General features: G+C 47.6%; 1 long non-coding RNA gene across 1 annotated transcript; it reads right to left on the bottom strand.

Annotated features, from left to right (window-relative positions):
- Positions 1-20,560: 20,560 nt before the first annotated feature.
- Positions 20,561-49,059, bottom strand: LOC140410666 (uncharacterized). Its single transcript, XR_011940705.1, has 5 exons — positions 48,977-49,059; positions 48,376-48,647; positions 47,470-47,593; positions 21,893-21,986; positions 20,561-21,121 (listed from the first exon to the last, which is right to left on the bottom strand). It is a non-coding gene; the product is annotated as an uncharacterized lncRNA (long non-coding RNA).
- Positions 49,060-72,089: the final 23,030 nt, after the last annotated feature.

Below are 72,089 nucleotides of genomic sequence, written 5' to 3'. Positions count from 1 at the left end.
TGTGTGGTGTTGCCTCCTGCAGTGTTCAAGCGCAGTGTCCAGGCATCAGGGTGTGATTGGGATGCTAAGTAATGACTTCCACATGCTACATGGCCCGTTCACCCACAGGAATCCACTTGGCATGTGTCAAGTGCTCACTTAACCATGATTGTCAATTCCCTGTTAGCAATAGCCTTCAGCCGCACAGGCAGGGGTGGTCGGTGGGTCACACGGACAGCGACAAGGGTTGCCACCCGGAACAGGTGCACCGGATCCAGGGGTTGGCATGGTGGTGCCACGAGCAGTTGCCATCGTTGCCCTCCCCCCAGCGCCTCCCCCTCCCATGGTGGCCCACCCCTGCGGAGGGTCCTCCACCACCAGCCGAGCCTCCCCCCCCCCCCACACCCTACAGAACACTGGGGGGTGGCAAGCCCAGCACCCCAGGGCTCTTTGTCTGTGAGCAAAGATGGTTACATTGATGGCCCTTCATCGCCCCACAGAAACCTTTCTGCCAGGTTCACGTTTTTCAAAAGTAGTACTAATCAGCGCCAGCGTGACCACCTGCTGGGGAGGCCGCTGAATGACGGGAGGCCATTGGATATGGGTGGCTCTAGTTGATTGTATGTAAATGGAGCGTAAGGTGATAATTGGTTTCTCACCACGCCATAGGGAGATCCCAATTTCGCCTCCTGGAGCGGGCCGGTTGCATCGCAAACTGTTTTGCGCCTGATCTCGCTTTTGGCCTCTCCCAATAATCATCTTGCTTGAGCGAGAGCGCAACGAGGCCGGAGAATCGCGCCCAGAGGGTTTAAGGATGCAAATCTTTGAAAGTAGCAGAATAAGTTTAGAATGCTGTTTAAAGGAAACAAACCGAATCCTTGCCTTAACTAATAGCAGCATAGAGTACAAAGCAAGGAAGTTATGCTAAACCTTTGTAAAACGCTGGTTAGACTCGGCTCAAATACTGCATTAAATTCAGGACACCACACTCTGGAAAGGATGTCGAAGTCTTAGAGAGGGTGCAGAAGAGATTCATTACAATACTACCTGGGATTTGGGACTCAAATTATGCCGGGAGATTGGAGAAGCTGGGATTGTTCTCCCGAGAAGTTTCAGAGGATATTTCATTGAGATGTGTTCAAAATCATGATTGGAATATATCAGGTCAATAAGAAGAAACTGTTTCCAGTGGCAGCAGGTTTGGTAATCAAAAGTCACAGGTTTGTCTGATGACATGACAACATGAAGAGATATTTTGTGGCACAACGAGTTATGGAATGGGATTCAGCAGTAACAGTCAGGAAAGTCATTCCTGAAAGAGTGATGGAATGAGATTCAACAGGAACAGTCTGAGTAAGTATTATAATGGAAAATAATTTGCAGTACTCCAGGGGAAGAGTGGGTCAGCAGGGCTAACTTAACTGCTCTTCGAAGGTGTCAGTATAACTTCACTGAGCCAAATGGGCGTTTCTGCTGGACTATTCTATGGGAGGAATCCTAATGTTTTGGCCCACTGGGAGAGTGTGAGACTGGAAGTATCTGAAGTGTGTTTGGCAGTGGCTTTTTAACCCAGTCACTGCAATTTCATCTAACTCCAGGGTTTCCATCCAATTAGTGAGAACAGACAATGTAACGATCTGCTATTTATACTTCTATTTCAACTCAACTATTTAAAGGGTAAATACAAAGGTTACAGTTAAATGATTTTGCAGCTACGGGAACAGAGAAAGTAACTATGCTAATAGGTTCTGAAGAATAGTCATATTGGACTCGGAAGATCAACTCTGTTTCTCTCTCCACTGATGCTGCAGAACCTGCTGAGATTTTGCAGCACTTTCTGTTTTTAATTCAGATCGCCAGTATCCGCAGTATTTTGCTTTTATACTAATGAATTCCAGTGTGGCAAGTGGGAGCCTCAGTTCGCAGATACCTGATAGTAGGGCCTGCATGGAGATACAGTTCCCTCCTGGGGGGGATGATAAAGCCTGCCTCAGAAAGCAAAAAACTGTGGCTGGAGATTACTCAGGATGTTCGCAGCAAGTTTATGGTGTCACATTTCTGAATACAGTACTAGGCAGAATATAGGCAGAAAAGACGACTACAATGGAACATTCAAACACATCCGGAGGCGTGTATAACCCCAGCCCCCTCACTCTGCCTTCCAACGCCTCCTACACACTTATCACACCAACATACCTTGCAGGTGCACCGATTTCCTGTTTGTGCACATCTTCACATCCCCTCCTGACATTCCACCACTGGCGCTCAGTTTAGTGCAATATCATGTCTGTCCCTCAAAGTTCCCTCAATAAATGTTGTCCATACATCCATTTGGCACATTCTAATACTCTCATTCATAGGTCTCTTCTTGCCGAAGAGAATACATAACACCAGGGAGAGTAAGAGGACTAGAGGTGGCCCTTCGGCCATCATAATACTTACAACTGCAGAGGAAGAGGTGCTGGAGATAAGCTGAGCCTTGACACGCATCACCATCAGAGATGGGGATCTCCTTGCTACCTTGCGATAGAATTCAATATCAGACTGCCACATGGCTGATGATTTCTGCTCGATTCCAAGTGCCATCAGCTGGGTATTGTACTCAATAGCCAGGATTCTCCGACCCCGTGCCGTGCCGGAGAATCCTCAGTGGGGCGCGAGAATCGGGACACGCCGCTCCGACGCCGGCTCACCAATTCTCCGGTGCCGATTCTCGGGTGCCCGCGCCAGTCACGGCCCCCCCGACGATTCTCCGGGCCCCAACGGGCCGCCGAGTTTGGCTGAATCCCGCCGGCGTGGGTCATGTATAGTCCCACACGGCGGGACCTGGACGTTCTGTTTGCGGGAGCCGTCCTGGTGGGAGGGCAGGGGGATCCGACCCAGAGGGTGGGCCTCCACGGTGGCCTGGCCCGCGATCGGGGCCTACCGATCGGCGGGCAGGCTGGTTCCGTGGGGGCCTATGTTCCTCCGCGCCGGGCCCTTGTAGGGCTCCGCTATATTGCCCGGGGCTGGCGCAGAAACAGGAACCTATGCGCATGCGCGTACCCCCGCCAGCCGTAGCGCGCATGCGAGAACCCGCGCCGGCTGAGCTGCGGGGACCACGCCGGTGCTAACCTAGCCCCCTAGGAAGGGGAACATACCTGATGATCGAGGACCATTGATGCCGGAGTGGTTGCCGCCGCTTTTCACGCCGGCGTCAGAACTTGGCCGCGGGATTGAAGAATCCTGGCCAATATTTCTATCCAATGTTCATGTTGAGTAATTTGTTGCCTGCATGCCTACATAGGCATCTTTCATTTTCCCTTCTTTTTCGATGAATGCATCTCGTATCCTGGGATTATTATAAAGTGATGACTGGCGAGTGTTCTCCACAGTTGTCGACCAAAGAGCATTTCCACATTGCGATGTGCGTTCGGAATCAGTGTACATATTTGGTTCAAATTATGGCACGCAGCCTGCTGGCTGATGATCTGCATTTAAAAGGGAGGTGATCTTCTCCCCTTGTAAGTACAGCGTTTCCACTGGTGCTCCTTCTGGTCTGTGTCTCATCGATGTCTTGCTCTACCATGGATGGTGACCAAGGACCAGCATGCCTGTTATCACTGGAGCCATGGTGTCCACAATATAAATATGTAGGCTGATGAGGTGAGTTTTGTAGCAAGACTTGAGCGTAATAAATCTGAGGGATGGAATCTCCAAGTCGTTGTACTTGATAAGTTTGCCCTTGATTTGTTTAACATCATTTGCCACTTCTGTGGGTATATATATTTCAATTTGCGAAGGATGTTTGCACCTGCGCCAGTGTCCAATTTTGCATATTGGTTATGCTGATGCTTCATCTGCAAGGGTATAATCTGGATGGTCACAAAGGCTTCTGGTGATACTACTGTGCCAATACTTTCTTTGATGTTTACCCTGGTGAATGCCGGCTCACTCTGTGTATCGATGTCTGGTTATCCTCATCATCTGACTGCGTAGTTTGGCGAGACATTTTGTGGATCTTGTCTTGACGCTGTTTACATAGAAACAAACGTAGAAAATAGAAGTAAGAGGCGGACATTCGGCCTGCTCCGCCATTCATTGGGACCATGGCTGACCATCAAGTTCAATACCCTAATCCTGCCATCACCCCATTTCCTTTGGTGCCTTTAGCCCCAAGAGCTTTACCAAATTCCTTCTTGAAATTGCACCCCTAATTCTTCACCGCCTCCCCCCACCATCCAGAATCTGGTGTGTCTAATCCTGTTAGAATTTTATAAGTTTCTATGAAATCCCTTCTCATTCCAACTGACTTAGTCTCTCCTCATCTGACAGTCCCGTCTTCCCAAGAATCAGCCTGGTAAACCTTCGCTGCACTCCCTCCATAGCAAGAACATCCTCCCTCAAATAAGGACACCAAAACTGCACACAGTGCTCCAGGTGTGACCTCATATCATGCCCCTTTACATCTACCTGCCTAACTAATTCCCATTTAGTACCTGCTCTTGGTTAGTTAGGATGTTGTACCTGTGTGGCTTCTATTTGTGGCTTCCCATGATGTCAAAGCACTTGTTCTGGCCTTTGCTTTCTGCACTGTTACTTCCAGTGTCCTCTGGTGCTATATGCCTTGCACAAGGCATTAAAAGCTGGGTAATTTCTGGGTGGATGTATGAGGGCACACTGCCTGCATTGCATACTAAACTTGCTTGCATTGACTATCATGCCAATGGTGGGCAATTATGCAAAGCCTATAGACTTTATCTATCCATTAATATGGCTTTGTACTTGCGTATGCTTTGTAGCAATGCTTTAATGGTGTAAACTTTGCGTTGGTTCAAGATGTCTTTTTAGGACATTTTCATTGGTAAAAATGCTATCATGAACTTAATTATTTTGTCAGCTAGTTCCACTGTCATGAAGTTGCAATTTTGCCCCTTGTCTCTACAGTTACATATGAATTGGTCAATGGTCTCTGTCGGTTCATCATAGAATTTGCAGTGCAGAAGGAGGCCATTCAGCCCATCAAGTTGGCACCGGCCCTTGGAAAGAGCACCCCACGCCTCCACCCTATCCCTGTAACCCCACCTAACCTTTTTGGACACTAAGGCAACTTATTGTGGCCAATCCACCTAACCTGCACATCTTTGGACTGTGGGAGGAAACGGGAGCACCTGGAGGATACCCATGCACACACGGGGAGAATGTGTAGACTCCGCGCAGACAGTGATCCAAGCCGGGAATCGAACCTGGGACCCAGGAGCTGTGAAGCAACTGTGCTAACAACTGTGCTACCATGATGCCTAAAGGACAAGAAGGACATGAATTACAGACAGTGTATTCTGAGGTTGAGCTTCACTCCTGTGTCGGGATTTACCGGCTGTTCACGCTGGCGGGAAATTCCGGTCCCACGCAGGCGCACGGGTTTCTCGGCGACGAGGGGTGCTCTCACCGGGAAATCCCGTGGTCAACGGCGGGGTCGGTCGATTCCACTGGCGGGCCCCCACCGCCACCGAACAACCAGCGGCAAACTGGTCGGTAAATCCCGCCCATAATTTTAAAAATTAAATTTAGAATACCCAATTCATTTTTTCCAATTAAGGGGCAATTTAGCGTGGCCAATCCACCTATCCTGCACATCTTTGGGTTGTGGGGGTGAAACCCACGTAAACACTGCGAGAAAGTGCAAACTCTACATGGACAGTGATCCAGAGCCGGGATCGAACCTGGGACCTCGACGCCGTGAGGCAGCAGTGCTAACCATTGCACCACCGTGCTGCCCAAATCCCGCCCATAATTGATGGTCACTGGACACACCTGATGTGGTCAATCTGTGCACACCTTCATTGCCAATAGATATTTTAATTTTTATGGCTTGTTTATCTGGCTTGTAAATATCAAGGTCCAAGAAACACAGCTTGAGATATTGTCCGAACAAAGTAAATTCATGTATGTGCCTTCCAATGAGTGTTGGAAAGTTTGTGGTCACCTTTAGCTTTTTGAAGGATTTTAATGTTATCTGGTGCTTTTGACACCTATCAGGTTTTCTCCAGCTCTTTTAGAATTAATTTAGCTTTGAGTTGCATTACTTTTAGTGGCCTCTTTTCTGAAGTGGTGGGGTTACATTTGCTACCGTTGAATCTGCAGGTAACATTCTAGAATCTACAGAATTTGGAAGATGACCAGCAATACATCTACTATCTCCACAGCAACTTCTTTCAACACTCTTCAATATAGATCATCAGGTCCAGGGCATTCTTCAATTATCAGTCCCTTCATTTCTCCAGTACTATTTTTTTACTTTAATTTCTTTCAGTTCCTCATTCTCACTAGTCCCTTGGTCCCCAGGGCTCAATCAAATGGAAAGGTTTCTAAGTGTCATTTGTGGTGGGTTTTATTGGGAGTTTTCCCGCCGGCTCTGCCGGCAAGTTCCCCACCACTTTCTAATCACACTTAATTACTTTTTTGGACCCTGGGCATTTCCTCACCGGTATAGCCCACACTTAGGGCGTGATTTTATGGCCAGAGTGTGTGAGTCAGAGTGCGACATGACCATTAGATCGCGGGTGAGGACAAAATTGATAACCGCGCCGGGCGCCGATCAGTTTGTGATCTAATTGGCCCACCGTGGCATGGTGAGAAACCAATAATCACCACTTAAAGCCAATCTCCACACAATTAAGGGAAAGATCCCCTAACTACTGGCCTCCCATGATCTATTCGCCTCCCCAGTTAATGGTCATGCAGGTGCTGCTTAGTGGACCTCTTTAAACGTGGGCTGGTGGCATGGCTGCTGTGGGGATCTGAGTAGGGGAGTAGCCCAATCTTCTCTCCCAGGCAATGAGCCCAAGGCACTGGGGTTGCTACCCCGGTGCACGGGGCGGAGGGTGGGGGAGCCTCCGTGGTGGAGGGGGGAAGTCAGCCTCGATCGGGGGGAGGCCCGGCGTCGTGGGGGTTCACCCATGGGATGGGGTTGGTGTCTCAGTGCCTGCGGGCCCACCAGGCCATCCCTAGAACATGAGTACCCGTTATTGGGGCAAACCCAACCCCTGCCTGTCTGTCCCACTGACCATCCACAACTCCCACTGACTATGGAGGCCTCTGGTCAGGTGGCTTATTGCTCATAGGGAATTGACAATCGTAGTTAAGTGAGCACTTCACAGCTCCCAAGTAGATTCCCGTGGGTAGGCATGCGATGTAGCATATGGGAGTTATTGCCTAGCGTCCCAATCAGACCGTGATGCCTGGATACTCTGCCTGAGCACTGCAGGAAGAAACACCATGGATGCAGCAGCCAACATCCAAACACACAGGGGCTGAGCTCCATAAATGGGAATATTTCCACAACCAAAGGGTGGGTGTGTGCACTGGGGAGGGGACCAGCGACCAGTCCAGGTGTCCAGGGTCAGGACCTGGGGTCCGGTGACCAGGGGCCCCCGCTGTGGCTGGGGGTGCATGAGCAGGGCATGACAGGTGGCAGGGAATGTGAGAGGAGGAGGGGGCAACAGGTGGAGCAATGGGGGAATGGAGGGTCCCGGGGTGGAAGACACCGCTAGTTGTCAGTCTGTCACCCTCTCCAATTCCTTATGGATATTACATGCAATGGATGATATCTTGGACCCCGTGGAGGCTGCCCTCACGGTGCAGCTGGCAGGCCAGGCGGCCAGACCCCGGAGAAGCAGCAGCAGCAACATCAACAGAGGCTCAAGGGGCAGCTCACCTGCAGGACACCGCCCCAAACCCTGAGGCCATCCATCAGGCCGGGGAGGGACCCCGAGAGGGAGGCTGGCGACGTCCCAGGGTGTTCAGGCATAGCTGGACTAGCAAACAGATGACAGACAGCGTGTGCCGCAAGAGGCTCCACCTCAACAGGTTTACGGTGCGCCACCTGTGCGGACTTGGTACCACGTGGAGGAGGAGGATACCTGCTCCCGGTGGCCGTCAAAGTCACCGCTGCCCTTAAATTCTACACCTCAGGATTGTCATGATATTCAAACATACATCATAACACATACATAATGATAGACAGACCAACGGACCAATTAGCACACATAACACGACAGCCAATCACAGACAAGAGCAGACACAGTACAAGACAAGAAACACGACACTTCCTGGGCAGTCCATCTGGAGACAGCACAGGGCCGCGACCTCATAGCAAGACACTCACACAGTCACAACGTGCTGAGTACCAAGTCAGATGTGTAAATAGTTAGTTGGAATAAAACTGCGTTGTACCAATCGCAACCGTGTTGGTTTGTCTGTACCTCAGAGCACCCAACACCTCAAGGATCATTCCAGGGCTCAAGCGGTGACTGGTGTGGCATTTCACAAGCTACAGCCTATAAGTGCATCTATCAGGTCAAGGATACCCTGTTTGCCTGGGCAGCAAGCTGTATAAAATTTGCCTTTGCCCAGGCCCAGCAAAAGACCCGGACAGCAAGACTCTCCGCCATCGCAGGGATGCCCCAGGTCCAAGGGGTAATCAATGGCAAGCATGTTGCCCTGCATACACTGAGCCATCAGGGAGTGTCCTACATCAACAGGAAGGGTTCCACTCCCTGAACGTACAACTCATGTGCAACTACCAGATGAAGATCATGCAGATGGCAGCGACGAGGGTCAGGGACGTCCTCATCCTCACCTGCTTCATTTCAAATGCCAATTCAATTCACACCACTTAATATCAAGAAATGGCTAAAGGCACTGGATACTGCTTCACAAAGGACGTGGCCTGGTCCGTCACTTCACGCCCACTATCCCTCTCCCCTTCTCACACACCCATTGCACCCCCTGACCACTCTATTCCACCCTTTGCGTGACATCACCCCAGGGTGACGGGACTGTGTCGGTGCTGCCAATGGTCACTGTCATTGGCAGGGCGTTGATGATAACACGCTGAGAGCAGAGTGCTGGTGCTCCTCAATCTATGCCAGAGTCTGATTCCTGCCTGTCTGCTGGGTTCTCGCTCTTCACACCCATCACCTGCATGTGGTGTGCCTGGGGTGAGACGGGGAGGGTTTGCGGGGGGAGAGAATCCAGAATCACCATGCCCGGGATGCTGGGGCAGGGGATTGGTGGTCAGCCCGCGTTTTGGAAGAAAGTGCCTGAGGCATCATATTTCTCAGGTGCACCATTTTCTAATGCTGTACATGTGTGTCCTGATGGGAGCTGGCGGCTGTGTTCACCACTCCGTAGAGTGGCTCCAGGTTGGCACCCATTGTCCCCTACTCCCAGTCAGCGCCCATAGGGCCCTAGGGTTATCTCGGGATGGAGGGGCAGTTGGATTAAGCCCTGGCTGCCCCTGCATCATCTGGTTCTGCCAACCCTGGCGGTTCCCCAATGTCTGCACCATTGTGTCGACACCCTCGGCGATGCTCCTCAGCGACTGGGACATTCTCTGGAGCGCCTCGGCAATGCTCACCTGAGATGGGGACAAGCTCCGCTGGGACTGAGACACATCCCCCAATGACGTGCTGCCGAGGCATGCAGCCATGGCCGTCACTGACTCAGCAATGGCTTGGTTACCTCCACTCATGCTACTGACGTCGTGCACCAAGCTCTCCACTCGGTTGGCCTCAGTGCCATGCATTGCGGATGCTATCTCCTGCGCCCGTAGCCTCTGGGACTCCTCCAATCGGCTATGGGGCTGCTGGAGTGTCACTAACATCTCCCTCTGAACATCACGGCCGGACCCCATTGACTGCATCAGCTCCGGGTAAACCTGCTCCAGAGGCTCAGCATCCAGCTGGGATCCAGCTGGGTCCTGGGATCCAGCAGACCTCCGACTGCGGTCTCACCTGGGCGCTCCTGCCTCCACCTGATGTGTCTCAGCAACTGTAAGATATTGACCAAATAATGCCCCAGAAGCGATGCCAAAGCACCCATGCGCTCCAGTGGAGGTTGCTGATCTTCTTATGGCACTGGTTGCCAGTCCTCTTGCCGAGCTGGCGCCACTGCCACCTCCTCCTAGTGTGCCGGGTGACTGAACCTCCGAGCCACTCGGGGGAACAGGGCATTCCGTCCGGACTCGACCGCGTCCAGCAATCTGGCCAGGTCGGCAACCCTGAATCACTCCTGGAGACCAGTATTAATCGGCACCCGGGTGAGGCCTCGCCGGAGTGGCTGGTGATTCCTGGGAGCTGGGAGATTGCAGCCTCAAATGGGCTGTGCATGTTTAAATGAACCAAATGGGTCGGGTGACCCGCAGCCGGTTTGGGCCTTTCCTGTAAAGCTTCCAGCGCAACAAGATCAGCGCTGGTCGCAGCGCGATGAAAAGATCATGGGTGGAATTCTCTGATAATGGGACTATGTCCCCACGCCCGCAAGAAAACGGGCGCAAAGCACTCTGGGCTTTCCTGGAGAAAGTCCACAGTGATTCACCATTTTAAAGGGGGCTAGCAGAGCCCCGGAGTAGTTCTCGCAGCTCCGGCTGCCAATACGGTCCCTGCACTTCCGGCCGCGGGTCCGTGCATGTGCGCGGCTGCGCCCCCACGCAACATGGCGGACCCACATGTTTCCTGCCTTTCTCTGCTTCGATACTTGCTTAAACATCTCTAACTTTTCCCAGTTGCGACAAAAGCTCATGAACCTGAAAATGCTCTTGCTGCAGATGCTGCCAACATCTGCTGCCTATGTTTCCAATCTCCGGCATCTGCACTTTGCTCTCACAATGTTCTCACTCATTTTTTTCTTGCTAAACTCATCTCCTTCACCAAACACAGTACATAAATTACAAAACAACGCTTTGCATCCACTTTCAATACATTTCGCATGTATCAGAAATGCATGTCATTGATAGTCTTCTCTAATTTCACCCTATATTGTTGACTCCTATGTAAACTACTACCACTAGCTTTCTTCCTGCTTCCTTCGACAGGCCTTCTAATCTTAGTGTGCTAAACTATAGCTTCAGGTACACAAATCACCAATCTGGAGTTCTTTATGACATGCATGGCTATTCGTTTATATCAGCAATGAGTCCCATCGCCTCTTGATCTGCATCTGTGTCTCAATACCTTCTTCCCCATCTAGCAAAACTTGATCTGCTCCTACAGTGATAGCCTGAACTTATCGCTGTTTGTTAATTTAATTTCCTGAGTAACCAATCTGGCCACATTACCTTTTCTTTTCCCAAACTTCATCCATAATAATAATCTTTACTGTCACAAATAGGCTTACATTAACACTGCAATGAAGTTACTGTGAAAAGGCCCTAATCGCCATATTCTGGCACCTGGGTACACTGAGGGAGAATTCATAATGTCCAAATTACCTAACATCACGAGCAAAATTCTCCATCCCGCCCCGCCACATTTCTGCCCCGACCCGCCGGCGGGATGCTCCGTTACACCGGCCGGTCAATGGGGTTTCCCATTATGGGGCAGCCCCGCGCCGTCGGGAAACCCCCGGGCGCCGGCAAAACGGAGACTCCCGCCGGCGGAGAATGACGCCCCACATCTCTCGGGACTTGTGGGAGGAAACTGGATCACCCGGAGGAAACCCATGCAGACATGGGGAGAACGTGAAGACTCCTCACAGTGTCCCAAGCCGGGAATCAAACCTGAGATCCTGGCGCTGTGAAGCAACGGTGCTAACCACTGTGCTACCATGCTGCCACGGTTATCACCCATGATTCAAAACTTTGCCATGAAATCCCTTTGTTGAAAGGAGTGAGGAATCTGTGTAATGGCATCAATAGGGATTCTGCTGTTGTGTAGTATTTCTGAGAAAGCTGCTTTAGAGGATGCGAGTCTTCAGTGGGACAAACTGATTTGTAATTCAGGTGTGATGACTCATCAAATAAAGATTTTCCTTGCTTCAAGTTAAAAATGAGAAAAACCAACTCGCAGTTATAAACAGACTGCAATAGCCATTAGCCTTTTCCTATATAGTAATTTTTTTCCCAAGTATTCCCAGGACATACAATGAGCTCATTGTAATTCAGAACTGCCAGCATCAAACAAGTGAATCTCACAGTTTTCTCACTGTAATTGCCGGTACTCAAAATAGATATCACAGAGAGATTTACATTTTAAAATTATATAACACATTTAAACCTCAACAAAACTGCCGTACAAAAATGATCAATAAAAAATGCCTTTTTTTGTTGGGTGTTCTACCAACCTGCATGGAGAAATCATTTAATGCTCTTGTTCAGCTATTCTCAGTGGAATTAAGATACCACAGAAACCCAGTCTCAAATTAGAAGGTTGTCAATGAGAGGCAAGTACTTTCAAAGTAAGAAACGTATCAGTACAGTGGTCTAATTTCTATTACAAAATACCTCTAGCAATTTTGCATTGCAGGTTATGCACTTTAAATATAATGCATTTGGGGGAGATGGTGGTGTAGTGGTAATGTCTGCTAATCCAGAGGCCCAGGCCCATGACTGGGGACGCGGGTTCAAATCCTGCTCAGGCAGCTGGTAGAACTTAATCTTAGTTAATAAATGTGGAATTTAAAAAGCTAGTCTTGATAATAGTGACCATGAAACCATTGTCAGAAAAAAGTGACATACCTTACAGATAATGTATCAGCTACCACCATCACCATCTCTGGATAGGGCAAATTCAGTTGAGGTGGCAGTTGGGAGAGAGTTGCTCTGGGAGTACTCAATATCAACTTTGGACCGCATGTAGTCTCAAGGCATCAGTTCAAATATGGGCAAGGGAACCTTTGCTAATTATAACCGACAATTCCAACCCCCCCCCCCCACCCCATCAGCTGATTAATTACTTGGAAGAAGCACGGAGGGTAGTACAGAATGTACTCTGGGTGGGCGCACTTCAATGTCCGTCATCAAGAATGGCTCAGTAGCACCAATATTGAATACTAAAGGCGGGTGGTAAAGGAATCAACAAGAGGGAAGAACCTACTTGATCTCACCCTCCCACCCCCCCCCCCCCCCCGCCCCCCCCCCCCCCCCCTCTCCATCTCCATTACCATCAAGCCAGGGAAGAGTACAGGAGGCCATGCCAGGAGCAGCACCAGGATACCTAAAAATGTGGTACCAGGCACCACAGGGCTACTTAATTGCCAAACAGCATAAGCAGCATGTGATAGACAAAGCTACGTGATCCCACAACCAACGGATCATATATAAGCTCTGCAGTCCTGCCACATCCAGTTGGAAATGGTGGTAGAAAATTAAACATTTATTGGAGGAGGCTCCACAAACATCCCCATCTTCAATGATGGGGGAGCCAGCACATAAGTGCAAAAGACAAGGCAACATTTGAAACAATCTAAGTGCTGGGTGCATAATCCATCTCGGCCTTCTCTGGAGCTTCCAGCATTACAGGTGCTAGTCTTCAGCCAATTCAATTCACACCACTTAATATCAAGAAATGGCTAAAGGCACTGGAGACTGCAAAGGCTCTGGGTCCTGACAATATTTTAGGAATCCTATGAAGACTTGTGCTCCAGAACTAGCTGTGCCCTTAGCCAGCCTATTCCAGGATAGATACAACACTTGGATCAGCCCATCAATGTGGAAAGTTGGCCAGGTATGTACTGTTCCCAAAAAGCAGGATAAATCCAATCACCCCAAAGCCCCATCAATCTACTCTTGATCATTAGCAAATGGTGTAAACATTACTTGGCACTTATCAGCCCAAGATTGGAAATTGTCCTGGTCTTGTTGGTCCTATCAACCTACTGGAGGTTACCATTGACCAGAAACTGAACTGGAAGCCACTCTGGCTACAAAATCATGTCAGAGGCTGGGAAATGTTTGGTGAATAATGCATCCACTTACATCCCAACGTTTGTCTACAAGGCACAAGCCAGGAGTGTGGCGGAATAGTCTCCACCTGCCTGGATGAGTGCAGCTCCAACAGCACTCAAAGCTCAACACCATTCAGGACAAAGCAGCCCACTTGATTGGCACCCCTTCCACCAGCTCCGCCATCCACTCCTTCCACCACCAACGTACAGAGGCAGTATCTGTACTATCTGCAAGATGCACTGTACCAACTCACCAAGGTTCCTTCGACAGCACTATCCAAAACCACAACCTCTACCATCTAGAAAGACAAGGGCAGCAGATGCATGGGAACATCACCACCTGCAAGTCCCCCTCCAAGCTACACATTATCCTAACTTTGAAATATATCTCTGTTCCTTTGTTGCTGTTAGGTCAAAATTGTGGAGCTCCCTCTCTAACGGCACTATGGGTACACCTACTCCACATGGACTGCAGCGGTTCGAGATGGCAGCTCACCACAGCCTTCTGAAGGACAATTACAGATGGGCAAGAAAGTGCTGATCTAGCCAGCGATGCCCACATCCCGTGAAAAAACGAGTAACAAACTGTAGTTTATGCCAAAATGCATTTTTTCTACATTGACAGATTTTATATCCATATAAATTAGATGCTTAGGGAAGACTGTGATTCTAATCAGCGTATTGAATGTATTTACTCTAATCTGTATTAATAAATGATGACCAAAAATGTAAAGTGGCTGATGTTTTGGTTTTCTGTCATTTCAAAATGACTGTTGGCTACGATTATAGCGATATTAGAATTCAGGAATAAGCGTAACTCTTAGGATTTACCGGAGTTACATTATTTTAATTTATAGACTGCTTCTACTCTTTTTTGTGATTGAGATTTAATAAATGTTGGATGTCATGCATAATAGGTTAAGAGAAGATTTAACTTGGTTCTTCCCAGACAAACTTTACTAATGTCAATTAATGTTGTCTATTTTGTACCTCAGTTGGAAGCAGAGATAACACACCAGCTTATATAGGTGGAACAGGTTTTATTTACTTAATAATGTCTAGTCCATGTTTCAGCACTAGCTTCTAGTTCTTTCTAAAGTTTATTTACTTTGCTCAGAGTCCACACCCAGGCTTAATTAATCAAGCACAGTGAGCATCAATAGTAAATAGCTCACATAATCAAACACAGAACAATTGAACACTAGGCAATAGCAACACTGATTTTTTTACTGCCATCAGCACCTTTCAAATTCATCAGAGCAGTCAGGGGCAACCAGTCAGAACCTTTTCAAAATACTGTTGCTTTTCTCTGGAGGCCAGATCACTCCATCAGTTTCTCCTTACTAATGCTAGGTCTCTTGGGTTCTACCAGCTGTACCTGAAACATACATTTGCATTTGCTGTGATTACACACATTTACAATAATGGGAAAAATTTTAATTTTATGAATCTGAAAATGGTACAATCGAAAAGTATCAGGGGCGACATTCTTCGACCCCCCGCTCGATTCTCCGGTCCGGGTGGGCCGAAGTCCCGCCGATAAATTGCCTGTCCCGCCGGCGTAAATTAAATCACCTACCTTACCGGCGGGACAAGGCGGCGTGGGCGGGCTCCGGGGTCCTGGGGGGGGGGGGGCGCGGATCGATTTGACCCCGGGGAGTGCCCCCACGGTGGCCTGGCCCGCGATCGGGGCCCACCGATCCGCGGGCGGGCCTGTGCCGTGGGGGCACTCTTTCCCTTCTGCCTCCGCCACGGTCTCCACCATGGCGGAGGTGGAAGAGACTCCCTCCACTGCGCATGCGTGGGAAACTGTCAGCGGCCGCTGACGCTCCCGCGCATGCGCCGCCCGGAGATGTCATTTCCGCGCCGGCTGGCGGGGCAACAAAGGCCGTTTCCGCCAGCTGGCGGGGCGAAAATTCCTCCGGCGTCGGCCTAGCCCCTCAATGTTGGGGCTCAGCCCCCAAAGATGCGGAGCATTCCGCACCTTTGCGGCGCGATGCCCGTCTGATTGGGGCCGCTTTGGGCGCCAGTCGGCGGACATCGCCCCGTTTCCGGAGAATTTCACCCCAGATGTGTATATAAATCAGCTTAACAAATAGAACATAGAACATGGAACATAGAACATACAGTGCAGAAGGAGGCCATTTGGCCAATCGAGTGTGCACCAACCCACTTAAGCCCTCACTTCCACCCTATCCGCGGAACACAATAATCCCTCCTAACCTTTTTGGACACTAAGGGCAATTTATCATGGCCAATCCACCTAACCTGCACATCTTTGGACTGTGGGAGGAAACCGGAGCACCCGGAGGAAACCCACGAAGACACGTGTAGAACGTGCAGACTCCGCACAGTCAGTGATCCAGCAGGGAATTGAACCTGGGACCCTGGCGCTGTGAAACCACAGTGCTAACCACTATGTTACCGTGGTGCCCCTTACGTGGTTCATTTACCCTTATTAATGCAAGAGTTTTGGGGAACTGATAGCAAACTGATAGATGAGACAAAAACAGAAAATGTTTGAACTACTCAAGCAGGTCAGGCAGCATTTGTGGAGAGAAAAACAGATTTCATGTTACAAGGTCAGTGTGCTCTTGTCAGAACTAGAAAAGGTTAGAGAGGCAACAGGCTTTAAGGAAGTACAGTGTGTTTGGATTTGTGCCTTGGAAATATGCGGAGATGATACCAGTTTTTATGTACATACAGGAGCTTTATTTACAATGCTTCAAAAATTTCTGCTCTCCTGCTAAAAGCTTCTTGCTTCAATTTAGTTTCAGTTTCTCAATCAGGCACTGCAGTATCACTTATACCAGAATTGATATACAGCCAGAAATTTAAGTATCTGCCATTGCAACCATCTGATGTGGTTGTGAGGACATATACTGAGGAGGTTATGCCACTGAAGAGCTTCATCAAGGTGACTGTGGAAGTTAATGAGCAGAAAGTGGAGTTGATCCATTGATTAAAGGAACTTTCCAACATTGTTTGGAAGATCTTGGTTAAGGAAGATGAACCTAAACTGGCCATCATGAACCAACTTGTAGGTGCAATGAATGATCTTCCACCACTTCTGAGAACGTATGCAAAGGAGTCACTTGAATCCATGACTGGGGTCGAAGCAAAACTCAAGATAAAGCCAGACAGCATGTCTAAGTGTTTGAAAGCACATACCGTACTCTATGTTATTCAACCCAAAGTGGACGTGAGGACAGGATCCATTGAGTGTTACCACCAACAATTGAGCAGCCCAATTGTACCAGTTTTAAAGAAGGATGGTTTAGTACGAATCTATGAGGATTTCAAAATGATTATCAGACCAGTATTGTGTGATCAGTACCCTCTACCACTTATTTAAGATCTTTTTGCAGGTCACTCATGTGGCCAAGAAGTTTGCAAAATTGATCCCTCCGAAGCCTATCTGCAAATGAACGTAGCAATTTAGTCTTAACCGTTACTGGCCATAGCAACACACAAGGGTCTGTTTCTGTATTGGAGTCTTCTATTCGGGATAACATCAGCATCAGCTCTCTTCCAACGATACATGGATCAGATCTTGAGTGGGCTATTGGGTATACAATGCTACCTGGATGACATTTTGATTATAGGTTTGAACAATAAAGAGCATGTGAAGAACCTGGCAGCTACTCTTGCAAGGCTGCAACTAAATAATCTCAGGGTCAAGAAAGAGAAATGCGAATTTTTCAAATCTTCTATTAACTAACCTGGACACATCATCGACCTAGACAGGCCGAAGAAGATGTCGGAGATCCTGGATGCTCCATGACCGCAGAACATGACTCAGTTAAGATAATTTTGAGGATTATTAAATTCCTCTGGAAAGCTCATTTTGCACCGAGCAACAAGGCTGAAACCTTTACACGTGTTGCTTTGTAACATACAAGCTTTGCTCTGGATGAAACATTGTGAGGATGCTGACCAAAATCTCAAAAAGATTTTACAGGAGTTGGAATTATTGGCTCATTATAATCCAAAATTGAAGCTGCATCTTGCTTGCAACCCATCACCCTATGGTATTGGAGCAGTTATTTTGCATATAATGCCTTCAGGTGAAGGGCAACTATGCTCAATTTGAGAAAGAAGCTCTCAGCATTAGTTTTGGTATTCAAAGGTTCCACCATTATTTATTTGGTCATCAATTTATTCTATTGATCGACCATCATTTTTGGGCCACGTAAAAGGAACCTTTTGCTCCAGTCAAGCCCACACTTAGAATTATTGTCATCACTGGGAAGCTGATCTCGCTGGCCAGACCTGCTCCTCAGAGATCGGGCCAGCATTTTGAATGGATGCCCAATCTCTAAGTGGATTTGTGGGTCTCCCCCACCCTCACCCATGGGCAAAGTCACCCCAGACACACATGGGCATTACCCCCCGCCCAAATGATTATAACCCACTATGAGGTCACTGAGAGCCCCGTTTTCAGGCTTTCCCACGCCCCCTTTAGGGCCCTCCCTTCCAGGACCCACCCTTCACCACCTCAACTTTCCAGATGCCCCTTCATACCCACCCTGCACACACACCCCTTCATACACCCCCTCCACCTTCCTTTCATGGGCAAGGCCCCACTCAGGCCCTGCCCCTTGGCACCCAGGCAGTGCTCCTGCCAACTTTGCAGTGCCACCCAGGCATCTTGGCAGTGCCAGGGTGGCAGTGCAAAGGTGCCAGCCAGGCAGTGCCAAGGTGCCCAAGTTCAAGGGGAGAGTCAGGTGGCCACCCTGCCCTGTCCCTGACCACCCAGGGGCCTCCGATGGCCCAGATTACACTCAGGGTGCCATTCCACCTGGTCTCATTTGTGTGGACCAGTACCGAACGGCACCCGGCTGGGGATTCCCTGGGAGGCCGGTACATGCCATAACCCCGATAGATCCCTGGTCAGCACGCCTAAGCAGGTTTTAAACCTACTACAGAATCTGTTACAACAGAATCATCCACACATCCAGAGTCAGTTCTTGAGTTGGTTTTGCCAGATGTAACAGTGACCTCCTGAATATATCCAGCATTTACCATTTTTATTTTAGATTTCCATAAAGTGTAGGATTTTGATTTTGTTTTAGGTGAGACAGTCACCTTAAAACATAAGAACATACAAAATAGGAGCGGGAATAGACTATATGGCCTCATAAGCTTGCTCCAACATTCAAGATAATCATGGTTGACCTCTGGCTTAATTCCAATTTTCTGCCCACTCCCCAAATCCGCTGATTCCCTGAGAGACCAAAACTCTGTCTACCTCAGCCTTAAATATATTCAGCAATGGAGTATCCACAACCCTCTGGGCTAAAGAATTCCAAAGATTCACAACCCTTTGACTGAAGAACTTCTTCTCCCTCAGTCCTAAATGATCGATCCTTTATCCTCAGACAGTGCCACTTGTTCCGGAGTCTCCAGCCAGGGAAACAACCGTTTGTTCTCTACCGTGTCAAACCCCTTCAGGGTCCTGCATGTTTCAATGACATCACCTCTAATTCTTAGAAACTCCAGAGAACATAGACTCAATTTACTCATCCTCCCATCATCGGAAAACCCTCTCATCCCAATGACCAAATTAGCAAACATGTGTTACTACCTCCCATATATTCTTTCTTAAACATGGAGAACATAACTGCGCGTAATGCTCCAGGTGTGTTCCCACCATTGTCTGTACAAGTGGAGCAAGACTTCCTTATTCTTGTACTCCAGTCCCCTGACAATAAAATCCAAAATGCTATTTGCCTTCCTGTTGGCTCCTGCACTGCATGCTAACTTTCTGGGTGTGATCTACCGGCCACTTTGCGCCCGAAATGAGGCAGGACGCCAGCGGTAGATGCCGGGAGACAGCTGTTACGCCTCGTGAGATCTAACCAGAAACAGAGCTGGTCACATTGGGATTCATTTAACAACAGCTCTTTGTACAGGTTTGGGCAGAATCACACAGAGGGGAGGGTCCTGTTCCAGACCATGGGTCTAAGGAAAGGAAATTTGGAATTTAAAAGGTTGACTTTCAGAAAAATTATGGGGGTTTTTTCTGCCAAATATCATGGGCTGACTTTTACATGAAATCACCTTTTACACAGGTACATAATGTTCTATCTAGTTAGTCACCCAGCTTGCGATCAAAAAAACACTCAACAACTACTGAAAAAACAAAAAGAGTAAAAAGCAGCATCACCTCCTTCCCTGCACCCAATTTCCTTTTGAAACAAAATTCCAATGTCGTACTCGGTTCACAAATCTATTCTATACATGAGAAAAGATTGTGTACTTTTATCGAGTATATAGCTGATGATTCACACCCATGTTACAACTGCTAAATTGGCTTCCTGCTGTTGTAATTAACATTTATTCAGACAACTACTTTGACTGACAGCTGCCACTTCCAAGTCACCTGTAGAAGTTGGTGTCTTTCTCAATCTCTATTCCATTCTCAATAATCACGTTTTCATGGATGATTAGTGCTTTGGCATGAAACAGTCAGGCTAACAGATCATTATTAAAGTAGGCATAACTGTACAATTGGAAAGCCTCATATGTTTCAGCTCATAAACATTCTCTTGAGATACATGCTGTAAGTCATTCCTGTGTCTTACATCCTGCAGTGTTCCTGTTCTGCACAATATCTAATCGCAAAATATGTGATCTGTGGGTGTAACAAAAGTGCCTTCCTGTGATCTTTTTCAAAACCTTCTACAATATTTCAGTGGGCGGACTGAAAACAATTTAGCAAAAAGTGGCCAGACACAAATTGTTAAGCTATGCTATTTTGCATATAGCAAGCGAACAAAGGTACAGTCATAATCAAAAATCATTTACTTCACTTTAACATAAAACTACTCCTGCTAATCAGAAAAATATTAAACCACATCACAACATCCCCATCAGTGGGTAAGATGAATGTTTAATGAGCTCAGACTAATAGATCTTCCCAACAATAAATGGTGTGGATTTTTGTAGACAGACAGAGATGAAATAATGGGGGAAAAACTGAACAGCCCTTGAAAATAGCTGCACAATTCGCCCATACCCCATTGCTTCTTGTGCAGACAGAACACAAACTTCATGTTTCTTGCAATTTAAATGATTGTAGCATGCAGCTCAGTGGTCAGTGTACTGTTGAGTGGCCGCACACTTTGGTGGGGAGACCAAGTTCGCACAAGGCTAACACCACTTAAAGTCAGCCTGCATCTCTTAATGTGGAAGGGCATTCTGGCTGCAGCAGTTCCTGGAAGTGGCTGGGGAAGAGTGTCGGAGCTGCAAGAAGTTGACTAATGGCACTACAGGGGAGAGAACATACTCCAAGGTTCTCAGTTACTGCCCTGGAGACATTGCTGCATGAAGTAGAGAGGAGGAAAGATGATCTCCTGACAGCTCCAGAGAAACACTGTGAGGGCAGTGAGAGTAGACGGAAGTTGCAGGCAACCCTGAGGATCCAGGTCCAGTGCTGCAAAAAATTCAATGGCCTTGCATTAGTGGTCAAAGTCAGTGAATGCTCTTCACATTCCTATCAGATACACCAGTAGCCTCAGCCGCTGCTCAATTCACCACATTTCCATTTACCAACAGTCTCTATCAATCCCATTCATACCTAACGTGGCATCAATCTGCTGACTTTTACTGGCAGAGCTATTGCTGGGCTTTGGACCGCACCTTCTCAGTGTGGGCAACAGCAGTTTGGGCTGACCCATGGCAGCAGGGATACAGGAGTGCAAGCACAAATAGTCTCCTGGAAGAAGATATTGGGTTAATGCTCCACATAGTTACTGCCATGGATTGGCAGTGATCAAGCTCATCCTGCAAGGGTATCTGTAGTCTCTGCCATTAAAAGTCAGTAGATTGTGTATGACAGTAAGGCTTTCAGCTATGAAGAGAGAGATTAATTCTGCATTGTGGGGTTTGAGGATGTTCGAGTCACGAAAGGTATTTTCTGATTAGGCAAGGCAATTAGGAGGGGAGTCGAATGCACCATGAAGGGCTAGTTGTGTTTGTGTTGTTTTAGGGTAAGGAGCATGGTGCTTCCCAGTTTGGGTGGGGTGGAATGGGTGACAGTGGAGCCAAGTAAACTCCTCTGTCCTCATGAAGTGTTTTCACTACTTTCTGCACTGTTGGCCAGTCCTGGGGATCAAAGCCAGTTTTACCCTCCTGGAGGTAATTTGACTGGTTGGCACCCAGCTTGGTGAAAGAAAGACCTGGAAACGTAAGGATACTGTTGTACCTCTTGGAGGAAGGTTTGGATGTCTTCCATCAGCTGGCTGTGCTTCTTTTCTGTTTACTACCCTCACATGGTGACCTATGGGCAGATGTGGCACCTAATTTGGCAAGAGCAAGAGTTGATTAAGAGCAAAACGACGGATACTATAATAAATAAAAGGAAATAATTCAAAAATGAGTTCAGCAAAGGACAACTAAGTGCTGGGATGCTTCAGGATATGCGCAAGGATTCTGAGGGAGACAGGGGAAGAAACAGACCAGGCCCCCTGAAATTTGGGGGTTGATTTTCATTTGGTCCTATTAACCAGCCAGGTGCTGAGTATAGTAATTTCACCACCTGTCCAATGGCTCCTTTATGTTACAACATACATAGAAACATACATAGAAAATAAAAGCAGGAGGAGGCCATTCAGCCCCTCGAGCCTGCTCCGCCATTCATTAGGATCATGGCTGATTATCAAGTCCAATACCCTGATCCCGCCTTCCCTCCATATCCCTTGATCCCTTTAGCCCCAAAACTAAAACTAATTCCTTCTTGAAATTACACAACGTTACCAGCATCTTTGGCTTTTAAAGCAATGCAATGACTTAAATAGATGTCTATGGTGCCCCATTGCAGCGGAGAACCTTCTTATGCTGCTATTGTTCTGTTCTTCAAGAACAGCAATGTTGGCAGCAAATATAAATGCCATAGGCATCATTCCTTCCTTCTGGACACAGAAGAGCTGAGCAATGAACCCAGCTACACAGGCTGACATTTCTGCATCCTGCTATAGAAATCAGGGAAGGTTCAGTGGCCAGAACACATGTTAGGATTTACGACTTTCAAACAACCGAATATACTCAAGATTTAAGTGTGCAGTTACTTATCTACGCTGGAAGGTGCTGTGCCCTGCAATGTTAATTCCGCAGCTCCAATCCCAACAAATTATTCAACTGCTTTTACTTGCAATGGTTGTAATTAAAAGGTGCTCTTACATTGATTGTCTGGTGTTGATGGCATTCGGGACGGGGCTTTCAGCCAATCTTCAGAACAGAGGGTCTGTAGGTGCACAAAAGGCACAATCCTTTCTCATTGGCTTCCCACCAGGGAATAGAGGCATTCCACTACAACAAGGTGGCAATCCTGTGCTCAGTTGTCACAACCGTGACATTTTCTCTACATGAACAGCACAATACACAGTTAAGCTGTTGTTTGTTCTCCCCTTGCAGCCCTGCCAGAACCCCAAGACTGAGATTGAGGAAGGAATAGGTCTACACTGCAGTAAAGTGCCAGTTTATGGTTTGTTGCTCCAAAATCTGAAAGCGATAGTGAGATAATGCCCCTTTGGTATCTGATCCAGGTTCTGCGGATGTACAGTCAGTCCTCTCAGCACCAGGCATCTCTATAAAATAGCTGCAGCCAGAATAAGAAATATGCATCATACGGCACTTAATTAGTGGGTTGCTAACAGCCATTATTAATGCTTAAAAGGAAATCTCTGCACTCAATATCATTACAAAAATCATTTTAGAAAGTAGATGTAATGGACATATTGAACGGCAATTCTATATCTGGGTTCCAAAGAAGACCTGTTCAAAAGGTCACCTTCAACAGCCACTAGGAATTGGTCTCTAAGTGACTATTACAGTCAATTATGTTGTAGTTTTAACTTTGAAGGATCAGAAATGACAAGTAAGCCTTTCCGAGTAGTATGTGTTTCATAAACACCATTCATAACATGGATCTGAAACAACTTGTATCGCAATGACCGTATCTTGTAACGTATTATATTTTCTTCTGAACGGAACCATGCTTCAGAAAGTATCAGACGCAAACTGCTTTAACGCCATTGTGGGACTGGAGTTGAGAAGGATTACAGTTACACCACTCATATATTAAAAGCAGTAATCCTGAAACAGTAAACCAAGATAGTTCAGTTATTCAACAGATGTACAAATGTACTTAGAGATTTACAGAGGGACTTGGGGCCGGCAGAGTCATGTTACACTTTAAGCACTTGTGAAAAATCCTGCTGAGAGAAAAATGGAGCTCTGCACAGTTCCCTCTTTACTTTAAATGACCTGGATTTTGTGGTCAGCAGTGAACGAACTGCCAGCTGTTCGATTCATACACAATTGACCTTAAACTCTGTGTGGGCTTTTGCATTGGAACTTGTGGCACAGTAATCCAAAACATGGGCAGCATGGTAGCACACGTGGCTAGCACTGTGGCCTCACAGCACCAGGGTCTCAGGTTCGATTTCCTGCAGGGTCACTGCCTGTGCGGAGTCTGCACGTTCTCCCCGTGTCTGCGTGAGTTTCCTCCGGGTGCTTCGGTTTCCTCCAACAGTCCAAAGACGTGCAGGTTAGGTGAATTGGCCATGATAAATTGCCCTTAGTGTCCAAAAAGATTAGGAGGGGTTATTGGGTTATGGGGTTAGGGTGGAAGTGAGGGCTTAAGTGGGTCGGTGCAGACTCGATGGGCCAAATGGCCTCCTTCTGCACTGTATGTTCTATGTTCTGAAACATGGGTATGGGACCCTCTGCAAGGATTTGGGACATACACAAACAGGGCAAGCAACTGTGAAGAATACCATTGAGACACACAAGCCTGATAGTCACTGTAATGGGGTTTTGGAGATGGGGGGGAGGTTAGTGTAACATAAGGGTGCCTGAGATGGTAAGGGTTAATGGGGGAACAGTCACACCCACAGCGCGATATAAAGAAATACATGACCTAAGACTAGAGAGAGTTGTGGATTGGACAGAGACCTGTGTCGAAGCAAGCGTGGAGTTAGACTTGCCCGCCTCTTCAAGTATGGCTTCCGATTGGTGGACACTGCTGTCAATCTTTGGCCGTCTCTTTCAAGTACGGCTTGTGATTGGTGGACACTGCTGCCATCTGCTGTCATAATCCAGAGTCTGATCTACCCCTGCTCTGGATGCTGCTGAGAAATATTTATGTGCACACAGGAGTATCCCAGCTTAATGGTCAGGAAGTGGCAGCATGCCAATTTCCCAGGGTGCAGCACATTGTGAGAGGCTTTTTTTCTGGTTTTCCAAGAGTAAATGAAACCTGAACAGTGGTTTAAACGGAAGGGGATTCAAGGGAACCGAAAACTGGGACATTTGAGCAATTTGGAGAAAACTGTCAGGACACCAGGACATTTAATGAAAAACCGGGACATCTGGTCACCCATGTTGGGCTACCTAATGAGCAGGGACGTCCTGCAGCAGAAGGCCACAGCCCAAGAGTAGGGAAGTTTAGGAGTTTTTAAGAGTAGAGATCATGGATCATAGGGAGATGTAGGATGTGGTTGGGAGGGTCAAGGATGTTAACAGGGTTGTCGACGATCACAGGGTTGGTGGTCAGAGATTGGGTGTGGAGAGATGTTGCTGGGGGAAGAGGAGAGATGGAAGGGTTCAGTATTAACAGGGGTGGCCAGTGATCATGGAGGGATCGGGAGATGGGAGAATCAACGATCAGAGGGTGATTAGGTGACGACGATCAGTGATCACAGTGGGGGGGGGGGGGGGGGGGGAATCAGGTGATGAGGGTTCAGTTATTGAGGAGGGATTGGGCGATGGGGGTCAGTGATCTGAGAGGGATCGGGTGACGGGGATCAGAGATCACATTGGAGTCAGTTGTTAATTGTAGCAATTGAGATTAAGTATACATAGGTAGAGGGCATTGACTGGATGGTGACTCGAGTACATTTAAAGAGGCACATACTAACATGGGGTGAGTCAAGCTCGGAAATATATGTCTTTAATCATTCACTCTGTGAATAAATTTATACCAAGGAAAGAAAATTGGTCTCTTCCTTCACTGGCAGGCTATAAGGAGTACAACATCAGTGATAGGGAACCAGTGATTACTGAGGGGGGCCAGAAGAGCGTGGGAAAGGGAGGGTGTTCATTGACCATGGGGCATCAATCACCAAGTGGAGGAAGGGTTGATATTGCAAGGGGGGTGTTGGTGCTAGGGATGGTCACTTATGGGTGTGTTTTGGGAGAAGATCATGGAGGGTTGGGGAGGGCATGTTCCTGAGTAAGCATGTTGGGCCGGAGAAAGTCTTGCTCCTCCTAACCCACAAGTAATACCGCAAAAACATTTAGAGCCTGAACCAGGAAATGTAAGTTTGGGGACATAACTTAAAGTCAAGTTATTTACAGAAAGTGAGCTAAGGGGGAAGGAAAAATGACAATATTAAGATAAAAGAGTCAGAAAATGTCGACAACAAAAAAAATGTTTTTGAAAATCTCCCAATAATTAAAATCTAGAAGAATGAGGCTCCGTATGTGTAAAAGTTAATTTTCAAGGCCAGATACGTTGTTTGGCTGTAATTAAGACTTATCTCAACACTAAAAGTGCACTTATTCTGGAGTGGACCACACATGATTTTCTCTCGCCAATTTAATAATTACCTATCATGCAAGTATTGCCAACTCTCTCGGTGACATACCAGTGTTTCACAGCTTTTGGAGGAGGAGGGCAACTCAGACAGCAACTTCCTGATTTCCCCATTTAACTGGCTGCTGGAAATTGCTGTCTGATTTACTCTTCAAAAATAGCCTCAATATTATCTTTACTACAAAATTCGGGTCAACGATACAGACGATGGATGTAGTGCACGGGAGAGAAAGTAGTAAAAGAGTCCTTCTGAAAAGCTTCAAACACATGCTTTCAGGTGATTAAGATAACTGCACAGCTTAATCACACATCAGTGCTTGGAATCAATGTTAATTGGGCACTATATCTTCCGATAAGTTTATACCAATATTTCGTTTTTTTATAAATTTAGAGTACCCAATTATTTCTTTTCCAATTAAGAGGCAGTTTAGTGTGGCCAATCCACCTAACCTGCACATCTTTGAGTTGTGGGGGCAAAACCCACGCAGACACGGGGAGAATGTGCAAACTCCACACGGACAGTGACCCAGGGCCGGGATCGAACCCGGGTCCTCAGCGCTGTGAGGCAGCAGTGCTAACCTCCGTACCACTGTGCCGCTTCAGGTTTATACCAATATAATTTATATTTTGCACTGATATCAGTACTACTTTTCAATGCAACTTGCAGACGTTCATGCTATGGTGCTCCTGGCAAGGAGGAGTACTCAGAGGAAGTGTACCTTGGTAAATCAGAGATGTGCAGCCTTCATTTTATATTAATTCATTTTAATGAATGGAATGTCATGGGCTGCACACCCATAGTCCTTCATTTTAGCGGGTGTGGATGGTCCACCCCCCCCCGAAAAGAAAGTAAGTTGTAAGCCGACTCTCTCCATTCAATCCTACCCTGTGGACAGGCTAACCTGGCTATCAGAGGGACCTCCACCCCTCATTGGGGATAAATTCCCGACCTCTGGAGCCACCAGCCAATCAAAGAACAATACATCATAGGAACTGGTCCTTCGGCCCTCCAAGCCTTCGCCAACCATGGTACCTGCCTAAACTAAAACCGTATGCACTTACGGAGTCCCTATTTCCCACCCTATTCATATATTTGTCTAGATGCCCCTTAAATGCCGCTATTGCATCTGCTCCCACCACCACCCCAGGCAGCGCGTTCCATATATTTACCACCCTCTTGTGTAAAAAAACGTGTCTCGCACATCTGTTCTAAACTTTTCCCCACACTTTAAACCTATGTCCCCTAGGTAGTTAAGAGCATCAGATGTGCAAAGGGCACCCACTGCCTGTCACAATATGTGGATATTGTAAAGCACATGAAGGGTTAATGTAATGTTACTATTCTAGTCACTAGGTGGTGCCATAGAGCAACCATATAAATATCACATGCCCCTTGACTTCTGGGAGACACAGGAGAGAATGGAAGGGAGTCAGACAGAGTAGATATGATATAGTTTACCTGATACAATACTTATCTAATCTCTTAGTAATATGTTAAAATCTAATTAAGTGAAGTGTAATAAATTAGCTTTGTTTGTTAAAAACTGCTTGTTGTTCTTTGTTCACACTACAACCTTCACCATCCTGAAGAACAAAAACAAAGAACACAACACTGCCCACCCGTTCCTCCCTTCCTTCCTGTCCTTTTAAAAACATTTTTTTAATAAACAGGCTGCCTGGAACTGCATGCCTGACCTCTCCAACCATATTATGGCATTGGCAGTATATCATTAGGGTCAGTTGGTTTGTTCACAAGCTTAATTATTTATTACCAAATTGCAGGAGGCTTGTCGGTTTTGGTGCCCGGCCACCTGCCCTATTATGGGGTAAGCTCGGGGATGGGTGGGAAGATGGTGGGCTAGATGCCCACCCTATTTTATATCCCCCCCCCTGCCCCTCGCTGAAAACACATCCAGCGGGGGCACATAAAATCCACTCCTTAATTTTATAATATGTGCCTACTATTGTAGCCACCTGGGTTGGCCAATTCCCAACGTAAAATGGAGAACAGCAAAGGCTGAAGGGAAATTCAGCCAACACAGGCAGAAACTAGCAGGTGCAAGTTTACTGTGTATTAAACTCTGCAAAAGCCCAGACAGCATCGATACAAGCAGCCATCTGCATAATAATGTAGCGGCCATCTACATACTAATGAGCGATCCCCGGGAACAATCAAAACATTTGAGATAAACAAGACCAAGCCAGACTCCTCGGCGCCAGCAGGAGCCAACGCAAAAGAGGTTAACGGACACCTAAAGACCGCCCATCGATCAGGGAACCACTCCAGTATTGGAGAAATCGAACCAAGCGATTGGAACGAAGTCCAGTCACTTGAAACCAGGTACGGGGTCCGTCCCGAAAGGCGGGAAGCCCCTGGGGACTATAAAGTAAAACCCCCAAGTTCAAATCATCCTTCTTGACAGGGTCACTCAGCAACGCGAAGCAACCCCTGAGAGTGACCTGTCCAGCTGCCTCCAAGAACGTAAGTCTCAAGTCAACGCTCGCTACGAGATAGGCGCTCCTAGCTACCAGTCCATAGCAGCTTTTGAATCCCGCAGACTCAGAACCTGAACGAAAGGCCATTTGTTCCCCAGACCTGGTGGGCCAGTCCGAAGCTAAGTATAGGCCTTTTAGTTGTAGAAATAGCCTAGAAAGTAGAATTTATGCATGAGTAGCGATTTACTGTGTATAATAAATGTGTATTGATTTGAATCTTACGAATTGGTGTGTTGCGTTATTGATCATTACTTGAACTTGAACCTCGTGGCGGTATCATAAAGATACCTGGTGACTCTAGAGCAAAGGTTATAAAACAGAGCCAATTGAACCAACCAAAAGTTAGCAACACTATGAGCATGTGCTGGAATACCAGTTTGCAGATCTACTTTTATAGACTATATTTAATGTACCATCAGGCCAAATGGCAAAAGCAGAAAAAAGTCAGTACTAACAGCAATAACAAAGACAACAGCTTGTATTGTATATGTCCTTTAATGTAGAAAACCTACCAGGTGCTGTGTAACAGAAAAATAAAGGTATATAGTAATAAATTTACACAATATAACATTTCTGGATGACTGATAAGAGAGACAATATATTTACAGCACAACACTTCATGATTTCAAACACCTGTATCAAATTTCCTCTTAACCTTCAATGATCCAAGGAGAATAACCTAGGCTTCTTCAGCTCATCCATGTAGCTTTAACTTTTCATCCCTGAAAATATCCTAGTAAATCTCTTCTGCACCCTTTCCATAACCTTCACGTCCTCCAAAAAGAATGGAGCGTAGTATTGAACGCTACTTCAGCTGGGGCCAAAATATTGTTTTATAATAGGTTCAGCATACCTTCCTGGCTTTTATGCTCCATGCCTCTATTTATAAAGCCCAGGATCCCATTTGCCTTATTAATCTGTCCATCCAGCTTCAAAGATTTGTGCACGAATACCCCCAGGTCTCTCTCTTCTTGTGCCTCGTTAGAATTTTACCATTTAACTTGAATTAGCTCTTCCACCATTCATCCCATTCACCATTAATCCGAACAAGCGCCGGACTGGGGTGACTGGGGCTTTTCACAGTAACTTCATTTGAAGCCTACTTGTGACAATAAGCGATTTTCATTTTCATTTCATTTCATCCAACCAAAATGTGTCACCCTCACTTTTTTTTGTATTGAATTTCATCTACCATATATTTTTCCATTACACAGCCCGTCTTTGTTCTCTTGGAGTGTATTACTATCTTTCTAACTGTTTATTAAACTTCAAAGTTTTGTGTCACTTTAAATTTCAAAATTGTGTCCTGTTCATCCAAGTCAAAGTCATTAATATATATCGAAAAGAACAGTTGTGCGAGCACTAAACCCCAGGGAACAGCATAATATACCTTCCTCCAGTCTGGAAAAACAGCTATTCAACATAACTTTATTTCCTACCTCTCGGCCAGTTTTGTAACCATGCTGCTACTGCCCCTTTTATCCCATATGGTTTCCATTTTGCTAATAAGCCTAATTGGGGCTGGTTTAGCACAGTGGACTAAACAACTGGCTTGTAATGCAGAACAAGGCAGCACATGTTCAATTCCCATACTGGCCTCCCCGAACAGGTGCCAGAATGTGACTAGGAGCTTTTCACAGTAACTTCACTGAAGCCTACTTGTGTCAATAAGCAATTATTATTAAATAATTATTTATCAAACTCCTCTTGAGACCCATATCCATAATATCAACTGCACTACACTCATCTACCTTAACAAAGAACAAAGAAAGGTACAGCACAGGAACAGGCCCTTCGGCCCTCCAAGCCCGTGCCGACCATGCTGCCCGACCAAACTACAATATTCTACACTTCCTGGGTCCGTATCCCTCTATTCCCATCCTAATTATAGAACATAGAACATAGAACAATACAGCGCAGTACAGGCCCTTCGGCCCACGATGTTGCACCGAAATAAAAGCCATCTAACCTACACTATGCCATTATCATCCATATGTTTATCCAATAAACTTTTAAATGCCCTCAATGTTGGCGAGTTCACTACTGTAGCAGGTAGGGCATTCCACGGCCTCACTACTCTTTGCGTAAAGAACCTACCTCTGACCTCTGTCCTATATCTATTACCCCTCAGTTTAAAGTTATGTCCCCTCGTGCCAGCCATATCCATCCGCGGGAGAAGGCTCTCACTGTCCACCCTATCCAACCCCCTGATCATTTTGTATGCCTCTATTAAGTCTCCTCTTAACCTTCTTCTCTCCAACGAAAACAACCTCAAGTCCGTCAGCCTTTCCTCATAAGATTTTCCCTCCATACCAGGCAACATCCTGGTAAATCTCCTCTGCACCCGCTCCAAAGCCTCCACGTCCTTCCTATAATGCGGTGACCAGAACTGTACGCAATACTCCAAATGCGGCCGTACCAGAGTTCTGTACAGCTGCAACATGACCTCCCGACTCCGGAACTCAATCCCTCTACCAATAAAGGCCAACACTCCATAGGCCTTCTTCACAACCCTATCAACCTGGGTGGCAACTTTCAGGGATCTATGTACATGGACACCTAGATCCCTCTGCTCAGCCACACTTTCAAGAACTTTACCATTAGCCAAATATTCCGCATTCCTGTTATTCCTTCCAAAGTGAATCACCTCACACTTCTCTACATTAAACTCCATTTGCCACCTCTCAGCCCAGCTCTGCAGCTTATCTATATCCCTCCACACTATCGACAACACCACCGACTTTAGTATCATCTGCAAATTTACTCACCCACCCTTCTGTGCCTTCCTCTAGGTCATTGATAAAAATGACAAACAGCAACTGCCCCAGAACAGATCCTTGTGGTACTCCACTTGTGACTGTACTCCATTCTGAACATTTCCCATCAACCACCACCCTCTGTCTTCTTTCAGCTAGCCAATTTCTGATCCACATCTCTAAATCACCCTCAATCCCCAGCCTCCGTATTTTTTGCAATAGCCTACCGTGGGGAACCTTATCAAACGCTTTGCTGAAATCCATATACACCACATCAACTGCTCTACCCTCGTCTACCTGTTCAGTCACCTTCTCAAAGAACTCAATAAGGTTTGTGAGGCATGACCTACCCTTCACAAAGCCATGCTGACTATCCCTGATCATATCATTCCTATCTAGATGATTATAAATCTTGTCCCTTATAATCCCCTCCAAGACTTTACCCACTACAGACGTGAGGCTCACCGGTCTATAGTTGCCGGGGTTGTCTCTGCTCCCCTTTTTGAACAAAGGGACCACATTTGCTGTCCTCCAGTCCTCTGGCACTATTCCTGTAGCCAATGATGACATAAAAATCAAAGCCAAAGGTCCAGCAATCTCTTCCCTGGCCTCCCATAGAATCCTAGGATAAATCCCATCAGGTCCCGGGGACTTATCTATTTTCAGCCTGTCCAGAATTGCCAACACCTCTTCCCTACGTACCTCAATGCCATCTATTCTATTAGCCTGGGGCTCAGCATTCTCCTCCACAACATTATCTTTTTCCTGAGTGAATACTGACGAAAAATATTCATTTAGTATCTCGCCTATCTCTTCAGACTCCATACACAATTTCCCATCCCTGTCCTTGACTGGTCCTACTCTTTCCCTAGTCATTCGCTTATTCCTGACATACCTATAGAAAGCTTTTGGGTTTTCCTTGATCCTTCCTGCCAAATACTTCTCATGTCCCCTCCTTGCTCGTCTTAGCTCTCTCTTTAGATCCTTCCTCGCTACCTTGTAACTATCCATCGCCCCAACCGAAACTTCACACTTCATCTTCACATAGGCCTCCTTCTTCCTCTTAACAAGAGATTCCACTTCCCTGGTAAACCACGGTTCCCTCGCTCGACGCCTTCCTCCCTGTCTGACCGGTACATACTTATCAAGAACACGCAGTAGCTGATCCTTGAACAAGCCCCACTTATCCAGTGTGCCCAACACTTGCAGCCTACTTCTCCACCTTATCCCCCCCAAGTCACGTCTAATGGCATCATAATTGCCCTTCCCCCAGCTATAACTCTTGCCCTGCGGTGTATACTTATCCCTTTCCATCATTAACGTAAACGTCACCGAATTGTGGTCACTGTCCCCAAAGTGCTCTCCTACCTCCAAATCCAACACCTGGCCTGGTTCATTACCCAAAACCAAATCCAACGTGGCCTCGCCTCTTGTTGGCCTGTCAACATATTGTTTCAGGAAACCCTCCTGCACACACTGTACAAAAAACGACCCATCTATTGTACTCGAACTATATCTTTTCCAGTCAATATTTGGAAAGTTAAAGTCTCCCATAATAACATAATAATTATGTATTTGTCAAGATGCCCCTTAAAGGTCACTATCGTCCCTGCTTCTACCACCTCCTCCGGCAGCGAGTTCCAGGCACCCACTACCCTCTGTGTAAAAAACTGGCCTCGTACATCTACTCTAAACCTTGCCCCTCTCACCTTAAACCTATGCCCCCTAGTAATTGACCCCTCTACCCTGGGGAAAAGCCTCTGACTATCCACTCTGTCTATGCCCCTCATAATTTTGTAGACCTCTAGTGAGAACAAACCGAGTTTATTCAACCGTTCCTCATAGCTAATGCCCTCCATACCAGGCAACATCCTGGTAAATCTCTTCTGCACCCTCTCTAAAGCCTCCACATCCTTCTGGTAGTGTGGCAACCAGAATTGAACACTATATTCCAAGTGTGACCTAACTAAGGTTCTATACAGCTGCAACATGACTTGCCAATTCTTATACTCAATGCCCCGGCCAATGAAGGCAAGCATGCCGGATGCCTTCTTGACTACCTTCTCCACCTGTGTTGCCCCTTTCAGTGACCTGTGGACCTGTACACCTAGATCTCTCTGACTTTCAATACTCTTCAGGGTTCTACCATTCACTGTATATTCCCGACCTGCATTAGACCTTCCAAAATGCATTACCTCACATTTGTCCGGATTAAACTCCATCTGCCATCTCTCCGCCCAAGTCTCCAAACAATCTAAATCCTGCTGTATCCTCTGACAGTCCTCATCGCTATCCGCAATTCCACCAATCTTTGTGTCGTCTGCAAACTTACTAATCAAACCAGTTACATTTTCCTCCAAATCATTTATATATACTACGAACAGCAAAGGTCCCAGCACTGATCCCTGCGGAACACCACGAGTCACAGCCCTCCAATTAGGAAAGCATCCTTCCATTGCTACTCTCTGCCTTCTATGACCTAGCCAGTTCTGTATCCACGTTGCCAGCTCACCCCTGATCCTGTGTGACTTCACCTTTTGTACCAGTCTATCATGAGGGACCTTGTCAAAGGCCTTACTGAAGTCCATATAGACAACATCCACTGCCCTACCTGCATCAATCATCTTTGTGACCTCTTCGAAAAACTCTATCAAGTTAGTGAGACACGACCTCCCCTTCACAAAACCTTGCTGCCTCTCACTAATACGTCCATTTGCTTCCAAATGGGAGTAGATCCTGTCTCGAAAAATTCTCTCCAGTAATTTCCCTACCACTGACGTAAGACTTACCAGCCTGTAGTTCCCTGGATTATCCTTGCTACCCTTCTTAAACAAAGGAACAACATTGGCTATTCTCCAGTCCTCCGGGACATCACCTGAAGACAGTGAGTATCCAAAGATCGCTGTCAAGGACTCAGCAATTTCGTCTCTTGCTTCCTTCTGTACCTTCAGTACCTTCTCTTGTTTTCTCATCAAAAAACTTAAGCACATTAGTCAAATACAAATTTTCCTTAACAACTCTGTTCCAGCCTTCCTTAATTAGTCCATGCTTGCCAAATTGGATCGATTCTGACCTCATTGCGAGTAGCGGCCCATAATTTGGGCATCTTGTTCTATTGTGTGTAAGTTAAGCCTACTAGGCTTTAGAACTTCCTTATCTTTTAATCATGCAACGTGATTTACATGTTCTCATTGATGGCAATATGTTAAAGTGTATATTTCCATTTAAAATTCTGTCCACATAAACAGATCCCTTGGCACCTGGAGGTCCACACTTTAGCTTCTGATGTAGGACATCCAGTTAAAGCAGACTGGAGTCAAGTAAATGCATTATATTCAATTAAGCATAGCAATATACATTAATAAGTGCAATATGTCAACATATTGTGGATTATGATATTTGTAGAAGTTTAATGAAGCCAAAAGGGAGCAATGGATATCCAGTGTATGCAAATTGTTGGCTATGCTTGTCTCCTAAAATAATCAACAACAGTTTAACATGTTTTGTCAGTTTAATTTCCAATTGCAAACTTCAAATTGCCCAGTTGGCACCTTGTTTGGCACGGTGCTATCCCTATTTAATTGCTTCATTGATTAGATTGTGATAGGTCAAATTGCTGATATTGTTAACGCTTTACTTGAGACCTGGTTGTGTGAAAATGAGGTGGTGGGGGGAATCGTTTGCAGCTTGTGAGCTGTATCAGGACAATTCCTCCATGTAATTTGTGCATTTTAACGTTAAAAGTTGCTAATTGCTAAGAAATAAATTGAATTTAGCACTGCTATCCACTGAAGTGACTAATCAATTACAATATCAGACTGCGTCGCACGTAATGAGGAAAACCTTTCTAAGTGACAACCGTTGTAATTGCTGCAGTGTAACATTTTTCGAGGAACCATGGAGGTAAGGGCGGACTTTCTTAAGAAACGGTTGGCCCTCAATGGCGACAGATGGAGGCAGGTCCGGCAACAAGTAGTGGAGCGGCATGGAGCACAGTGGTTAGCACTGTTGCTTCACAGCTCTTGGGTCCCAGGTTCAATTCCCGGCTTGAGTCACCGTCTGCACGTTCTCTCCGTTTCTGCATGGGTTTCGTCCGGATGCTCCGGTTTCCTCCCACAAGTCCTGAAAGACGAGCTTTTTAGGTGAATTGGACATTCAAAATACTCCCTCTGTGTACCCAAACAGGTGCCGGAATGTGGCGACTAGGGGCTTTTCACAGTAACTTCATTGTAGTGTTAATGTAAGCCCACTTGTGACACTATTAAAGATTATTATTCCGTCCAGACCGGCGGGGAATTTCACCACTGTGGCATTGTTGGGGTAGGCACCGGAGACCCCGGTACCGGAGGAGTCAATTCCATCTTCGAATCAGAGAAGCCTGATGGGGAGTCGGGTGGAACGGTGCGATCACCATGTGGCACAGCAGGGAGGAGATGACGTAGGGGTCTGACAGGGCCCGTGGGGTTGTCGGATGAGCCGCCCACAGGCATACCGCCAGGTGTCTGGCTCTAATGTGGTCCACGTGGCGCTTTACTTGTTGGGGCCCTACTTATAGGCGATACAAGGTTGGCCTGGTCCACCGCAGAACCTTAAGCCAGTGGTCACCCTGACCATAGTAATGGACATAAATCCCGTCCCCTGGGACAAAAACACGAACCGGACGCTTGGAATGCGGAACCTGTGCCTTTTGCACCTTCACCCCATGCCGGGGAACAGCAACCCCTATCTGGTCCGTAGATGCCGACCCATTTGAAGCTCCGCAGGGGAAATCCTGGTAACTGCATTGGGGGGAGGGAGGGTTAATCAGCTAAGCAAACAGAAATTAGACAAACCTGGTATCCAATGAGCCAGTGCCCGGTTTTCTCAAACACTGCTTCAGGGTCTGTGCGGCCAGCTTGGCCACCACATTCGAAGACCTTCAGCTCCCCAGATAACTGATCTGCATTGCAGCCAATGAGGATGATGTTTTGCAGCTTCGCCAAGACGGGATCCTTTTGCGTCCATTCATGGATACGCGAAGCTGTGACCAGGAAGAGTATCCATAAAATTTAATTTGGCCGACAATCCGTCGACAAGGTGGGGAGGCACCGACTCCGAGGGCAACGGCAGATGACTCAGTACGTCGGCGTGAGAAATCTGTGTCCCAGGGCGGCAGTTGAACGTGTATTGATAAGCTGCTAGCCACAATGCCTCGTGTTTGATTCGGGCTGAGGCTATGGGTGGAATGGCCTTATCTTCTTTAAAAAGGCCCAGCAGAGGTTAGTGGACAGTGATCAATAGGAAATGTCGCCCGTACACATATTGATGGAATTTTTTGAAGTGTAAATCACCACCAAACCTTCATTCTCAATGTGGGCACTGCAGTGCTCGGCAGCCAACAGGGTCCTGGCAGCAAAGGCAAGAGGTCGCTGTGATCCGGCATTTGATGCGCCAACACCGCTCCAATCTCATTCAGGGAGGTATTTCCGGTGCCATTGGTTCAGACCTCGTGGCATTATGTCAATTTTGTGAGTGTAACGCCGCCGGCCAGTTTGGCGTAAAGGTCTTCTATTCCCGGAAGCAGATATTTGTCCAGGTTGGAAGCAGTATTCGCGGTTAATTTATAATCCACACAATTGCAGATGGAGATGTCTGACTTGAGGACAGGAACAACTGGAGCAGCCCAATCGACAAAACAAACAGGCCGGGTTATGTCCAATGCTTCCAGACGATCCAACTCCAAATTAACTTTGTCAACTAAGGCGTACAGAACAGCGTGGGCCAAAAATATTGAGGCTAGGCCAGAGGTCGGCGTGAATGCTTGCTACCGTCCCTCTAATGGTGCCAAGCACTGGACGGAATATTTCGGGGAACTTCCCCAAAACAGGACATAAACTGCCCAAGCCGACCTGTAGAATTCAGCTCCAATCTAAGTGTAAATGGCGGAGCCAATCCTGGCCCGACAAATTTGGCCCGTCCCCATGAACCACTATTAAAGGCAATTGGGCCTCCTGGTGACCATACATTATGGAGCCTTCGTCATTCCGGCAATGCATAGTTGTTCTGATGGCGAGACGCTCCGTAGTCCAGCACCCAGATCCCCCTTCGAATATCTTCAAAATTTTAAAGCAGGACCTCCGGTGGCGGGCCATGGTGTGAGCGGTCCCCGTTCGGAGGGTGGACGTGTGGCTGAAAAAGGTGTAGGGCTTGCCAGAGGGAGGTCTGACGCCACAGGTGGGATTGGTGGATGGATCCAAGGACCAGAAGTGTGACAAGAAGAAGGGAGCAGCTAGAGCAGGAGAATCTTTGTGCTCCACAGCTTAAGATGGTGGAGGGTATAGGGCCGGCACTGTCTACCCAATGGCCGATGGACCAACTGGTGGACTTCTTAAATGAGAAGTTCAGCCAGCAAAAGAGAGAGGCCCATGAGGACCTAGCCAAGGCTGTAGATCTGTGGCAGTCTGGAATTGACACGAGTGGAGCAGAGGCTGGAGTCCCAGGGCCAGGCCATCCAGAAAGTGGAGGAGGCGGTGGGGGAACAAGAGGAACAGTTGGCTTTGCTGGCGGCTGAGATGGGAGTATTGCAAGAGAACAAGAAGCCACCACAGGAGAAGGTAGAGGACCATGAGAACCGCTCCCGGAGGCAGAACTTGAGAACTGCAGGGATGCCTGAAGGCAGCGAGGGAGCAGGTGCTGCCACGTATGTGTCCAGAATGTTGGAAAAGCTGATGGGAGAGGGGGCCTTTGGCCAGTCCCTGGAGGTCGACCAAGTGCACAGGGCGCTAATGAGGAGGCCATAGGCTAATGAGCTGCCGAGGGCAATGGTGGTACGTCATTACCGGTTCCTAGATAAGGAGAAGATCTTGAGATGGGCGAGGCAGACGAGGAGGTGCACCTGGGAGGGGAGTGAGCTGCGAGTGTATCAAGACCTGGGCCCGGATCTGGCAAAGAGGAGGGCCGGGTTTAACTGGGTGAAGGCTGCCTCTTTAAAAAGGGGGTGAAGTTTGGGATGCTCTACCAGCTTGCCTCTGGGTGACCTTTAATAATAAAGAACATCATTTTGGAACATCAGAAGAGGCGACGGAGTTTTTGTGAGATAATGGACTGGCAGGTGAAGGAGGACATTGAACTGTGGAGGAGGGGTGCGGAGAGGAATGTGGTTTCTTTTTTCCTGTTCTTTCGAAATTCTTGTATTTTTTGTTCTGTTGGTGTTGGGGGTCTCTTCTCCTCCGAGATGTTTTGATGCGATGAGGGGGTGAGGGCACCTTTTAGAATGTTGGGGTTTCTTTCTCTTTGTTTTTTCTTGTTGCACTGTTGATTGCAAGGTGTGCGAGTGGGGGTTGGGGAATCAGTGGGGGGTAGGAGGTTTAAGCGCCTTGCGGGGGTCTGCTAGGCTAGCTGGGCGGGCTAGTTAATGGGAGCGCAGTTGGGGGTGAGCAGGTGGTTAGTGAAGTAGAGGGGGATGTGGTTGTTGCTTTCTTTAGGGGGAGGGGGTGCTGCTGACGAAGGTGTTGTTGTTGGGGCGTTATATGGGAGGGAGTGGTGATGATGGACATCCGGAGGTGGGCGTGGTGGGCCGCGTGGCACAGGCTAGGGGCTGGCCTAAGAAGGGGTATGATTGATCGGTGGGGGGAGGGATTTCCTCCGACCAGGCTGGTCACATGGAACGTGAGGGTGTTGAATAGGACAGTCAAACGGTCGCGTATTTCCGTGCATCTGAGGAGTTTGAAGGCGGATGTGGTCTTTTTACAAGAGACACATTTGAAGAACAGACAAGGCTACAGAAAGGGTGGGTAGGGCAAGTTTTCCATTTGGGGTTAGATATGAAGACCCGTGGGGTGGCGGTGCTGGTCAATAAGCGTGTGGCGTTTGAGGTGGGGAACATAGTAGGGGATTCGGGGGGGGGGGAGAGGTTTGTGATGGTAAGTGGGAAATTGGAAGGGATGCCAGTGATCCCGGTAAATGTTTACGCCCCAAACTGGGGAGTTTATGAGGCCAGTATTGGGTAAGACCCCGGACCGAGACTCGCACTGGGCGATTATGGGGAGGGACTTTAACACAGTCATTCACGTCATCGTCAGGAAAGCCCCAGGTCCAGGGTATAATCGATGGCACTCATGTCGCCTTGCATGCCCTGGGCCATCAGGGGGTGCCCTTCATTAACAGGAAGTTGTTTCACTCCCTGAATGTTCAACTCATGTGTGACCACCACCTCCATATCATGCACATGTGTGCATGCTTCCCAGGGAGCGTGCATGACAGCTACATCCTAGGACACTTGAAGATCCTTGGCATCTTCAAGGACCACCCAAGGATGAGGGGTTAGTTCTTAGGGAATAAGGGGTACCCGCTGAGGTCCTGACTGTTAATGCCAGTGCGGAGGCCAGGGGCTGACACCGAGACCAGATATAATAAGGCCCATGTTGCCACCCGTGCTGTCATTGAGCGGTGCATCAGACTGCTCAAAATGCGGTTCCAATACCTCGACCGCTCTGGTAGTGCCTTGCAGTACATCCCCCAGTGCCACCATGGAGACAATGGTGGTCTCCACTTCTTTGTTGTGGTCTGCAGTTCCCTCCACAACCTGGCACAACAACAGGGCAACATACTGGAGGAGGAAGAGGAGGAGGGCATGCAGCTTCGTCTGAGGAGGTGGAGGAGGCGGACCAGGAGAGGCTGGAGGTCGGACACGGGGATGAGCCGCAGGAGGAGCCGGAAGATGGAAGCCAGATGGCAGTAAGTGTCCAGCATGCCCAGAGGACATGGGAGGCCATCATCCTCATCCGATTCTCATAGGTTAAAGTCCAACAGGTTTATTTGGAATCACGGGGTTTTGGAGCGTAGCCCCTTCATCACTCATCTGATGAAGGAGCTACACTCCAAAAGCTCGTGATTCCAAATAAACCTGTTGAACTTTAACCTGGTGTTGTAAGAATTCTTACTAAGACCACCCCAGTCCAACGCCGGCATCTCCACATCATGATTCTCATAGGATGAGACTTTGCCATCAGCTCACTCCCTCCCCCCGCATTCCCTTCCCCCATTACCCTCCAAGTCACCCAATTTCCCTTCTTCTACCCCCCTCCCCCGCCCCCGACTACCCTGCTCCAACCTCCCAGGATCTGTGTAACATCATCCCAGGGTGATGGGCCAGTGTCGGCATGGTCAGCGGATCAATATACAAAGCAGGAGTGTGATGATCACTCACTGTGAGGCAAGCTCCTGTGCTCCTCTGGCCTGAAGCCGGAGTGCCCCCCACCCCCCGACTTATCGATGTAACAGGCATCGCCACCATGTTCTGCCCGCTGCCTTGAGATGCGCCAGTGTCAGGAGGGTAGGGATTAGGAAGAACTAGAGCCTACCTTCGTCTCCTTGATGGCAAGCCCCGGGCTGTCCTCTAGCACATCCTCCTCCCTGATGGTGCCCGTAGGGCCCTGGGGGTATCCATGGGATGGAGGGGCAACTGGAGTGAACTCCAGGGGCCTCTACGTCATCTGGCTCTACCCGTCTTGGTGCCTCCCCGTTGTCTGCACCATAGTGTCGTCGCCCTTGGCAATGCTTCTCAGTGACTGGGCCACGCTCTACAGTGCCCCGGAAATGCCCACCTGCATCTGGGACACGTCCCCCAGCGACTGGGACATGATACTGAGGCCATCAGCCATGGTGTTCACAGACCGAGCCATGCCTTGGATACCACTACTCAAGATGCTGACCTCATGCTGCAAGCTTTCCACTGCGGGTGCCACCAAAGCAATGTTGGCCTTGGTGCAATGCATTGTTTTTTTTTAAAATTTGGAGTACCCAATTCATTTTTTCAAATTAAGGGGCAATTTAGCATGGCCAATCCACCTACCCTGCACATCTTTGGGTTGTGGGGGTGAAACCCACGCAAACACGGGGAGAATGTGCAAACTCCACCCACAAGTGATCCAGAGCCGGGATCGAACCTGGGACCTCGGCGCCGTGAGGCAGCAGGGCTAACCCACTGAGCCACCGTGCTGCCCCGTGCAATGCATTGTTGGCATCATCTCCTGTGCCTGTAGCCTTTGGGATTCCTCCAATCAGCTCTGCACTCGCTGGAATGTCACTGATCTCCCTCCTGAATCCCACAGTCGTGGGATAACCTTGTCCAGAGTTTTGGCATCTGACTGGGACTCAGCTGAGTTCTGGGCTGCAGCAGACCTCAGACTGCTGACTCCCTTGGCTGTTCCTGCCTCCACCTGATGTGCATCAGCAGCTGTGTGGTTCTCACCAGATTGTACCCCAGAGTCTGTCCACTAATGCCGCCCACCGAGGTGTGTCTCTGCGCTGGTGGAAGATGGTCGCTGCCACTGCCTTCGAGGTAGTATTGGTGACTCTGCTGCTGGCCCTCCGACCCCCTCGGGGGAACAGGATGCCCGTCTCACATTGATGGTGTCGAGAAGCCTGTCCAGATCAACATCCCCAAACAAGGAGCAGGTCTCCTTGCTTCCATGATTGTGTGTTGACTGGGAATGAGTGAAGAGGGAGCGTTTAAAAGCAGCTCCCCATGTTAGCGGTGAGACATTGAGGTGTGAGTCCAGTGAATCAGATGGCGAGCGAGCCAGTAATGGTAAGACACTTGTGGGAGCTCTTTTTCGACACTAATAGCCACTGCGGCCATTGAGAAACACCCCACCAATCATGCCCAAAATGACACTTGGAAATGTTTCCATTAAATCGCGCCCATTTTTTCTCTCCTGATGTGCTTGCTCCAGTCATTTTGGAATTTAAACTATGCATTCAGTTTTAAAACAAATCTTTTTATTGTCACAAATAGACTTACATTGCAATGAAGTTACTGTGAAAATCCCCTAGTCGCCACATTCTGGCGTCTGTTCAGTTACACAGAGGGAGAATTCAGAATGTCCAAATTACCTAACAGCACGTCTTTCGGGACATTTTGGAGGAAACCGGAGACACGGGGAAAAGGTGCAACTCCGCACAGACAGTGACCCAGCCGGGAATCGATGCTGGGACCCTGGCGCTGTGAAGTCACAGTGCTAACCACTGTGCTGCTCTTTTTTTGGGCACCACACTTCAAGAAAGATACATTAGCCATGGGGAGAGAGCAGCAGAGATTCATTGGAGTAATACCAGGACTTAGAGGATTGCAATAACTAGGCTTGTATTACTTTGAGCTCTGGAAATTGAGTGGCGATCTAATTGGGATGTTTCAAAAAGGATTCTATAGGTTAGATGCAAAGACAGCTACTTCCTCTGCTGGGGAAATCCAGAACTAGGAGACACAAGCTTAAAATTAGAGCTAGGTCATTTCGGAATGAAATAAGAAAACACTTCTTCACACAAAAGGTTGTGGAAATCTGTAATTCTCTCCCCCAGAGCACTGTGGATATGGGTCAATTGATACTTTCAAGATTAAGATCAATAGATTTTAATTAGATCATGATATCAAGAGGTATGGATCAAAGTAGAGTTGAGGTATAGATCAGCTAATTGATTAGTGGAACAAGCTCAAGAGGTTGAATGTTCCTTTACTTATATTGCTTTCTATGTTTCCACCCAATTCATTCCCCTTAATGTTTATAAAGAAATATGTATTGGTGTTTCAGGAGATTATCTGAGTCTCTTGGTTGTTTTACAATATCATAATTTCCACAAAACGTATCTGATAAGTATACCTGCTCCATGACAGTGAAAAATAAGAAATACACAAACATATGAATCAACAATTAATGGTCAACCGTCATTTGCAGCATTCTGAATAAGGGAAAAGTTAAAATTCAAGGAATGTCCAGTCTTGTTAAATATCAATGAGGGGACAATGAATTCTAGCTGTGTTCTCACTTATATAGAAAATCATCCTGGTTCACTCTCACTTGCAGCATTTGACACTTATAGCTCTTGAAAGAGCTCTGGGAACACACTATCGCAGAATATTAATCATTCACATCTTCCTTCAGCAGCCACACTTTTAAAAAGGTACAATCCTTTGTCAATATTCATAACATTGAATTATCACCTGCCACCCCCTTGTCTCCTCTTCCATTTCTGTTTGGTTCTTCTGCACGCAACATGATATTCAGGGATGGGAACAGTCCCTGAAACCTTATAATGCAGCCCTCAAAGACCAGACAACTCAATTCTATTTGCACTTGCTGGGATTGTTCTGTGCAAATTTGGCAAACATGCTGATTTGGAAAAATATTTTTTGGTCCTGCTGCTTCATTGTTAGATGAATCCTCAGCAGGATATTAAGATGTTAGTATCGGTAACTTGAGATCTATGTAAATTAATGGGAACTTCCATTCAAACATTATGTGTGGGCCTCTGGGCTCTGTGGTATTCCATCATGTGGTTCAAAAATATGGGCATTCCAGCAACAATATTGGGATATCTGAATACATCCTAATTCATGAGATACTGCAGCAATGGCTAATTTATTCATGTAAAATGAAAATTCTATTTAGATACTTTCAACACCTGTACATTTAGCAGCAGACAACTATCACTACTGTTCATTGTGTATCACCTAGCTACTTTGTAAATAATGTCCAAATAAATATAAACAAGTCTAAAAGTTCTACATTCAGAAAAAGAAGTAAACATGGGCAAGAAAGAGGCTGAATTATTAAACCTTTCTAGCCAATGTAGCAATGATTTTTTTTTTTAATTAGAAAGAGGGAAGGAATAGATTGTAGCTCCGGGCAAACATAACAAGGATATATGTGCCAGAAATTAATTGCAGCAGCTGCTGGAAGTCCTGAGAGACTTGAAGAATTTGTGCCAAGCTACCATCAGGAAAACCTGGAAAGGCTAATATATGCTTCGCCTGTTTCAGCAGGTCACTTTGTAAAACCAATTCCCCAGTCCATTGCCTTTGGAGAGCAGTAGCACAACAGGTATGGTGAGAACGGGGAATTGGGAGTGGAGCACCATTGCCAACTTCTTTCAACGTGGCTGCAATTCTGCACTTTTCTATTATTAGTGTGTAGAGTGCTTGCTCCTATTTAAGTCTAGTGTGTCTATTTAAGGTCCAGGGATTGATGCAAAAATATTGAAATGAACATCGCTGACCATTCCCTGAGATTTAAGCCCTTATTTATCTGCGCTTTTTTCTGAGTGTGAGGGAAGTGTCAAGTACGAAAAAGCTTTCGGAAGGCTTTATTTTGTGACGTTTGCAGCACTTTTTTGTGCAGTGTTCGCAGAGAGAACAATTTCTCTCCGTCAGCCATCAGGACCACTTACAGCAGTGGCCAGGGTGTTACTGGCAGTGGTTGGCAAGATTGCCACTGCCCTGATTTGGTATGACAATGGCTCAGACATACGTGTCAAAAAAGCGGCTGATGGGCTGTTTGACAAGTCCAGTCCATAGATTTCCTTTCCCACTGAAGACCAAGCCAAAGACATCACACCGGTGTATTTTACAGTCATGGATTGCCTGCAAGTATCCAACTTGAAGTCTTTCAGAAGATGTGAGTGTGTTTGGCTTCTCCCACATTTGTTTCCAGCTACTGTATGCAGTGTTCAGACCGCCTGCCACACTTCAGGTCGAGTGCGCTGGAGTGGCTAATCACAACAACCTCAGCACACCTACCTCATTTACCAAAAGGTTAGCTTGGCCAGCTATGACATATGAGAGGTTCTTGGCTCCATTTTGTGCCTCCACATTCTTAGCCTCTGATTATAACTTCTACACATCCCACCTCCAGTTATAGCCACCCTCTCATTCTATATTTAACTCTCCAATACCTAGTCTTTGTTAATGCAGTTTTCACAATTATACTTCTCCACTTCTCTTATCAGTTAAAATAACTCCCTTTACTGTGCTTTATGTTGTACTGCACTATTGTACAGAAGCAGTCCATGACTCTCTTTATGTTACTACACTGCTGTTGATGGGAGCTCTCACTTTGGCAATCTGAGGTATTGTGAGGTGCCCCAAGATGTCAAAAATCACCTCAAGAAATGACTTCCCCTAAGTACCTCCTGAGGTAGCAGCCACCAGAGGCAAATAGAAATGCTGCTGCTGGCTAAATACTGCACTTCTTACCATAGTGTGGACCACCTGCTCAGACAGGCAATATGCTTTCTAATCTATCTTGACCTTCTGCAGTCATTGGAAAAATTTAACAGCCAGGAATTAAATAGCAGATTGGGACTGCCAAACAACTGTGCACCTGCAAGACTACACTATTGTTTGACTAACACTAGTGCTGTTCTATCTCAATGGAGATGATTGCAGTTTCAGGTTATCACAGAACCAGTTGAGGTGGTCAGGGGAGTGAGGGTTAACAGTTAAACACTGTACTTTCAAGCCTGATTCATAGCTTTTAGTGTCTACAAAGAATTTTATGTTGTCTTATGAAAGCATTTTGCCTTCAGATGAAAGTAAATGAAATGGGGCACTGTGGGATTCTTCTCTGACCTGTGAGCTCACAGATAACAGCATGCACCAGCTGCTCTCCCCATCACTGCTACAACGCTGCTAATGACAGCACTTCCGTGTATCCAGAATAAAACACGCTAATAAGCAAATGGCAACTATGGGAAGGTAATGAAAACAGAACTGTAAGGATAAAAATAGTGTATAAAAAATCGTAGCGAGAAAAGAGTTACACTCCAGATTAACATGTGATATGTTTTCTAAGTATTAGATTCCTTAAAATCTGTATTGAGTACTTAACCTGTTTATAGGTGAAACTTCATTAATTGTTCTTTGTCGGCATCCTTCCATCTGCACAAGGTGATGGAGATGCTGCAAATTAAAACCACTGGGGATGGAGTAGCTTCATATGGTGCACTTTGGCTGTTGGCTGAAGAGACCAACCCGTGAGTGGCAGGTTCTGCCACAAGCACTGCTCATGAAATGTTTATCAGGGGTCATTATGGCTGGTTGTTTTCCGTGCTAGTGCCAGTTGCCAAGCCACTGTAACCACTCATCGTCATGGTGCACATGCAGCCCACAGGTGATATTGCCATTTTCATGACAGATGCAAGAATATATGTTTGGGGCCTTCATGTCATTCATGCAAATATCCTTGAAGAGGATTTTTGAGAGCCCTATGGTTCGTATGGCTTCAGCTAATTCACCATACAGAAACTCCATAGGAATGTGACCATCTTTCATCCTGTGAACATGCCTTAATCAGCAAAGTTACCTCTTCTTGAAAAGCACCAAGCTTCTCCTTGGAGAGGGCTGTCGCATTTATGCTTTTGTCTTTCCATGAGATGTCTCAGAACTTAACCCTACCAGTCAGCTGAATGTTATTCCATGCACATTCCATGAGGTGGCAAAAGGTGGTATGTGGGCCCTATGCATGCACTGAGTTCTTCATCAAGAGACAGATTGCTCGTCACCATGGACACAAGGCAACAGGATTTACTAACCACTTTCAGCAGGATTTTATTAAGTGTGATCAGTGGTGGAGATGTGACTCTGTTCCATGATCACAGGAGAACAAGTTACAGGCATAGAAAAGACAATTGATGAATCTTTGTTGATACATGTATCAATTAAGGTTCAGTACAATCATCAGGTGGAGGGCATCGATTTGATGGTGCACATACAAAGAGGTATATACTGACACAGAGTAAAGTGGAGTCAGGAGATAGAAACCTGCAATATTTCACTCTGTGAATAAGTAAAAGCTGGCTCTGATTTCGTCCTTCCCCAACTGGCTATCAGGAGTACACCATTTGTGGTTGAGTTTCCATGTGAGGGACTAATACGGCATCTTCATCATAGAGGAGTTCTCCACAGTAGCATAGTGGTATTGTCACTGAACTAGTGGTACAGAGACACAGAACAAGACCCAGGGACCTGGGTTCAAATCTTACTATGGCAGATGGTGAAATTTTAATTCAATAAAAAAGAAATCTGGAATTAAAAGTCTAATGATAATCATGAAACCAATGTTAATAGTCATAAAAACCCATCTGGTCACTATTGTCCTTCAGGGCTGCCATCCTTACCTTGTCTCGTCTACATGTGACTCCAGATCCACAGCAATGTGGTTGACTCTCAAATGCCCTCTGAATTGGAGGGCAGTTAGGGCTGGGCAATAAATGCTGGTCCAGCCAGCGGGGCCCACATCCCCTGAGCGAATAAAAAAAAATTACAGAATGATTACTAAAACCATGGAAGTGATGATACACAGGTTTATTCGGGTAATAACAGGATAAGGAATAATAATGTTAAAAGACAAAATCAATTCTATTCACTAGCGCAGACAAAGCTAACAGGGAATCTAATATAAGTGTTCCAAGTTTTGAAAGGGTTTGTGAATGTAATTCATAGAATCTCAGAATCCCTACAGCACAGAAGAAAGCCATTTGGCCCATCAAGTCTGCACCGACCCTTCGAAAGAGCATTCTACCCATGTCCACTCACTCATCCACCCAGCCCTATCCCTTTAACCCCATAACCTAACCTGCACACCTTTGGCCACTAAGAATCAATTTAGCATGGCCAATCCACCTAACCCACTCATCTTTCGACTGTGGGGGGAAAGCGGAGCATCCGGAGGAAACCCACGCAGACACTGAGAGAACGTACAAATTTCACACACAGACAGAATTATTTCCACTGGGTCTGAGTATTGATATAATTGGCAGACATTTTGGATCCATATTAAAACTACAAAAGAGGAGGTGAGAGGGAATGTTTTCATGCAGAGAGTTATTGGAATATGGAACATAAATGACTATTGACGGTGAATCAAACACATTGGAGCTATCACTGGTGCAATAGACGTAATTGCCTCCTTCTGTACTGAAATTCCTATCACATCAGCAATTGAAGTAAAGTGTTAATGGAGCTACTATCACTTTTCCCCTGCCACTGAAATGATATCTAGCAGATTGAAGTGTCAGACTAACCTGTTTTCTGTAGAGTAGACATTAATACGACAGTAGTAGTCAGCCACGTTTTATCAAGATTTTTCATTTAATTCACATTTTGCTTATACTGAAACCCAGTCCTGGACTCAGTAATGGAATCTGCATGAATAGATTGGAGGAACTGCCCTGTTCATTGTCACACAATTAGAATGTTAGCTGACTTGGCTATTGAATGTACAGGAAAGGCTCCAGAAATCAATCAATATTTGTGTTTGCTCAGCCAATATTTTAAAAATAATTCCAGACCCAGTCTAGCAACAGAAAAAAAAACATAATTCTATTATCATAACGATTTCCAAGATACCTTACAACAACGACACAAGCAACATATTTTACACAGCAAAACAAAAGCTCGCCTCCATCTCAATTTACTTTGAGATGTTGACTGTGCCTAAGGCGCTAGATTTTCCACTCGAGTTAACCTGGCTCCAGGCATAATTCAAGTGAATGAAGGCAGAAACTGCTTCAGCAGCTACTTCACCTCTGCCACTTCAGTGATTTCCTGCCGGCAGTCGATCGGCCAGTGTTCACTATGTAGGAATGACACAAATACACATATTCGCAACATATTCTCAATTACCTATTCTCCATTACCTACATCATGACAATGCAGGGTACAAGAGATGGCACCTGTGGATCCCTGGCAGCCATTACTGCTACGTGTGACAGAGGTACTAATTAAAGTTTAACGGCCAAAGAGCCTTAGCAATCAATTGCAGAACACAGCAGCTGATTAAATAGACTAAAGCTGCATTTTCAGAAATTAAGAACTTTGACTGGAAGCTCAGAGGCTGCTGACCACACTAATCAGTGACAACCTTCCAAACGGCTCAACATACTCCAACAGGATTTTCACACAGGCAGTGGTAAAGTGATAATGTCAATGGACTAGTAATCCAGAGGCCCAGATTAATGCTCTGAGGACATAGGTTCAATACAATCATGTGGAATTTTGTGGTGGAATTTAAATTCTGTTCATTAATAAAATGTGGAATTAAAACTAGTCCAATTGACCATGAAATAATTGTCACAAAAACCCACCTGGCTCACTACTGTCCTTCAGGAAAGGAAATCTGCCATCCTTAACTGGGTCGACCTACATGTAATTCAGAGCAAAGTGGTTGACTCTTAATGCCCTCTGAAATGGCCGAGCAAACCACTCAGTTGTACCAAACCAGTAAAAAGTCAAAAAGGAATTAAACCAGATGGACCACTTGGCACCAATCTTGGTACCAGAACGGCATTGGCACACCGACTCCGCAAAGTCCTCCCGAACATCTGGGGGCTTGTGCCAAAATCGGGAAAAATGTTCCACAGACTAGTTAAGCAACAGCGTGACATAGTCATCCTCACGGAATCATACCTTACAGCCAATGTACCAGAAACCAGACACCACCACCACCATCCCTGGATATGTCCTGACCCACCACACAGCAGATGCAGGTAGCAGCACTTTGGTATATAGTTGGGAGGGTGCTGACCTTGAGTCCTCAACATTGACTCTGGACCCCAGTACGTCTCATGACATCAGGTCAAAAATGGGGAAGGAAACCTACTGCCTCTCAGCTGATGAATTAATACTCCTCCGTGTTGAACACCAATTGGAAGAAACACTAGGATGGCAAGGGCAGAGTATTTATTCTGGTTGGGGAAATTCAATGTTCACTACCAAGAGGCAGCACGGTATCATTGTGGATAGCACAATTGCATCACAGCTCCAGGGTACCAGGTTCGATTCCGGCTTGGATCACTGTCTGTGCGGAGTCTGCACGTCCTCCCCGTGTGTGCGTGGGTTTCCTCCGGGTGCTCCGGTTTCCTCCCACAGTCCAAAGATGTGCAGGATAGGTGGATTGGCCATGATAAATTGTCTTTAGTGTCCAAAATTGTTGGATGGGGTTACTGGGTAATGGGGATAGGGTGGAGGTGTTGACCTTGGGTAGGGTGCTCTTTCCGAGAGCCGTTGCAGACTCGATGGGCCAAATGGCCTCCTTCTGCACTGTAAATTCTATGAAATTCTATGAAAGAGTGGCTTCGTACCATCACTACTCACTTTTTAAAATATTTCTATTCCCTATCTGCAAGGTACAAGTCAGGAGTGTGATGGAATAATCTTCACTTGCCTGAATGAGAGTACCACAAGAATTTCAAGAAGCTCAACACCATCCAGGCTTAAGCAGCCCATTCACAAACATTCATGCCCTCCACCTCCGACACAATGGCTGAAGTGTGTACCATGGATTCTCCCCTACCAGGTGGGGCGGGGGGGGGTCCCGATGAAGTGGCAGGAACCACTCAGGCGACGGGCCACTCCAAAGGTGCGGAAGTCTCTGCACCTTTAGGGGCCAAACCCTCACCTTGAGAGGCTAGACCCGCGCCGGAGCAGTTTCCGCTCCACCGGCTGGCGGTAAAGGCCTTTGGCACCACGACAGCCGGGGCCGAAAGGTCTTCACCGAACGACGTGGGTCCGCGCATGCGTGGGAGCGTCAGCGGCTGCTGACGTCATCCCCACGCATGAGCAGGGGAAGGGGTCTCTTCCGCCTCTGCTATAGTGAAGACCATGGCGAAGGCGGAAGAAAAAGAGTGCTCCCACGGCACAGGCCCGCCCACAGATCGGTGGGCCCCGATCGCGAGCCAGGCCACCGTGGGGACACCCCCCGGAGCCAGATCGCCCCGTGTGTCCCCCCCCCCCGGCCAGGACCCCGGTGCCCACCCGCACCACCTTGTCCCGCCGTTCAAAAGGTGGTTTAATCCACACTGGCGGGACAGGCATTCCAGCAGCGGGACTTCGGCCCATCATGGGCCGGAGAATCGACGGGGGTGAGCCTGCCGCGCGGCGCGATTCCCGCCCCCGCCAAATCTCTGGTGGCGGAGACTTCGGGACACGGCGGGGGCGGGATTCACGCCAACCCCCGCGATTCATCGACCCCGGCGGGGGGTCGGAGAATCCCGCCCCATATACAAGATCCACTGCAGCAACTAACCGAGGCTCCTTCTACAGCATCTTCGAACCCCCTGACCTCAACCACCTAGGAAGATAAGGGCAGCAGATACACAGGAACACCGCTACCTTCAATGTTTCGTCCAAGCCACGCACTACGTTGTCTTAGAACTATGTTGCCGTTCCTTCACTGTTACTGGCTCAAAATCCTGGAATTCCCTTCCTGGCAGCCTTGTGAGTGTACCTACACCACATGGACTGCAGCGGTTCAAGGCGGTGTCACCACCACCTTCTCAAAAGCGGGCCTAGCCAGCGATGCCCACATACTTTGAACAAATTGATGCGCAATCAATTACACTCAAGACGAAGTGATTTCATAACTGAAGGCTTTAATCTGCTAGAACTCTTCCCCAGCAGCTTCGGTACAGAAAGTGAAGGCTGCTGGGATGGCACCGTTTCTTATACTCCGCCTGTCAGGGCAGAGCTACATAATACAGCCAATGGTAGACTCCTGGGTCTAACCAATGGTCATCAGCCTCTCAGGTACCGCAATACCTGGTACTACCACACAAATAAAGAGACAAATCCCCATTGGTGGAGAGGAGACCAACTCATAAACTCAAATGGTCGTGGCTACACAAAAGATGCCACATTGAAGGGGGCTGCAACCTGCTGATGGGTAAAAGATATACTCCACCTAGCACATATATGATTTCCACCATGGTGAAACTCCAGGTTGTGGTGCAATGTGGTAGGTCTTCCAAGGAGGATAATTGATTTGGCAAAGTGCTGAAGAAAAATTTGCAACCAAATTTGCTGGGGATTTAGAGACTGCTTAGGTCCTGAAAATCCTTGGGCTGTCACATGTATTTAGATTATTCTGCCTACCATATATTACACCAGGAACCTCAGCAACAAAGGTGTGCGCGAATAAGTCTGAACACTTGCTTGTGTGTGTAGATTATGATGCTGAGAGAAATTTGTGATACAATAGGCAGAATGCTACTGCCCCTTCTGGCATGGGTGGGCCCGGAAAATGCAGTGAGCTGTTCAGAAGTCCATCGACATCGGTAGAGCTGGAAAATCCCACTGATGGGAGGGGCCATAAAATTACACCCAGTATCTTTCTCACCATTTACACCTCTGCAATATTCCCAGCACTGCTAAGGGCTTCAAAAAAGGGCTATTTGAAATTTAGACAGCAGGTTTCCTTCTAGCCACCAATCCATGGAGATTAATTCTTATTTGGAATTCAGCTGATTTGAAAACAGGTGTGTTTTTTTTAAAGCACAGCTGTCTAACTTATGCTGCAGCAAAGCAATGCATCTCCCTCTGCTGAGGTTAGTGCCCTAATTGGGTGCCCATCTGAAATATGCACGTGGCTTTGACCCTGGAAAATGGCTTGGGGCCAGGGGACATCTATGATTCAGGCTGACACCCTGTAAGGCCCTGCATGCCAGTCCATTTGGCTATTGATTTTATTCAATGAGGGAAGATTGGTTGTTTTACGAGCCAGTAACTGGATTTTCACACGTGAAGAAACACTTAACAATCTGTAATCGCACTCAGTGCTCGCTTCAGAAGTAATTTGATAATATGCTTAAGACTCTGTAAAAACCTAGCCAACAACATGTTTCGCAGCCTCAGTTTTTTTTCCCAGGTATTCTTCCGCACATGTGGAGAAATGTCATAACTGACTTGTCACTTGGATCCCACAGACTCACGGAAGCGCAGATACAGCTCACTACATCCCGTCCCCCGAGATATCTGCACTAGAAACATTTGAAGTAATGACACCGGGTCAGCAATTAAAGGCCTCTCTCCTATTCACACGGTGCAGCTTTTCTGCATGTCAGATGCTGCTTTCATGCTGTCGTTGATATTCACCTTGCTCTCTTTCCCTGGCATGAACTGAGGCAATACCGGCCCAAATGGGGTCGGTAGACCTCCCGTCTTATTAACAGAGAAGATGTCATTGGTACCATTTAAACAGGCATCCAAAACCCCTTCCTGTGAGAGTAAACAAAACCCTGATGGCCATTTACAGTAGGAACTGAGGAGATTAGATTAAGCCTTAGAAAGTTTCAAGTGTTATGAACCACACTGATGTTAAGTGCGAGAGTATCCCAAAAGGATAAGTCGGAACACTAGTTCTTCGTGCTGTGTGTTTTTCTGGTACAATGTGAGGAACAATGTACAACCCAGTGAGGAACCATCCAGTTGTTGTGTGAACAATTAATAAAGAATATTTATTAACTTAAAACATAAACAAAAACACACACGACAAGAAGGACTATAATACGCTATGACACTTAAGTATATCGATCACTATAGACACATCATTTTATATGAAACTATCCCTTGGTCCCCAATTATCTACATTACCTGAACTCTCTGAGATACCACGGGTTGGATTTTCCGATCCTGCGGCTATGTCCGCAGGATCCGTCTGGTCTTACAACCAGAAAGTCGGCGCCGCCCCCGCACCGATCCTCCGTCCGGTAGGGGGCTAGAAGCCGCGCAGATCAAAGACCCCGGCTTTACCTGCGGATACGGCCGCAGAATGGCCGGGTCCATGGCCGCGCATGCACACGGCGGCGTCCTGTGGCGGCCGCACCATGCAACATGACGACGGCCTTGTGCGGCCGTGGCCTGCCAAAAACCTCCCCCTGTAACCGGCTTTGCCACTCCCGGACAACCCCCCACCAGTCCCCCCAGCCCACGACGAAGCCCCCCTGCCAGCAGAACAGCTCCCTCCCGACTGTGGTGGCGCTGGACTCAGTCCGCAGCCACCACACAAGGTCCCTGAACGGTGTGAGCACACGCGAGCGAAGCCGGCGGGAGCTCGGCCCATCGGGGGTGGAGCATCGGGGGAGGGCTTCAGGTGTCGTCCTGAGGCCGTCCATGCGGCGTGCGGCGTACTCCTCGAGAACGCTGTTTTTGAGGGGGCAGAGCATCGCAAAAGTGGCACCGCACCCAATTCTGGCGTAAATGAGGATTTTCCGGCCGATCGCCGAACGTGATTTCAGCAATCGGAGAATCCCGCCCTTCTTTTCCCAAACAACTTCTATTTTTAAGTAAGTTAAATCCAGCAAATAATGACCTCAAACAGGTTAAGGTGACCACGTCTGGGAAATAATCTTCAGGTTCAGTGAAGGGGGAAAAAAAAAGCTATTTCTTTTGGGAGGTTCAGCCACCCCTTCGCGGATCCAGGCGCAATGGATGGATCGCACGCGAGCCGCAAATGAGGCTCCACACTGGACGCTGGGCCGATTGCAAGTCACCCAATTCGCTCTGCCTTATGGCTCATTTAAAACCCGGACACCAGATTCACTCGGCGCCTGAGACTCATTGGCCATGCCTGAGAGACCTTTTCAGGACGCCGTTTAATACTGGTCTACAGAAATGTGGGCCAGTCGTAATAGTACCTTGGTGGTCTCCCAGGCTAGGGTAGTAGGGGACAGGACCGGGTGGCATCCTGGCACCCGGGGGACCTTGCCAGGTAGAGTTGGAGTGAAGAGGGGTTCCCAGGGGCCACCCTAAGGTTGAGGAGTGAGGGGAGATCTGATAAACAGGGGGAAGCTTGAAAAGGGGGGTAAGATGGGGACTGCCGGACAAAATAGCACTCTGATTTGCGAGGAGCCTTTGAAGCTCACCAGCAGGAAATCCCTCTAAGTGCGGTCTCGGTGGAGAGAAACTGCCTGAGGCCAAAAGAAATGGCAAAATGCTGTTGGATAACAGAATGTTTCTTGCCGCTGCATCCGCAGAGAAACACCCTGCTAAAAGCGTCATTCAGCAGACTTTAATAATAATGGAAGGATTTTGAAAACTATCCCAAAGCCATCAGGTCACATCTGGAAGACCACAAGATTTCCAAAGTAAGGGAAGTGGCAGTTCTGATCGATTGGTATGATATATCACATATGCAACTAGGGGGTAGTAGATCTCCATTGGTAAACCCAGAAGGAAACCAGAGGAATAGAAGAGATTCTAGCTTCAGGGAATTCTGACTTGCAGAAGCCGTTCCAGTCAATAAAAATTATAGTGTAGAGGATTAAAGAAATGTAAAGAATCTAGTATGCTTTCATTGCTGTAAGATTTGGTCTGCAAAGTTAAATTGTTGGAAGCTGAAAGTTAAATCAGTGGCAGTAATCTACAGAGTCTTCAGAAAAGGCTGAAAAAGTACAGGAAACAGGTGATAAACAAGGAGTAATAGCACAATTTCAATGTGCTCCCTAAGAATTTACTAGAGTGATGGATATGGTTCAGGGTAGGTGTGGTAGTATCAGGTATTGCAGTACCCGAGAGGCTGTAGACCATTGGGTAAGCCTAGCAGCTTACCATTGGCTGTTTAGTATGTGGCTCCGCCCTGACAGGCGGGGTATAAGAACAGGTGCCGTCCCAGCAGCCCTCATTTTGTACCGAAGCTGCTGGGGAACAGATCTAGTCCATTAAAGCCTTCGATACAACCTCGTCTTTGAGTTTAATTGATCGTGCATCAATTTAATAGACTACTCTTAAGCTGAAAGAATGGATCTCCGAATCAAGCCGGCGTGTCTACGATATTTATATATCAGCTGCGATATTTAAGCACTGGCTGGCGTGTTTTAAAGGCTACCTCGAGACTGCCGGAGGCACCCCCTCAGGAGAATAGAAACTGCATCTCCTGCACTCGAGAGTAAGCCCTGGAATCTTCTCCCTCATCGAGGAGGCGGAGGACTATGATGATGCGATTGAACTGTTAAAGGGACATTATATACGTCCTGTAAATCAGGTCTACGCACGTCACCTGCTTGCAACTAGACGGCAAAGCCCCGGGGAATCGCTGGAGGACTTCTACCGTGTGCTACTGGTGCTGGGCAGCAACTGTGACTGCCCGCAAATTTCGGACAGCGAGCACACGGAACTTCTAATCCGGGATGCCTTCGTAGCAGGTATGAGCTCTTCAGAGATCCGCCAAAGACTTTTAAAAAAGGACACCCTGGGACCGAGAGAAGCACGGGCCCTGGCAGGGTCCATAGGTGTTGCCTCCAGAAACGCGCAGTCCTATGCGCCCGACCACGCAGCGGCCCCCAGGGCTGCGTGGCAGCCCCACTGACCTTCCCCGTGTCCCCGCAGGCCTGCGCTGTAAGATGGCCTGCTAACTCCGTTGGGCCCCGTTGTTTCTTCTGCGGGCAGGCGAAGCACCCCCACCAGCGCTGCCCAGCCCGCACCTCCACCTGCAAAGGATGCGGCAAGAAGGGCCATTTTGTGGGGGTTGCCAAGCACGAGCCGTGGCCGTGGTCTCCAACAATTCCGGACCACCACGGCAACCTTCCCTTCGGGCCCCAGGCGGCCAGCACTCACCGCCACCCCCCTATCCTAGGGCCACATCTGACCCACGGGCGCGGCCATCTTGCCCCTCGGACGCCACACTGGACAGATGGCCGCCGCCATTTTGTCCATCCCCGCCGCCATTTTGTCCATCCCCGACCACTATGTGCGATCCATGGGAGACGCCCCCAGCACGGCCGACTACATGCTGCCCAATCACAACCCACAACTGCTCCATCTGGCCTCGGTGACGCTGGACCAAAATCAACCTCGGACACTCGCAACAGCAACGACGACGATCTTCATCAACGGCCACGAGACGTCCTGCCTGATCGACTCTGGGAGCACGGAGAGCTTTATACACCCTGACACGGTAAAGCGCTGTTCACTTGTTCCCCACCCTGTAAACCAAAGAATCTCCCTGGCCTCCGGGTCACACTCAGTGGAGATAAAAGGGTTCTGCCTAGCAGACCGCACTGTCCAAGGCAGGAAATTCAACAATATCCGCCTTTATGTCCTGCCGCACCTCTGTGCGGCTACACTCCTGGGGTTGGACTTCCAATGTAACTTGCAAAGCCTGACCTTTCAATTCGGCAGCCCGATACCCCCCCTTTACTGTCTGCGGCCTCGCAACCTTAAGGTCGACCCGCCTTCCCTGTTTGCGAACCTCACCCCGGATTGCAAACCCGTCGCCACCAGGAGCAGACGGTACAGTGCCCAGGACAGGACCTTCATCAGGTCAGAGGTCCAAAGACTACTGAGGGATGGGGTAATTGAAGCACGCAACAGCCCCTGGAGAGCTCAAGCTGTGGTGGTAAAGACCGGGGAGAAACATAGGATGGTCATTGACTACAGTCAGACGATCAACAGGTTTACGCAGCTGGATGCCCTTCTTGCCGCATCTTCTCCACGGTGGATCGCAAGTCCGCCTACCATCAGCTACTCCTCCGCACTAGTGACCGCAAGTAAACTGCCTTCGAAGCAGATGGGCGGCTCTACTAATTTTTAAGGGTTCCCTTTGGTGTCACTAATGGGGTCTCGGTCTTCCAACGCGAGATGGACCGAATGGTTGACCGGTACGGCTTACGCGCAACTTTCCTGTATCTTGATAACGTCACCATCTGTGGCCATGACCAGCAGGACCATGACACCAACCTCCGAAAATTTCTCCAGCCCGCGAAAATCCTTAACTTAACGTACAATAAGGATAAATGCGTCTTTAGCACCGACCGTCTAGCCATTCTCTGTTACTGGAAGATAACATTGGTGGGTTGCTGGCATCCAGACTGAGTCGTGCGGGTTCTGAGGTAGGCAGAGGCAAGTTTGGTCAAATTAGTCAGATTTTACTTTCCCTGCACCAACCCTTTCCTGTCCCACCCTTCCCCTTCCATCCTATCCCTCCTAATCCCACTTCCCCCATCCACCACCTGGCGGAGTCAGACACTTAAAATAGTGCATGGAACTTACCCCCAATCTGTTCCCACCCTAATAGGGCAACTACAATTTTAAGTTTTTGGGAAGCAAATACACCCACTCCAAGTTGGTGCAGCAGATCAGGCTCGGATGGGTATCCGGATAGGGGAATGAGAATCTTGCATTCATTAAAAATACAGTTAGATGCATGATTAAGGGGTTGAATGGATAAACTAACAGGGACACAATGGTCTCCCTCAGCTGTATTTACTTTGTGACCTTATGACGGTCAACAGGCTCTGAGGTTGAAATGTGCGATTTGCACTGAAGTGCTATCGAACTTCATGATTTATATTGCAGTGGCAGTAGGTTCTACTTTGCTCCACGTTACAAGGAAATAGCTTATCCTGGGAGAGAATGAGTTCGAGTAGAAGATGGATTGAAGAGATTTGACTCAAACATATTGAAGACTCAGAGAAGGTAAAAAGCACAGTGGACAGCAGATGTTGATAGTAGGAGAAACAATAAAGGAAACACTTTAAGAAGTGTTCTCAATACAACAGAGAGACAACAAAGGTTGCAATGAAAGGGGAGTGGAGCTGGAGACGAGAGATGAGACAGCAGTTGTCCAGGAAACAAAACTTTTCTTCGTGTTATCAGTACTGAGGGAATATTGCGCTCTGTTGGAGGTGTTTTTGAAATGTAATGACAGTTTGTGGGAGTTGGTTGTGTGCATATTGGCTGCTGCATTTCCCACATTACGACTGTGACTACATTTCAAAAGTAAAGCACTTTGGGAATCCTGAAGTCATGAAAGGTACTATATAAATCCAAATCTTTTTCATTTCTTCGTGCCTGCAATTCTATCCATAAGGAAAGAACAGGTGATAAAAGCAGTCAGTCCATCCAGCCAAGGGGTGGGATTCTCTGGTCGCCAACGTCAAAATCGGGTTTGGTGATCGACCAGAGAATCAACGTTCGCGCTGAAATCGGGGTGCAGTTCTAAGTGAACAACGGAGGCTACAGGCAGAGTTTGGCTTGTTAACTACAGGGAAGGCGGTGGAGCAGCTGAGGAAGGTGAGGGGGGCGATCTATGAATGTGGAGAGAAGGCCAGTAGAATGCTTGCGCAGCAGCTTAGAAAGCGGGTGGCAGCTAGGGAGATTGGGAAAGGAAGAGTCAGGGATGGGAACCTGGTCGGAGATTCAGCTGGGGTCAATAAGGCATTCGAGGAATTTGACAGCAGGTTGTATGAGTCGGAATCCCCAGGTGGGCCAGAGGGGATGAGGCAATTCTTAGGGAGGCTGAAGTTCCCTAAGGTTGACGAAGAGTTGTAGAAGGGCTGGGGGCCCCGATCGGGTTGGACGAGATAGCAGATGGGCTGAAGGCCATGTAGCCGGTTAAAGCCCCGGAACCGGATGGATACCCCGTGGTGTTTTACAAAAAGTTCCCTGGGATGCTGGGGTCACTGCTGATGAGGACATTCAATGAGGCAAGGGAGGGAGAGGCTCTTCCCCCGACGATATTACAGACCACTATCTCATTGATCCTGAAATGGGATAAGGACCCAGAGTTATGCGGGTCCAACAGAACGCTCTCCCTACTAAATGTAAATGCCAAATTGTTGGCTAAGATCTTGTCCTCAAGGATTGAAGACTGTATTCCGGACGTGATTGGGGAGGACCAGAAGGGATTTGTTAAGGGGAGGCAGTTGGCGGGCAACGTGAGAAGGCTGTTGAATGTTATTATGATGCCCCCAGAGGGTAGGGACGTGGAGGTAGTGGTCGCAATGGATGCAGAGAAGGCATTTGACCGGGGAAATGGGTTATCTGTGGGAGGTACTGGGGCGGTTTGGATCTGGGCGGGGCTTCATTGGGTCAGGCTGCTGTATTAGGCGCCCGTGGCAAGTGTTCGGACGAACAGGCTGACATTGGGCTATTTTAGGCTACACCGGAGGACGAAGCAGAGATGCCCCCTCTCCCCGCTGTTGTTCGCACTGGCCATAGAACCGCTGGCAATTGCGTTGAGAGCCTCAAGGGGCTGGAGGGGGCTGGTCCGGGGGGTGGGGGGGTGGAACATAGAGTCTCACTATACACGGACGATCTGCTCTTGTATGTGGCGGACCCATTGGAAGGGATGGAAGAAATTATGGGGATTCTGGGGGAGTTTGGCCAGTTTTCGGGTTGTAAATTGAATATGGGGAAAAGTGAGATGTTTGCAATCCAGGCAAGGGGGCAGGAGAGGTGATTGGGGGAGCTGCCGTTTAGAGTGTTTGAGGGAAGCTTTTGGTACCGAGGCATCTAGGTGGCGGGGAATGGGAATGGCTGCACAAGCTAAATCTGGCCCGACTAGTAGACCAAATGAAGGAGGATTTTCGAAGGTGGGACGCGCTCCCGCTGTCACTGCTGGGAGGGTACAGACAGTGAAAATGATGGTTCTCCCGAGATTCCGGTTTGTGTTTCAGTGTCTCCCCATCTTTATTCCTCGGTCCTTTTTCAAACCGGTCAACTAGGTGATCTCGGGCTTTATATGGGCGGGTAAGACCCTGCGAGTTAAAAAGGGGATGTTGGAGCGCAGCCGGGGGGAGGGCGGGCTGGCACTCCCGAACTTTAGAAATTATTACTGGGTGGCAAATATAGCCATGATTAGGAAGTGGGTGGTGGGGACAGGGGGGGGGGGGGGTGGGGGGGGGGGGTTGGTGTGGAAGCGAACAGATTCGGCATCTTGTAAGGGCACTAGTTTGGGGGCGTTGATAATGGCGCTCTGCCGTTCCCGCCGGCACGGTACTCCACCATCCCTGTGGTGGTCGTGGCCCTGAGTCTGGGGGCAATGGAGGAGACATGTGGGAGCAGAGGGAGCATCGATCTGGTCTCCAATTTGCAATAATCACCGGTTTGCCCCGGGTAGGTTAGATGGAGGGATCGAGAGGATGGCCGATATGTTTATAGAGGGGAGCTTTCCCAGCTTGAGAGAACTGGAGGAGAAATTTGAACTGACGGGAGGGAATGAATTTAGATACTTGCAGGCGCAGGACTTCCTATGCAGTCAGGTCATAGATCATAGATCATAGAATTTACAGTGCAGAAGGAGGCCATTCGGCCCATCGAATCTGCACCGGCTCTTTGAAAGAGCACCCTACCCAAGCCCTCACCGCCACCCTATTCCCATAACCCAGAAAACCCACTCAATACTAAGAGCAATTTTGGACACTAAGAGCAATTTATCATGGCCAATCCACCGAACCTGCACATCTTTGGACTGTGGGAGGAAACCGGAGCACCCGAAGGAAACCCACGCACACATGGGGAGAACGTGCAGACCCCGCACAGACAGTGACACAACCCGGGAATCGAACCTGGGACCCTGGAGCTATGAAGCAATTGTGCTAACCACTATGCTACCGTGCTACCCCCTTTCTGCTGACTCATAGCCCCCGAAGTCGGAGACCTGGCTTACTGACATGGCTAGCTTTCTCTGTCTGGAGAAAATCAAGTTCGCCTTGAGAGGGTCAACCTTCCGCTCCTACCACCAAGTGGGGTACAGGACAGGGTAGTTTCCAGAGTTTGAGTGGGAGAAGGGAAGGTTTCGGACATTTATAAGAAGCTTATGGGGTTAGAGGAATCACAAACCGAGGAGCTGAAACACAAATGGGAAGAGGAGTTAGGAGGAGAGTTAGAGGACGGTCTCTGGGCGGATGCGTTGAGTAGAGTCAACACGTCCAGAACATGTGCCAGGCTCAGCCTGATACAGTTTAAGGTCATTCATCGGGCTCACATGACAGTGGCCCGGATGAGCAGGTTCTTTGGGGTGGAAGACAGGTGCGCAAGGTGTTCGGGAGGGCCAGTGAACCATGTCCATATGTTCTGGGCATGTCCGAAGCTTAGGGGATTTTGGCAGGGGTTTGCAGATGTCATGTCCACGGTGTTGAAAACAAGGCTGGCGCCGAGTCCAGAGGTGGCGATTTTCGGGGTGTCGGAAGATCCGGGATTCCAAGAGGAGAAAGAGGCAGACGTTCTGGCCTTTGCCTCCCTGGTAGCCTGGAGACGGACACTATTAGCTTGGAGGGACTCAAAGCCCCCGAAGTCGGAGACCTGGCTTACTGATATGGCTAGCTTTCTCTGTCTGGAGAAAATTAAGTTTGCCCTGAGAGGGTCAATGTCAGGGTTTGACTGGAGGTGGCAGCCGTTCGTCGACTTCTTTAGGGAAAATTAACCGTCAGCAGAAGGGGGAGGAGGGCGCTGTGGGGTTACTTTAGTGTAGAGTAGGGGGTTAGAAAAGGTGGGACCTGTGAGGGAGGGAGACGGCTTTTGCACTATGTTTATAATTGTATGTACACTGTTTCTTCTGTTACTGTTATAACACCATAAATACCTCAATAAAATGATTATTAAAAAAAAAGAAATTGGGGGCGGCGCCGTTTTCGCGATGCTCCATCCCCTCCAAAGCAGCGTAATCTAGACATATGCCGCACGCCGTATCAACGGCCTCAGGACGTTGGCTGAGGCCCCCTGCTCAATGCTCCGCCCCGATCGGCCGAGTTCCCGACGGCGTGGGGCTTTCATACTATTATTTGTCGGGAACACGGCGTGGTGGCTGCGGACTCAGTCCAGCGCCCCACAGTCAGTGGGGAGCTGATCCGCGGGCAGGGGCTGGAGGCACTGGTGGGGGGTGGTCCGGGGGTCGCGTGCCGGCCAAAGGGGGGGGCACTATTTGGCTGGCCGGGTCCGCGCGCGGTCGGCACCATGTTGCACGGCGTGGCGCAGCTGCTGCAGGGCGCCGCTGTGCGCATGTGTAGCCATGGACATGGCAATTCTCCAGCCGTATCAGCAGCTAGAGCCGGGTGCTCGATGCTGCCTGCCTGCTAGCCCCTCCCCCAACCAAACGGAAGTTCAGTGGCCGTTTTGCGCCGAGTTCTCTAATCTATGCAAAAGAAATGGCATTGCAGTTGATAATTATAGAAGAACTATAGCTGCCTGCTTGCACACAACTAAATAGCAAGTACAGAAAGAAATTACAGGCCTGTCACATCATTTATACAAGGTTTATTACATAATTAGAACATTTACTGCCTGCATGGAATCCCACAAAGACAGGAAAAATTATCTTAATTAAGTGTTTGTTTCTTCAACCTCTTGTTTTTCAGTTTGGCTGTTAGGAGGAAAAAGTAGGAAGTGCCACGAAACTGAAGTCGTTGGGTGGTTTAATTATACTAAATTAAAAAGGCAGGGAACTGCTGGTATGTATCTTGCCCAGGGTTCTTTGTGGGCCAGGAGGAAGATGAATGTTTCCCCTGGCCACTCAAGGAAGTCTTCGGCCTCCCCACTGCTGATATGGCCGCTCTCCCTAACAACCTCACCTTCAGCACTGAACACTGAACTAGCCCAGCTCCCAATTGCCAGGGTTCAATCCCACAGGTCCCCAGCTGCACCTTCCTGTTTGTGCCACCACCCCCCTTTGCCTTTGGCTAAGCAATCAGTTTGGAAAAAAATTGTGATGAGTACTTGCATTAAAGTTGGCAGGACTTTTGTGTCCTCAGATTTGCTCAATTCCTGGCCTGTTTTTGGTCTCCACCATATGTATTCTCCTTCTTAATTTATGACTCCATCAAGGAATCCAATTTTTTTATTGTTTTAGCTATGCTGCTGAGCTGTTGGCAGATATTTAGGGCTGATTTTTCACCAAGTCAGGATGATGCCAGAACTCTTTAATCCTGATTCTGGGATTCTTGACTCCATTCCTGGGCTGTCTGATATTCGTAAATACCTCTAAAGGGTGTGGGCTGGTTTCTGTCAAAAGCCTGTGCCTGGCACTCCTGACCTGGTCAGCTCCATGACCTTAATTAGCAGAGATAGGCATGTCCAACTCCTTCACAATTTTGAGTCAGGACAGGTTTTCAAAGAGTCATGGTTCACTGCCCCTCAGAAGCATGTGAACCATAGACTGCATGAGGAGTGCATTCAAAAGGTCCTTCTCATGCACCCAATGCCCCCCCCCCCATAGTCCCTCATGCCAGGTTATGGCATTCCACACACCTCCCCGTGGCCTGTTATGCACCCAATGCCCCTCCAATCACCACCCATAATCCCTCATGCTCTATGCAAAGCTAGACATTCCACCCAACCTTCCCCACATCCCAGTGGCCATGTTATGCCAAGCAAAATCATGTATGCTTGGCTGAGAGCCCCAACACCCAATAATCTTGTTGAAATTGCTGCACTCCAGGGAAACATTGCTTGGTGGTCAGCTCTGAGCTCTGCTGGCAATTTCATAATGTTTATTTACACAAGATTAAGTGGTTTCAAGGGTTTGTGGTTTCTGTTATTGATATTTTAAACAGTTTAGAACATTGACAATTTTATTGCCTTAATGTGAAATATCTAATTTTTAACACAATGGAAAGTAACGAATGAATGATTTATAACGTATTTTTGTTACACATTCTGCTGTAACTATAGGGTTCATTGGTTTATATAGTGTTCAGTCTGTCAATGGGCATAGACATGCCATAGTTTGGCATAGGGGCATGAGGGACCATGGGAGCTAGGTGGAGCAGCAAAGCTTTGCATTGGTGACATGAGGGGCCATTGGATATGGGTGGAATGTCATAGTTTACCATGAGAAGTGAAGGACATGGGGAGGGTGGGGAAATAGCTTGTCATCGGGGAGCATGAAGGACCATGGATGGGGCATGGGGAGTGTGTAGGAGGGGTGAGGGATTGTAAGGGATGAGAGCTGGAGGGCTCTTGTTTTTTATTTTTAATGACAAAACATCTCACAGCACAAAGGCGGGTTATTTAAACAGTCTGCTTCGGTACTCAGCAACTTCCGTGGCTGCCTCCGAACTTCTTCTCAGGCCAATTAGCCTGATCCAGCCCGCACCTGCCCTGGTAATAAAGATCTCGCCTTTGTGGGAACTTCCTCCTGAGGTGGACGGGCTGAGCTGGGAATTTTCCTCACTCCCGCTCAAGGATGAAAATTCAGACCTTGGTGCCTTTTTTTAAAGTTTGAACATAGAACATAGAAAATACAGCACAGAACAGGCCCTTCGGCCCACGATGTTGTGCCGAACCTTTGTCCTAGATTAATCATAGATTATCATTGAATTTACAGTGCAGAAGGAGGCCATTCGGCCCTTTGAGTCTGCACCGGCTCTTGGAAAGAGCACCCTACCCAAACTCAACACCTCCACCCAACACCAAAGGCAATTTTGGACACTAAGGGCAATTTATCATGGCCAATCCACCTACCCTGCATATCTTTGGACTGCGGGAGGAAACCGGAGCACCCGGAGGAAACCCACGCAGACACGGGGAGGACGCGCAGACTCCGCACAGATAGTGACCCAAGCCGGAATCGAACCTGGGACCCTGGAGCTGTGAAGCAATTGTGCTATCCACAATGCTACCGTGCTGCCCTTAAGAACAAATAAATCTACACTATATCATTTTACCGTAATCCATGTACCTATCCAATAGCTGCTTGAAGGTCCCTAATGTTTCCGACTCAACTACTTCCACAGGCAGTGCATTCCATGCCCCCACTCCTCTCTGGGTAAAGAACCTACCTCTGATATCCCTCCTATATCTTCCACCATTCACCTTAAATTTATGTCCCCTTGTAATGGTTTGTTCCACCCGGGAAAAAAGTCTCTGACTGTCTACTCTATCTATTCCCCTGATCATCTTATAAACCTCTATCAAGTCGCCCCTCATCCTTCTCCGTTCTAATGAGAAAAGGCCTAGCACCCTCAACCTTTCCTCGTAAGACCTACTCTCCATTCCAGGCAACATCCTGGTAAATCTTCTTTGCACCTTTTCCAAAGCTTCCACATCCTTCCTAAAATGAGGCGACCAGAACTGTACACAGTACTCCAAATGTGGCCTTACCAAAGTTTTGTACAGCTGCATCATCACCTCACGGCTCTTAAATTCAACCCCTCTGTTAATTAACGCGAGCACACCATAGGCCTTCTTCACAGCTCTATCCATTTGAGTGGCAACTTTCAAAGATGTATGAACATAGACCCCAAGATCTCTCTGCTCCTCCACATTGCCAAGAACTTTACCGTTAACCCTGTATTCCACATTCATATTTGTCCTTCCAAAATGGACAACCTCACACTTTTCAGGGTTAAACTCCATCTGCCACTTCTCAGCCCAGCTCTGCATCCTATCTATGTCTCTTTGCAGCCGACAACAGCCCTCCTTACTATCCACAACTCCACCAATCTTCGTATCGTCTGCAAATTTACTGACCCACCCTTCAACTCCCTCATCCAAGTCATTAATGAAAATCACAAACAGCAGAGGACCCAGAACTGATCCCTGCGGTACGCCACTGGTAACTGGCATCCAGGCTGAATATTTGCCATCCCCCACCACTCTCTGACTTCTATCGGTTAGCCAGTTCGTTATCCAAGTGGCCAAATTTCCCACTATCCCATGCCTCCTTACTTTCTGCAGAAGCCTACCATGGGGAACCTTATCAAATGCCTTACTAAAATCCATGTACACTACATCCACTGCTTTACCTTCATCCACATGCTTGGTCACCTCCTCAAAGAATTCAATAAGACTTGTAAGGCAAGACCTACCCCTCACAAGTCCGTGCTGACTATCCCTAATCAAGCAGTGTCTTTCCAGATGCTCAGAAATCCTATCCTTCAGTACCCTTTCCATTACTTTGCCTACCACCGAAGTAAGACTAACTGGCCTGTAATTCCCAGGGTTATCCCTAGTCCCTTTTTTGAACAGGGGCACGACATTCGCCACTCTCCAATCCCCTGGTACCACCCCTGTTGACAGTGAGGACGAAAAGATCATTGCCAACGGCTCTGCAATTTCATCTCTTGCTTCCCATAGAATCCTTGGATATATCCCGTCAGGCCCAGGGGACTTGTCTATCCTCAAGTTTTTCAAAATGCCCAACACATCTTCCTTCCTAACAAGTATTTCCTCGAGCTTACCAATCTGTTTCACACTGTCCGCTCCAACAATATGGCCCCTCTCATTTGTAAATACAGAAGAAAAGTACTCGTTCAAGACCTCTCCTATCTCTTCAGACTCAATACACAATCTCCCGCTACTGTCCTTGATCGGACCTACCCTCGCTCTAGTCATTCTCATATTTCTCACATATGTGTAAAAGGCCTTGGGGTTTTCCTTGATCCTACCCGCCAAAGATTGTTCATGCCCTCTCTTAGCTCTCCTAATCCCTTTCTTCAGTTCCCTCCTGGCTATCTTGTATCCCTCCAATGCCCTGTCTGAACCTTGTTTCCTCAGCCTTATATAAGTCTCCTTTTTCCTCTTAACAAGACATTCAACCTCTCTTGTCAACCATGGTTCCCTCACTCGACCATCTCTTCCCTGCCTGACAGGGACATACATATCAAGGACACGTAGTACCTGTTCCTTGAACAAGTTCCACATTTCACTTGTGTCCTTCCCTGACAGCCTATGTTCCCAACTTATGCACTTCAATTCTCGTCTGACAACATCGTATTTACCCTTCCCCCAATTGTAAACCTTGCCCTGTTGCACGCACCTATCACTCTCCATTACTAAAGTGAAAGTCACAGAATTGTGGTCACTATCTCCAAAATGCTCCCCCACTAACAAATCTATCACTTGCCCTGGTTCATTACCCAGTACTAAATCCAATATTGCCCCTCCTCTGGTCGGACAATCTACATACTGTGTTAGAAAAGCTTCCTGGACACACTGCACAAACACCACCCCATCCAAACTATTTGATCTAAAGAGTTTCCACTCAATGTTTGGGAAGTTAAAGTCACCCATGACTACTACCCTGTGACTTCTGCACCTTTCCAAAATCTGTTTCCCAATCTGTTCCTCCACATCTCTGCTACGATTGGGGGGCCTATAGAAAACTCCTAACAAGGTGACTGCTCCTTTCCTATTTCTGACTTCAACCCATACTACCTCAGTAGGCAGATACTCCTCGAACTGCCTTTCTGCAGCTGTTATACTATCTCTAATTAACAATGCCACCCCCCCACCTCTTTTACCACCCTCCCTAATCTTAATGAAACATCTATAACCAGGGACCTCCAACAACCATTTATGCCCCTCTTTTATCCAAGTTTGAAGAAGAGACAGTATTCATTCAATACACATTTTGCCTATTTGGCTAATCCTCATTTCTGTAATCAGGGTTATCTGAACACATTTGCAGACTGTGATAATGTTGGAAGTACAGTCTCCTACCTTCTCCTGGTAGTTTAGGATATGGGGCGAGATTCTCCACTCCCGCGCCGGTTGGGAGAATCGCCTGGGCCGCCAAAATTTCCCGGGACGCCGGTCCGACGCCCTCCCGCGATTCTCCCAAGTGGCAGGAACAGCCCGGTCGAGTTCTGTGGGCCGCAGGCCGGAGAATCGCTGGAGACACCCAAAATGGCAATTCTCCGGCACCCCTGCTATTCTCAGGCCCGGATGGGCCGAGCGGCCAGGCCAAAACGGCGTGTTCCCCCCGGCGGCGTCCACACCTGGTCGCTGCCATCGGGAACAGCGCGCGAACGCTGGGGGGGGCGGCCTGCGGGGGGGCGAGGGGGGATCCTGCACCGGGGGGTACCTCAAATGTGGGGTGGCCCGCGATCGGTGCCCACCGATTGTCGGGCCATCCTCTCTGAAGGAGGACCTCCTTCCTTCCGTGGCCCCGCAAGATCCGCCCGCCATTTTCTTGCGGGGCGGACTTAGAGAGGACGGCAACCACGCATGCGCGGATGACACCAGTTATGCGGCGCCGGCTGCGTCATCTATGCGGCGCCGCCTTTACGCAGGCGACAAGGCCTGGAGCGTGTATATGAGGCGGCCCTGATCCTAGCCCATTGTCAGGGCCTGAATCGGTCGGGATCGGGGCCGTTTTGCGCCGTCGTGAAACTCAACGGCGTTCACGACGGCGCGGCCACTTCGGCGCGGGAGTGGAGAATCCCGCCATGGTGTTCATGTCACCCACCTCAGCAGAATTACCCGCTGCTCAGGAGCCAGGCACTCTTGGAAGAAGTGGACATACAACAAAAGTGCAGTAACTGCTTAAAATGAGCGCTTTGTGGCTCTTTTCATTTTAATTACCTTCGAACCCAGCTATAGGGAACAGTCTCTATCCCCTCCCATCAGTTCCCAGAGACATTCTTCTTATCCCCTCCTCCCCTAGTTCCTCTTACAATGATTTCAAACAGGCATTCTTTCCCCCTCCCAATTTAATTCATACTGGAGCTCTCCACCACCTCCTCCCCCATTCCATCCTGGTACCCTTCTCCCTCTAGCTGCAATCTAACATTACTTCCCTCCAAGTTTATGCTGACACTCTCCTCATCTCCTTCCCATCCTTGTTTCTTCCTGACCCTGTTCTGCCATCCCAGAGCACGCCTCCACCCGCAGCCAGAATAATTTGCAACTCTCCCCTCACATTCACTGGGAGTTTGAATCTGACTGTTTACAGTGGGTGGAAATTTGTGATCTCAGAAGCTCTCTCATCCACGGGGATGCAGCAGTGTCCAATACATTGGAGCGGCAGCAGTTGGGAGGAGAGAGGGGCGGCAGAGTGGGAAGGAGCCGGAAGCCCTGTTGAGGGGGAGAAATAGGTGCTGCACTAAGGGGCAAAACGGGCATCCACAAACGCAGACAAGCGCAAAATCTGACTTTCTGCTTGCAGACTATTGGCACCTGTGTTTTGTATTGCTTGGCAGTATTAAATCACCATGGCAACGTTAATAATATTTAGCCCTACATTTACAGTTTAAATTACCTTCTTTAACAATCGTACAACGTTGCAACAATAGAATGATGGATGGAGAAAGGGGCTATATTGTAGATAATCATAGAAATTGTCACAAAATCAATGGTTAGTTTATCAACTGGCGAAGGGATTTTAGATCGTTTGGGGGACCACACAATAGATCAACAAGCGCAATACTGACGTTTCATGAAAGAATAATGAAGGTTCTGCACTTTAATTATTTCTGCAAGTTGTTGCAACAGGGAGAAGAATGCCCTGAAATTTCTGGACCATTTGAGCTTTTGCTTCTCAGCATTACAACGGAATTTCATGGGCATAAAAAGAACACTGTGAATTAATTCAAATTGAAGAGATGAATATTGATGAGATGGCACTACTTCTGCATCTTGCTGCCAAGTGGAGATTTAAAGGAACACACTGCAAAAAGAAAAATGGCTTTGCACTAAAATATGAAAAATAGAATTTTAGCCAAAGGTATTTTGTATGAGTGGAATAATATCGATGTTCGCTGTAACACAACATGGCATGATTTCCCACTGATGTTCTCCGACCTATCTTTTCATTAAGCACAATAGCTGCTTAAGTTTCCTTTTCCAGTTTCACTGCAGGCTGTTTTCTTGTTCCACTATTATGAAATTATCTCAAAGAACCCTGGTTCATAGAATAACCATAGCTCATGTGCAATGTTTTCAAATCTACAGTGATGTACATCAGATACGGCCAGGAAAGAGGCAAACACAATGGTTTTGTATTATTGTTCACCCTGCCACATTCAAAATAGATTTGAGGAATTTTGGGTGCTTTGATTGTTCTTCCAAATTGTCTGGACCAAAGCCAGTGCAATTGTGGCAGGTCTGGGATTTAGGTAGGAGGTAGCCAGGAGAAATAGAGTAGCAAGAAAGACAAGGGAAGAGAGAGAGAGAAAGAAAAGCAACAAAGTAAGAGACACTTCATAAAATAGAAATGATGATCAAAAACAAGAAAGATGAGTAAAAAAAAGACAGGAAAGTTAAGTGAGAGAACATTAGAGCCAAAAGAAAGATAAATGTTCATAATTGTATTTTTCCAAAGTATTCTGCATTTTTCCCTTATTCGCATGGTTTTCTGCTATGCAGACACGTTTGACCAATTTATTTAACCAGACATGCATCAACAAAAGAATTGTCTGTAAAATGTAGAATACAGATACTCCAGTCTACAGGAAATGTGATCATAATCTGGGAACATTTTGACCTTGAGTGACTCCACATCTACAATTGATTTTTTTCTGGAATTATCAAGACAGTCTGAAACTGACAGTCAACTTAGCACTGAACATGGACAGTGCTGCTCACAAACAACATTGCACAATTACAACACTGTACGCACACAACATTGCACACATACAACACTGCTCACATACAACACTGTACGCATTCAACATTGCACACATACAACACTGCTCACATACAACACTGTACGCATACAACATTGCACACATACAACACTGCTCACATACAACACTGTACGCATACAACATTGCACAAATACAACACTGCTCACATACTACAATGCACACATATACAGCACTGCTCACATACAACATTGTACACATATGACATTGCACACATACAACATTGCACACATACAACACTGCATGCATACAACACTGCACACATACAACATTGCACACATACAGCACTGTACACATGCAACGTGATGGACCATCAATTCACACGAGTCGCGTTGTAGAAGAGAACAGTGGTTTTAATAAGTATGACAGCCTGCTGCTGCTCCCGCACTGAGAGCTGGCCACAGGTCTGCCAATTATATACCTTCCCCGAGGGGTGGAGCCACAGGCAGAACCAAAAGAAGCATCAACACAACAGTAACAGTGAATAAGAACAACAGTGAACATATATACAGTGGTGGATAACAGTAGGATGAATAACGAATGACGGTAAATATATATATAGTAGCAATACGTGGTTCACCACACAACACTGCACACATACATCACTGCACATATACAACACTGCGCACATACGCTCTGCACACATACAACACTGCACACATACAACTCTCCAACAATCTATTGTTTTCGGTTCCGGCTTCAAACTCTGTTCCCCAGATACTCACTCCATCTCTCTCCCTGGCAACAGTCTGAGCCAAAACCAGCCTGCTCTCAATCTCGGGGGTGAATTTTATGAGAGTCGGTCGGCTGCTTAGCGACCTTAAAAAGGGCTACCAGTAGCGATAATAGGCTGGGCGCAGCCTCAACAAGATGAGACTGGG

Source organism: Scyliorhinus torazame, chromosome 4 (genome assembly GCF_047496885.1).
Source record: "Scyliorhinus torazame isolate Kashiwa2021f chromosome 4, sScyTor2.1, whole genome shotgun sequence".
Taxonomy (NCBI): Eukaryota; Metazoa; Chordata; class Chondrichthyes; order Carcharhiniformes; family Scyliorhinidae; genus Scyliorhinus; species Scyliorhinus torazame.
This window is presented reverse-complemented; position numbering and strand designations above follow the sequence as displayed.